At 48.0% G+C, this 71,881-nt stretch overlaps 1 protein-coding gene across 1 annotated transcript; it reads right to left on the reverse strand.

The window, feature by feature from the left end:
- Positions 1–17,958: 17,958 nt before the first annotated feature.
- On the reverse strand, positions 17,959–55,928 carry IGFN1 (immunoglobulin like and fibronectin type III domain containing 1). Its single transcript, XM_024350920.2, is given in 25 exon segments — positions 17,959–18,525; positions 19,701–20,027; positions 20,786–21,085; positions 22,036–22,231; positions 24,066–24,154; positions 25,147–25,449; positions 28,228–28,356; positions 29,400–29,573; positions 30,107–30,406; positions 31,024–31,323; positions 31,708–31,849; positions 32,563–32,687; positions 33,242–37,957; positions 37,960–40,698; positions 41,427–41,699; positions 42,874–43,042; positions 44,909–45,022; positions 46,329–46,503; positions 47,088–47,133; positions 47,363–47,407; positions 49,423–49,522; positions 50,762–50,901; positions 52,469–52,588; positions 53,449–53,502; positions 55,839–55,928. Coding segments are annotated over 24 exon segments (11,043 nt in total). The 5' UTR covers positions 53,456–53,502; positions 55,839–55,928; the 3' UTR covers positions 17,959–18,511.
- Positions 55,929–71,881: the final 15,953 nt, after the last annotated feature.

The following is a 71,881-nucleotide window of genomic DNA, read 5'->3' on the forward strand; positions in this document are numbered from 1 at the left end:
ATCTTTAAACTATTGACCTGTAATAACCACTGTGTCATGGATTAAGTTTCCAAATAGGCGTGGGTCTATTGTTTTCTACTATTCTATGTGTCTATTGATACACCAATATCACACTGCTTTAATTACTATAGAGATAATAAGTCTTCAATTCTAGTAGGGCACATTTTCTCCCTCCTTTTCCTTCTTCAGCAATGTCTTCACTATTTTTGATTCTTGGCTCATTCACATCAATTTTATAATCACTTTGTCAATTTGCATGAAAAACCCCATTGGGATTTTTATTGAAATACATTGAATCTACAGACTCGATTAACATCTTTGAAATATTATCTTCCTATCCTGGAACATAGCATGTTCATTTATTTATGCCATTTAAAATTTGTTTCAATAAAGTTTCATAATTTCTTCGTGTAGTTTTTGCACACTTTTTCTTAGATCTATTTCTGGGTGTTTCATATGTTTGTTGCTATCCAAAATGATATTTGTTGCTATCCAAAACGATATTTGTTTAAAGTAACATTTTCTAATTGACGATAGCTGTTCATGGAAATACAAATAATTTTTAAATGTAGATTATTTTATTCAGAACTTTTGTTAAATTGTTTCATTAATTTTCATAATTTATAGATTATTTGGCAGTTTTACGTTGGCAATTCTATGATCTGCAGTAACGCCAGCTTTGCTTCTCTCTTTCCAATTCTTACATGTTCATTGCACTGACTAGTAGCCCCAGTACAATGATAATTTCTATAAATGATGACAGTAACAATTTGTCTTGCTTCTGATTTTAAAGAGAATGCTTTCAACATTCCAATATTAATTATGATGTTTCCTGCAGGTCTTTCTAGATGCTCTTTCCAGGGTTATGGATATTTTCCTTCTTTTTCTAGTTAACTAACAGTTTTTTAAAATCACAAATATAAGAGCAAACATGTATTACCAGAAAAGATTGCTCTAAATGCTTTACATATGTAAATTATTTTAATCCTCACAACTTCATAGGTAATACCTATGAAGAAGTTATTATTAATTTTATCTGTATAGATAAGAAACAAAACTGAAGCTCAGAGAGATTAAATAGCTTGCTGAAGGTTATAAAGTTTCTTCACAGTATAATCAGCATTCGAAACCAGGCAGTTTGGCTCCAGAGTCCCTCTTATAACACGCTACTACCTCTCACTGAATGCTGAATTTTATTGAGTCCTTTATCTACGTCTACTGAGGTGATTGTATGCTTTTTTTCCTTTATCAATGTGGTGAATTATATTAATCATTTTTCTAATATTAACCCCATTTTGCAACTCTGGTATAAATCTATCTTGGTCATGATGTTAAACATATTTCCTTCTTGCTGAATTCAATTCACTGACATTTGTTAAGAATTTTGTTAAAGATTTTGCATCTATATTACTAAATCAGATTAGCCTGTAAATTTTCTCCTTTGTGCTCTCCTTGTGATTCTAGTGTCAATATTAGGCTAATTTCATTTCATAAATGAAGGAGTATATTAGTCAGCTTAGGCTGCCACAACAAAATATTATAGATTGGGTGGCTTCAACAGCAGAAATTTGTTTATCTTTGTTCTTGGCCAGGAAGTCCAAGATAAAGGTGCCGGCTTATTCCACTCCCGGTGAAGGCTCTCTTCCTGGCTTGCAGATGGCACCCTTCCTGCTGTGCACTCACCTGGCTTTTCCTTGGTGTGTGCACATGGAGAGGGAGAGAAAGCTCTCTAGTGTCTCTTCTTATAAGGACATTCATCCCACCATGAGGGGCCCACCCTCATGACTTCATCTAACCCTAATTACCTTCCAAAGGCCTCATCTCCAAATACCATCACACTGAGGGTTAGGGCTTCAACATGTATATTTTGGGAGGACATAAACTTTCAGTCCATAGCAGGAACTGAATGGACTGGAAAAGTTTGTAAAGATTGTAAATGTTCCTCAAACATTTGGAAGAACTTTCCACCTATCAGATTTTTGGGCTGTGTTTTCTTTGTGGGAAAATGCTTAACTACCAGTGGGATTTATTTGATAATATAGGACTATTCGGGTTTTCTCTCTCTTCTTGAGTCTGTTTTGGTAAATGATTTTTTTTCTAGAAATTTACACATGCCATTGACCTTTTCAATTGCATTAACCTATTGTTTTGAATAGTATTTTTTATCTCTTCTGAATATGTAAGGGGTCCTCTTTTTCATTCTTAATAATATTTCACACCTCTTTTTTCTTTGATTAATCATGTCACATTTGTTAATATTAATAGCCACTTCAAAAAGACAATATTTGAGTTTGATTATCCACTCTATAATGTGTTTTAAAATCATTAATTGCTGCCTTTTATTGTTTTCTTCTAAGTTCTTTTACATTTATTTTGTTTTTTTTTTTCATTTTTAAAAAGTTATTTTCTATGTTAGGATATGCTAATTGCTGTGACAACCTCCAAATCTCAGTAGTCTAATACAGTAAAAGTTTATTTCTCATATCTCAGTCCAATGTAGGTTGCTCTGGAGTATCTTGCTCCACCCAAAGTCACTCAGGAACTGGAGACGCTTTCATCAATTGGTTCCACTATACTCTGGATTGCAGAGTCCTACAAAAGATGCTTTGCATTCAGCTGGTAGCTGAAGGAGGAGAGAAAGAATGGATGCTTGTACAGGAAGTAACGTTATTCACATTGCTTCTGTCCTTATTCCCTTGACCAGAGCTCAGTCACATGATCATAGCAGATTGTGGGAGTCTGGAAAATAGTATCTGACATGGATCCTTATCTTATTAGTATTGAACCTTTCTATTCTTTTTCAGAGTAAGCATATAAGCTACAAATTTTCTTCTACATTTTATTTTCACTGGATTCTACAAGTTTTGATATGTAGTTTTAAAAATTATTATTTAGTTTTATATATTTTCTTTTTTATTATGATTTTTTCTTTGTGTAATTAATTGTTCAATGGTATGCTTTTGAATTTCCAAATGTATGGACTTTTTATATATCTTTTTTATTTTAAAATATCTATACTGATCATTCTTTCTTGCTTCTCAGAACTTATCTCTAGAATCATTTCTCTTCTATCTGAAGTTAATGAGTGAAAATTATTCAGTTTATTGGTTAATTCTCTCAGCTCTTTTTTGCCCTCACAATAATACATTCAGAGAAGTTAAATTATTGTATTACCAAGAGATCTATACATGTTAAGGCTTTTGGTATATATTAACTAATTTTCCTGCAGATATATTCTATTAATTTATATAACAGCAGTATATGAAAGTTTATATTTTTGATACACTGAAAAATTAGTTATTATAATTCTTTAACTCTTGCTAAACTGATGGGTGACAAGTGGCACATAATTGCAATACATTGCTTCATAATTTTTATAAACTCCATGATTCCTTTTCGTACAATTGTCTATTACAATGTTGTCCTTTTCTTATTGACTTATGAGAACTCTATTTATTATCAAAATTTGACTGCCATATACGTTGTAAAAATTTTAAACCAATTTTTCATTTGTCTTTTAACTTTGTTTATGGTCGTTTTAAAATTCAAAAGTTATTTTGTTAAGCAGTCAACTCTATAAAAATTTTTGTCTTTGATGTAAAGGGCTCAGAAAGCCCTTTCCCAGTCCCAAGATGAAATAAATAATAACTTAGATTTTTTTCTTTTACTTTTATATATGCATGTTTTATAACTCTCTTTAATCCATTTGAAATGTATTATGGTGTATGGTATGAGGTAAGCATCCAATTAATTTTTTCCCAACTAGTTGATCAGTTATCCAAGTACTATTTCCGTCCTTACTCAAAAAGCTATCTTTATTTCACCTTTAAACTAAGCATTTTATTTTTTATTTGTTTGAATAAAGTCTTTCTCTCCATCCATATGGCATTTGGTAGATTTCCTCAACCAAATATGACTAAAAATTGCACTTACATCAAACATTTATTTCATTTTCTGTACATTTGCCTCATAGTCTCTCTTTAAACTCTCTCTCCTTTTTATAAATTAGAGCCAAGAGAGAATAAGATATGTGAGTAATGCTGTCTCTGTATGTGGGCCTTTTGAGAGATTGGGAGGGATCACATCTTGACAAGTAATAAAAAATATTTGAGCTCACTATATGCCAGGGACTGAGCAAAAAGTTGTGAAGACAAGAACAAATAAGATCCAGTACCTACTCTCACGGAGCTAATGTTCTAGCTGGAGAGACAGACAAATACGCAGAAAAGACAAATAATGAAACAGTAGATGCATTCCTTTAACATGGTAAACGATACAGGGATGCCTGTTATCCACGCAACACTTCAATACAGTGTTGGAAGCAGTAGTCAATGCAATAGGTGAAGAAAATTAGGGTGTAAAAAACAGGAAGAGAAGAAATAAAACTGTATTTTTGCAGATGATATGATAAAATATTTAGACACTGAAAAGATTTAACAAACTATTATAATGAATAAGTTCAGCAAAATTGCGGAATACAAGATTAACTTTTAAAAAATCAATATCATTGTTTTACACCATCAATAACCAACTAAAAAATAGAGTAGACAATAGAATGTCATTCATAGTAGTTACAAAAGCTACAAAGTAGCTAGGAATTACTCTAACAAAGGATGCACATCACATTCGTAGGGAAAATGTAAAATTTAATAAAGGGCATTTAATAAAAGACATTTAATAAAGTCTTTTAAAAGACTTGAATAAGTGAAGAGGTTAAATCTCACTCATCAGTAGAATAACTGAATATTGTAAATTTGTCCATTATCCCCTTTGATTACATTAAATCAATGTAATCTCAATGAAAATTCCAGCAGTATTTTTTAAAACCCAAACTTATACTAAAGTCCATATTGAAAAAATAAAGTTCTACAAATAGCCATGCTAATTTTGTAAAAGAAAACCCAAAAGAGGGATCTAATCTATCAGACACGAAGTCATACTAAAAATTACACCACTATACTACTGATGTGGAAACAGGAAATGGACCAAATAACAGAATACAGAGACCGGAAACATACAAAATTATATACGAGAACTTTCTCCGGTGTTAACAGAAGAGACAATTGAATAGCATTAGGAAAACTAGATCACTAAATGGAGAGAAATAAAGAGAGCTTCTACTTCAATCCATTTATGAAGGTGAACTACAAACAAATTAAAGACCTAAATGTGAAGGTAAAACAGCTAACTGAAGGAAATGTAGTGGGTTATCTTTGTGACTTTGGGTTGGGAAGAATTTCTTAAACAAAACTCCCTTGCAACACACACATATATATACACACACACGCACAAACTATAAAGAAAAAGAATAATGGATTTTGCTACATCCAAATTAATGATTTTTGTTTACTAAAAAGCACCATAGGTTAAGTTAACAAACATGATAGGTTAGGAGCCTTCTATTTCTAGCAATATAATGGAAAAAAATATCCTGAAAACCCAGTGCTGCAAAACACCTAAAAAATGCTAGATAAAATATTTTAAAATGTAATTTTAAATGCATAGCTGAGATTGCAAGAAAGAAAGGAAAATCCTCAGAGGCCAAAAATTAACTGGTAGCACAAATCCTGAGTGTCAGGTGAGTGTTGTGCCATCATCAACACTTTCGAGTTTATCAATTTTAATGAAAGGGGTAGAGGGACGTGAAGTAGGACCTTTGGTGAAATAAGCCTTAAAGGATCGAACTGATTCCAAGAAGCTTAACTGTGTGCCAGAACAAAGACCAACACTATTTAAAGGAATTCAACAAAATCAAAGATATAACAGTGTAAATGCACAATGCCAGGCATAAAATAAAACATTACCAGGCATGTCAATGATGAATACATGTCCCATTACCAGGAGAAAATCCATCAAAATAAATATATCCAGAAATTACCCAGAGATGGTAGAATCAGCAGACAAGGATATTAAAACCACTGTTAAAAATGTGCTCCATAAACTCAAGAAGGTAGAAACACGTCAATATGGTAAGAGAAACAAAAGATACATACCTTTAAATCTCTATATTTAAAGGATACAGCATCTGAAATGAAAAACATACAAAATGAGATCACCAGTAGTTTGGACACTGCAGAAGAAAAAAATTCAATGAACTTCAATACATAGCTATTGAAGCACAGAGAAAAATGGAATGAAAAACAAACAAACAAAAAGAATAGAGCCCTAATGAGTTGTGTTTAAATGTCAAGCATTCTAACCTAAGTGAAATTGGAGCCACAAAAGTAGAGGTACAGAAAAATATTTGAATAAATAATAGCCAAACATTTCTAAATTTGATGAAAATTACAACCCACGAATCCTTCCCAACAAAGAAAACCCCCCAGGCCCAGGGGTTTTATCAGCAAATTCTACCAAACACTTAAGGAAGATATAACATAACTCTATACAAAGTTTTCCAGAAAATAGAAGAGGAGTAAGTAATAAAGAGTCTAAAAGTAGACCCACACATATGGTCAATTGACTTTCAACAACCCCACAAGGTGAATAATCATAAAGAAAATCCCTCCAAGATATATTGTAATTAAACTGCTGATAAGGAGAAAATATTAAAAAGCAGAGAGAAGTGTTTTTTGCACCTAAGAACAAAGATAAGAATGATAGCTGACATTTCAACAAAAATTGCAAGTCAAAAGATAACTAAGGGGAGGGCAGCCAAGATGGCTGAATAGGAACAGCTCCAGTCTACAGCTCCCAGCATGAGCGACGCAGAAGACGGGTGATTTCTGCATTTCCATCTGAGGTATCGGGTTCATCTCACTAGGGAGTGCCAGACAGTGGGTGCAGGACAGTGGGTGCCGCGCACCATGCACGAGCCAAAGCAGGGCGAGGCATTGCCTTACTCGGGAAGCACAAGGGGTCAGGGAGTTCCCTTTCCTAGTCAAAGAAATGGGTGACAGACAGCACCTGGAAAATCGGGTCACTCCCACCCTAATACTGCACTTTTCCGACGGGCTTAAAAAACGGCGCACCAGGAGATTATATCCCACACCTGGCTCAGAGGGTCCTATGCCCATGGAGTCTCACTGATTGCTAGCACAGCAGTCTGAGATCAAAGTGCAAGGCGGCAGCGAGGCTGGGGGAGCGGTGCCCGCCATTGCCCAGGCTTGCTTAGGTAAACAAAGCAGCCAGGAAGCTCGAACTGGGTGAAGCCCACCATAGCTCAAGGAGGCCTGCCTGCCTCTGTAGGCTCCCCCTCTGGGGGCAGGGCACAGACAAATAAAAAGACAGCAGTAACCTCTGCAGACTTAAATGTCCCTGTCTGACAGCTTTGAAGAGAGCAGTGGTTCTCCCAGCACGCAGCTGGAGATCTGAGAACAGTCAGACTGCCTCCTCAACTGGGTCCCTGACCCCTGAACCCCGAGCAGCCTAACTGGGAGGCACCCCCCAGTAGGGGCAGACTGACACCTCACACGGCCGGGTACTCCTCTGAGACAAAACTTTCAGAGGAACGATCAGCCAGCAGCATTTGTGGTTCACAAAAATCTGCTGTTCTTCAGCCACCACTGCTGATACCCAGGAAAACAGGTTCTGGAGTGGACCTCTAGCAAACTCCAACAGACCTGCAGCTGAGGGTCCTGTCTGTTAGAAGGAAAACTAACAAACAGAAAGGACATCCACACCAAAATCCCATCTGTACATCGCCATCATCAAAGACCAAAAGTAGATAAAACCACAAAGATGGGGAAAAAACAGAGCAGAAAAACTGGAAACTCTAAAAAGCAGAGCGCCTCTCCTCCTCCAAAGGAACGCAGTTCCTCATCAGCAACGGAACAAAGCTGGACAGAGAATGACTTTGACGAGTTGAGAGAAGAAGGCTTCAGATGATCAAACTACTCCGAGCTACAGGAGGAAATTCAAACCAAAGGCAAAGAAGTTAAAAACTTTGAAAAAAATTTAGACAAATATATAACTAGAATAACCAATACAGAGAAGTGCTTAAAGGAGCTGATGGAGCTGAAAGCCAAGGCTCAAGAACTACGTGAAGAATGCAGAAGCCTCAGGAGCCAATGCGATCAACTGGAAGAAAGGGTATCAGTGATGGAAGATGAAATGAATGAAATGAAGCAAGAAGGGAAGTTTAGAGAAAAAAGAATAAAAAGAAACGAACAAAGCCTCCAAGAAATATGGGACTATGTGAAAAGACAAAATCTATGTCTGATTGATGTACCTGAAAGTGACGGGGAGAGTGGAACCAAGTTGGAAAACACTCTGCAGGATATTATCCAGGAGAACTTCCCCAATCTAGCAAGGCAGGCCAACATTCAGATTCAGGAAATACAGAGAATGCCACAAAGATACTCCTCGAGAAGAGCAACTCCAAGACACATAATTGTCAGATTCACCAAAGTTGAAATGAAGGAAAAAATGTTAAGGGCAGCCAGAGAGAAAGGTCAGCTTACCCACAAAGGGAAGCCCATCAGACTAACAGCTGATCTCTCGGCAGAAACGCTACAAGCCAGAAGAGAGTGGGGGCCAATATTCAACATTCTTAAAGAAAAGAATTTTCAACCCAGAATTTCATATCCAGCCAAACTAAGCTTCATAAGTGAAGGAGAAATAAAATACTTTACAGACAAGCAAATGCTGAGAGATTTTGTCACCACCAGGCCTGCCCTAAAAGAGCTCCTGAAGGAAGCACTAAACATGGAAAGGAACAACCGGTACCAGCTGCTGCAAAATCATGCCAAAATGTAAAGACCATCGAGACTAGGAAGAAACTGCATCAACTAACGAGCAAAATAACCAGCTAACATCATAATGGCAGGATCAAATTCACACATAACAATATTAACTTTAAATGTAAATGGACTAAATGCTCCAAATAAAAGACACAGACTGGCAAATTGGATAAAGAGTCAAGACCCATCAGTGTGCTGTATTCAGGAAACCCATCTCACGTGCAGAGACACACATAGGCTCAAAATAAAAGGATGGAGGAAGATCTACCAAGCAAATGGAAAACAAAAAAAGGCAGGGGTTGCAATCTTAGTCTCTGATAAAACAGACTTTAAACCAACAAAGATCAAAAGAGACAAAGAAGGCCATTACATAATGGTAAAGGGATCAATTCAACAAGAAGAGCTAACTATCCTAAATATATATGCACCCAATACAGGAGCACCCAGATTCATAAAGCAAGTCCTGAGTGACCTACAAAGAGACTTAGACTCCCACACAATAATAATGGGAGATTTAACACCCCACTGTCAACATTAGACAGACCAACGAGACAGAAAGTTAACAAGGATACCCAGGAATTGAACTCAGCTCTGCACCAAGCGGACCTAATAGACATCTACAGAACTCTCCACCCCAAATCAACAGAGTAAACATTTTTTTCAGCACCACACCACACGTATTCCAAAATTGACCACATAGTTGGAAGTAAAGCTGTCCTCAGCAAATGTAAAAGAACAGAAATTATGACAAACTGTCTCTCAGACCACAGTGCAATCAAACTAGAACTCAGGATTAAGAAACTCACTCAAAACCACTCAACTACATGGAAACTGAACAACCTGCTCCTGAATGACTACTGGGTACATAACGAAATGAAGGTAGAAATAAAGATGTTCTTTGAAACCAATGAGAACAAAGACACAACATACCAGAATCTCTGGGACACATTCAAAGCAGTGTGTAGAGGGAAATTTATAGCACTAAATGCCCACAAGATAAAGCAGGAAAGATCCAAAATTGACACCCTAACGTCACAATTAAAAGAACTAGAAAAGCAAGAGCAAACACATTCAAAAGCTAGCAGAAGGCAAGAAATAACTAAAATCAGAGCAGAACTGAAGGAAATAGAGACACAAAAAACCCTTCACAAAATTAATGAATCCAGGAGCTGGTTTTTTGAAAGGATCAACAAAATTGATAGACCACTAGCAAGACTAATAAAGAAGAGAGAAGAATCAAAGAGACGCAATAAAAAATGATAAAGGGGATATCACCACCAATCCCACAGAAATACAAACTACCATCAGAGAATACTACAAACACCTCTACGCAAATAAACTAGAAAATCTAGAAGAAATGGATAAATTCCTCGACACATACACCCTCCCAAGACTAAACCACGAAGAAGTTGAATCTCTGAATAGACCAATAACAGGCTCTGAAATTGTGGCAATAATCAATAGCTTACCAACCAAAAAGAGTCCAGGACCAGATGGATTCACAGCCGAATTCTACCAGAGGTACAAGGAGGAACTGGTACCATTCCTTCTGAAACTATCCCAATCAATAGAAAAAGAGGGAATCCTCCCTAACTCATTTTATGAGGCCAGCATCATCCTGATACCAAAGCCGGGCAGAGACACAACCAAAAAAGAGAATTTTAGACCAATATCCTTGATGAACATTGATGCAAAAATCCTCAATAAAATACTGGCAAACTAAATCCAGCAGCACATCAAAAAGCTTATCCACCATGATCAAGTGGGCTTCATCCCTGGGATGCAAGGCTGGTTCAATACACGCAAATCAATAAATGTAATCCAGCATATAAACAGAACCAAAGACAAAAACCACATGATTATCTCAATAGATGCAGAAAAGGCCTTTGACAAAATTCAACAACGCTTCATGCTAAAAACTCTCAATAAATTAGGTATTGATGGGATGTATCTCAAAATAATAAGAGCTGTCTATGACAAACCCACAGCCAATATCATACTGAATGGGCAAAAACTGAAAGCATTCTCTTTGAAAACTGGCAGAAGACAGGGATGCCCTCTCTCACCACTCCTATTCAACATAGTGTTGGAAGTTCTGGCCAGGGCAATTAGGCAGGAGAAGGAAATAAAGTGTATTCAATTAGGAAAAGAGGAAGTCAAATTGTCCCTGTTTGCAGATGACATGATTGTATATCTAGAAAACCCCATTGTCTCAGCCCGAAATCTCCTTAAGCTGATAAGCAACTTCAGCAAAATCTCAGGATACAAAATCAATGTACAAAAATCACAAGCATTCTTATACACCAATAACAGACAAACAGAGAGCCAAATCATCAGTGAACTCCCATTCACAATTGCTTCAAAGAGAATAAAATACCTAGGAATCCAACTTACAAGGGATGTGAAGGACCTCTTCAAGGAGAACTACAAACCACTGCTCAATGAAATAAAAGAGGATACAAAGAAATGGAAGAGCATTCCATGCTCATGGGTAGGAAGAATCAATATCGTGAAAATGGCCATACTGCCCAAGGTAATTTATAGATTCAATGCCATCCTCATCAAGCTACCAATGACTTTCTTCACAGAATTGGAAAAAACTACTTTAAAGTTCATATGGAACCAAAAAAGAGCCCGCATCACCAAGTCAATCCTAAGCCAAAAGAACAAAGCTGGAGGCATCACGCTACCTGACTTCAAACTATACTACAAGGCTACAACAACCAAAACAGCATGGTACTGGTACCAAAACAGAGATATAGATCAATGGAACAGAACAGAGCCCTCAGAAATAACGCCGCATATCTACAACTATCTGATCTTTGACAAACCTGAGAAAAACAAGCAATAGGGAAAGCATTCCCTATTTAATAAATGATGCTGGGAAAACTGGCTAGCCATATGTAGAAAGCTGAAACTGGATCCCTTCCTTACACCTTATACAAAAATTAATTCAAGATGGATTAAAGACTTAAACGTTAGACCTAAAACCATAAAAACTCTAGAAGAAAACCTAGGCATTACCATTCAGGACATAGGCATGGGCAAGGACTTCATGTCTAAAACACCAAAAGCAATGGCAACAAAAGCCAAAATTGACAAATGAGATCTAATTAAACTAAAGAGCTTCTGCACAGCAAAAGAAACTACCATCAGAGTGAACAGGCAACCTATAAAATGGGAGAAAATTTTCGCAACCTACTCATTGACAAAGGGCTAATATCCAGAATCTACAATGAACTCAAACAAATTTACAAGAAAAAAACAAACAACCCCATCAAAAAGTGGGCAAAGGACATGAACAGACACTTATCAAAAGAAGACATTTATGCAGCCAAAAAACACATGAAAAAATGCTCATCATCACTGGCCATCAGAGAAATGCAAATCAAAACCACAATGAGATACCATCTCACACCTGTTAGAAAGGCAATCATTAAAAAGTCAGGAAACAACAGGTGCTGGAGAGGATGTGGAGAAATAGAAACACTTTTACACTGTTGGTGGGACTGTAAACTAGTTCAACCATTGTGGAAGTCAGTGTGGCAATTCCTCAGGAATCTAGAACTAGAAATACCATTTGACCCAGCCATCCCATTACTGGGTATATACCCAAAGGACTATAAATCATGTTGCTATAAAGACACATGCACACGTATGTTTATTGTGGCACTATTCACAATAGCAAAGACTTGGAACCAACCCAAATGTCCAACAATGATAGACTGGATTAAGAAAATGTGGCACAGATACACCATGGAATACTGTGCAGCCATAAAAAATGATGAGTTCATGTCCTTTGTAGGGACATGGATGAAATTGGAAATCATCATTCTCAGTAAACTATCGCAAGAACAAAAAACCAAACACCGCATGTTCTCACTCATAGATGAGAATTGAACAATGAGAACACATGGACACAGGAAGGGGAACATCACACTCTGGGGACTGTTGTGGGGTGGGAGGAGGGGGGAGGGATAGCATTAGGAGATATACGTAATGCTAAATGATGAGTTAATGGGTGCAGCACACCAGCATGGCACAGGTATACATATGTAACTAACCTGCGCATTGTGCACATGTACCCTAAAACTTAAAGTATAATAATAATAAAATAAAAAGAAAAAAAAGAAAATGAAAGGAACTGTGAAATGAAAAAAAAAGATAATTAAGTGAGAAAAGATAATGAGGTAACAGATTAAGAATAAAAAGAAGATACAGGTTTCTACTATGAAGAATGAAAGAGGATATCACTACAGAGCCTACAGATAGTAAAATGATTATAAGGGAATATTATAAACAACTTTGTACCAACAAATTCAACAATGTAGATGAAATTGACAAATTCCTTAAAAGTCACAAGTTATCAAAGTTCATTCAGGAAGTCATTGGTAGCTTGGATAGCCCTATATATTTGTTGAAAAAATTGAGTCTGAGATCAAATCCTTCCCACAAACAAAACTCCAGGTCCAGTGGCTTTATTGGTAAATTCTACCAAACATTTAACGAAGATGTAACATCAACTCTAAACAAACTTTTCCAGAAAATAGAAGAGGAGTAAGTAATAAAGAGTCTAAGACGACCCACACATGTATGGTCAATTGACTTTCAACAAGCATTCCAAGGTAATTCAATGGAGAAAAAGAAACTCTGACAAAAAAAACCCAGCTTGACTTTTAATACCTCACACCACACACAACACATACAAAAATTAACTTAAAATGCATAGAATGAAATGCAAGAAGTAAAACCATAACACTTCTAGAAGAAAACAGGAGAAAAATCTTTGTGACCTTGATTAGGATACTCCTATTCTTAATTTACAAATGAAGAACAAGGCATAGATAGGTTAAAGATCTTGCACAACTAGTTAGTAGTGGAACTAGTCTTTAAACCCTTAAACTTATGCTTAGATTCTTTTTTTTTTTCATTATACTTTAAGTTCTAGGGTACATGTGCACAACATGCAGGTTAGTTACATAGGTATACATGTGCCATGTTGGTTTGCTGCACCCATCAATTCGTCATTTACAGTAGCTATTTCTCCTAATGCTATCCCTCCCCCAGCCCCCCACCCTCCAACAGGCCCTCGTGTGTGATGTTCCCCACCCTGTGTCCAAGTTTTCTCATTGTTCCATTCCCACCTGTGAGTGAGAACACGCAGTGTTTGGTTTTCTGTCCTTGTGGTAGTTTGGTGAGGATGATGGTTTCCAGCTTCACCCATGTCCCTGCAAAGGACATGAACTCATCCTTTTTTATGGCTGCATAGTATTCCATGGTGTATATGTGCCACATTTTCCTAATCCAGTCTATCATTGATGGACATTTGGGTTGGTTCCAAGTCTTTGCTATTGTGAATAGTGTTGCAATAAACATACGTATGCATATGTGTTTATAGTAGCATGATTTATAATCCTTTGGGTATATACCCAGTAATGGGATCGCTGGGTCAAATGGTATTTCTAGTTCTAGATCCTTGAGGAATCACCACACTGTCTTCCACAATGGTTGAACTCCCACCCACCAACCAACAGTTTAATTTACACTCCCACCAACAGTGTAAAAGTGTTCCTATTTCTCCACATCCTCTCCTGCATCTGTTATTTCCTGACTTTTTAAGGATCGCCACTCTAACTGGTGTGAGATGGTATCTCATTGTGGTTTTGATTTGCATTTCTCTGACGACCAGTGATGATGAGCATTTTTCCACGTGTTTGTTGGCTGCCTAAATGTCTTCTTTTGAGAAGTGTCTGTTCACATCCTTTGCCCACTTTTTGATGGGCTTGTTTGTTTTTTTTTTCTTGTAAACTTGTTTAAGTTCCTTTTAGATTCTGGATATTAGCCCTTTGTCAGATGGGTAGATTGCAAACATTTTCTCCCATTATATAGGTTGCCTGTTCACTCTGATGGTAGTTTCTTTTGCTGTGCAGAAGCTCTTTAGTTTAAGTAGATCCCATTTGTCTGTTTTGGCTTTTGTTGCCATTGCTTTTGGTGTTTTAGTCATGAAATCTTTGCCCATGCCTATGTCCTGAATGATATTGCCTAGGTTTTCTTCTAGGGTTTTTATGGTTTTAGGTCTAACATTTAAGTCTTTAATCCATCTTGAATTAATTTTTGTATAAGGTGTAAGGAAGGGATCCAGTTTCAGCTTTCTACATATGGCTAGCCAGTTTTCCCAGCACCATTTATTAAATAGGGAATCTTTTCGCCATTTCTTGTTTTTGTCAGGTTTGTCAAAGATCAGATGGTTTTAGATGTGTGGTGCTATTTCTGAGGCCTCCGTTCTGTTCCATTGGTCTATATATCTGCTTTGGTACCAGTACCATGCTGTTTTGGTTACTGTAGCCTTGTAGTATAGTTTGAAGTCAGGTAGCATGACACTTCCAGCTTTGTTCTTTTTGCTTAGGATTGTGGATATGTGGGCTCTTTTTTGGTTCCATATGAACTTCAAAGTAATTTTTTCCGATTCTGTGAAGAAAGTCATTGGTAGCTTGATGGAGATGGCATTGAATTTATAAATTACTTTGGGCAGTATGGCCATTTTCACAATACTGATTCTTCCTATCCATGAGCATGGAGTGTTTTTCCACTTGTTTGTGTCCACTTTTATTTCATTGAGCAGTGGTTTGTAGTTCTCCTTGAAGAGGTCCTTCACATCCCTTGTAAGTTGGATTCCTAGGTATTTTATTCTCTTTGTAGCAATTGTGAATGGGAGTTCACTCATGATTTGGCTCTCTGTTTTTCTGTTATTGGTGTATAGGAATGCTTGTGATTTTTGTACACTGGTTTTGTATCCTGAGACTTTGCTGAAGTTGCTTATCAGCTTAAGGAGATTTCGGGCTGAACCAATGGGGTTTTCTAGATATACAATCATGTCATCTGCAAACAGGGACAATTTGACTTCCTCTTTTCCTAATTGAATACCCTTTATTTCTTTCTCTTGCCTGATTGCCCTGGCCAGAACTTCCAACACTATGTTGAATAGGAGTGGTGAGAGAGGGCATCCTTGTCTTGTGCCGGTTTACAAAGGGAATGCTTCCAGTTTTTGCCCATTCAGTATGATATTGGCTGTGGGTTTGTCACAAATAGCTCTTATTATTTTGAGATACGCTCAGATTCTGTACTTGACTGGCAGGGACTTTTTTTGGCTTTGTGTGGAAATGAATGAAAATGCCATGGCCATTCCTTTTGTCTTCATATCCCACCCCAGTTACAGAAGTATGCTAGCCCCTCCCAGGGACACCTAACCTGGCCTGCCCCAGGATATTGGCACTCTGCTGTCCACTGCCAAAAGAGACAACTGCTTTCCACTGTCCCAGGCCTCCGAGGGCAGGAACTCTGCCTCCATCGTGGTTGGTGCCCAGAGCACACATGCACCTGTAAATTTGTAGAATGTTTCCCTTTGGCATTAGACCAAAGGGCTGTGATAGCTACATAGGTCACCCTGAATTGTCTAATCTGAACCATTTTCCAGCCCTGGAACCCAATTTGTGCTTCCCTACCTCCTTGCCTTTGCTCATGGTGTTCTCCATCGTGATACACCCTTGCCCATTCCTGCCTGTCCAGTTGCTACTTTTCCCTCAAGCATGTTACCACTTTACGAAGCCCTCCTTGAGGTTCTCAGTCTGCAGCATCTCTCCTCCTCTGAACTCCTCTGGACTTTATTGGTGCCTTTCTTAGAATATGCATTACAGGCTACCTTGGATTATGGCTCTTGGTATTCAAGTCTTGCGTCCCTGCCATGGGTCCCTTGGCTATAGGACTCATATCTGAGTCATCTTCATCTCCACCTCCACAGTGCCTGATCCAGGCTCATAAAAAAAAAAATGAAGGTGTCTTACGAAGCCATCATGAGTTATAGTCTTTTGTCCTTATATTGCCTCAATAGGTCAGTCCCCTGTAGCCCACCCTTAGAGGTACAGAAAGGTCTCTCTTCTCATCCTCAATATGAGTGTCTGCTCAGAGCTAGGCATGCCACAGGCACTGGGTCACCCCCTCTGTGCAAACGACCTCTTCTCTGCATTTCTGAAACCACAGACTATTGGCCTGAGGCCCTGCCTTCCTTCAACTCCAGGACCGTGCAGCATGGAAAGAACTCATGAGAACTGCCCCACACAGGCTGAGGTGTCCAACCACTGCCTCTCAGTTTCTAAGAACTTCCTTCTTTTCCTATGGCCATGGTGTTGGCCTGCTGTGTTAGCAAGGTAGAGATAACAAGAGAAATTCCAAGGAAAACAGCTCATGCAGGTTTCTTTGGTGGGGGAAGGAATGAGCTATAAAAGGTTGTCTGGTCTGTGTCCCTGCCTCTGGGGGACACTCTTGGTCTATTTTAGGTGAACAGTTCTCTCTCCGGATGAGAGAACCTTCCCTTGGTCACATATTCTCACTCTTCAGAAACAGATTTTTGGCATTAACCCCTCCTCCTGTGATTCACCCTCCTTCCTTCATGCATCTGACCTGCAATTAGTGGCAAAGGGAGGCTGAGGGAAGCAGAAGCCAGGATCTGAGCAGAGGGAGTGAAGGGCAGACAGTGTTCTAGCTCATCGGGTCACCTGCTTGGCCTCAGAGCTGATGCCCTGGGAGAGAGTGGGGTTCAGCCTTCCCCGGGGCTCCTTCCTTTCTTTTGGCTCCTGGAAACTCTGGAATATTTCCTGGGAGCCTGAGAGTTTGGGGGCCATGCCTTGAGGATAATGGAGTGCAAGAGTTCTGGGGACAGTGGTGGGGTGACCCACCTGGGAAAGGGAGGCATCCCATCCCTCCTGTGACATGGGGCAGTGGGGACTGTGAAGAAGGTGAGGAGGCCTCATGCAGCCTTGAGTGAGAGTCACACCCTCATGCACTTGAGAGCCTCTTTCTTCTCCTTCTGACAGGGGCTCAGATCCTGGAGTAGGATTCTCCCCAACTCAGACTCTTTCTGGTCCCGGGGAGTGACAGACATAGGCCAACCCTAGGCAACCACAGCCCTGTGGTCCCCACACACGTAACACCTGGGGAGGCCTCCAGCCCTGCTGCTCACAGGATTTCTGCCAGTCAGAAGAGTGCAGGAAACACAGGCCAGGAGGAAGAGAAGCCTCTCCATTACCCTCTAACCCTTCTTGGCTTTCTCACCCTTGCAATCAACTATGCAGGCCTGGGCTGCAGGAGAAGAGTCCAGTTCTGAGCCCGTTCTTCCTCCATCCAGAACCCACCCATCCTCCCAACTGAAGCCTGGAATAAAGGCTCCGCTTTGGAAATCTTTCCTCCAACACACCCATCCCAAGTAAATTTGCCAATGATCTGCCTGTATTAGCCTAATGTTTTAATGAAGAAACATAGAGAAAGCACATGCTGCAACCCTGGAATCTCTTGAATCCAGGAGGTGGAGGCTGCCCCCACCCACACACACGCCCTTGATGCCCTAGTCCTCACCCATGTCCTCTGACCTCCTCTCCTCTTCCCTCCCAGTGGTCACAGCAGGCCCAGCTGTGCCCACCCTCCCTCCAAAGGGCTCAGCCCAGGAAAATAAGGAGCCGGCCCATCCTGCAGGCAGGTGCCCTCTGGATCTCCTGAAGCGAAGAAGAAAGAAACCCATATGGTGAGGGTCCAGGAGGTTTGCTGTCATTCTGTTGAGTGACTTAGCTTGGAGCCAGGAGGTGGAATGCCCTCCTCCCTTGTTTTTCTTCCCCAAGGACTTCACGTCCTCCTGGCCAAAACCTCGCCAGGCATCTTCTCACTCCCATTTTCCTGGGGCTCTGGGCACAGCCTCCATCCTTGGGATTGGCTTCCCGGGCCAGTGCAGGTGTCGGAAGTGAAGCTTCAAGGGTCCAGGACCATCCCAGGGTGAGGTGAGGCTAGGTGCTGGGTTCTGCAAGACACAGGATATTCCAGTTGGTCCAGAGGGGCAGCCACCCCACCCTGCATCTGTTCAGTGGTGAAGAAAACTCAGAATGGGGCTTAGACTACAGGCTCTGCCATCAGGGGGTGTGGGTTCAAATCCGGAGCCACCACGTGCTCTCTAAGCTTGGGCAAAGCCCTTTGCTGGCCCCTCGGGGAACCATAATCACCCCCAATGCCATCTTCATTCCGGGACTACACGTGTACACAAGCTGGGGTGCTTTGAGAGTGGCTTCCTAAATGCCTAAGCACAGGTCCTACAGAGAGAAGAGATGCTCTGCTCCAGTGCAAAGGGGCCGTTTTTCCACAAAGGTCAATTGAGGCTTGCCTTTTATTGCTATTCAAAATATAAGGTGTTTTAAGTACTATCGAAGGAAAAACCTTTATTAACATATATATCTGTGCTACTGAAAAGGAGACTACCAATGAGAGAATCAGCATGGCTTTCTAGGCACTAAGTGTTCATATCTTGACATACTTAAGAAAGAGCAATACGGATGCCTGTTCATCTCTCAGCCTGCAATGTGTCGCGTGGCCCCACTGGGAAGCTTAGGTGAGCAGTACACAGCCCTTCAATCAAGAGTTACTCACCAAGTTCAAATACCTCATTTTAAAAGTGGGTAAATCTGCTGGGCACAGTGGCTCACATCTGTAATCCTAGCTCTTTGGGAGGCCGAGGCGGGTGGATCACCTGAGGTCAGGAGTTTGAGACCAGTCTGGCCAATATGGTGAAACTCCGCTTCTACTAAAAACACAAAAAAATCCGCCAGGTGTGGTGGCGGATGCCTGTAATCCCAGCTACTCGGGAGGCTGAGGCAGGAGAATCTCTTGAATCCAGGAGGTGGAGGCTGCAGTGAGCCGAGATCATGCCATTGCACTCCAACCTGGGCAACAAGAGCGAAACTCCGTCTCAAAAAAAAAAAAACTAAAAATAAAAATAAAATTTTTAAAAAGTGGGCAAATAAAGACCACATGTGGGCCGGTGTTGGTAGGTTAAATAGCTGAAAGTTCATAGAGTCAGGCAGAGAGTCCTGGTCTCCTGACTCCCCTGAATCCCTCTAGGCACCCCCCGGAGCCTCCCTGACAGGCAGGTGGTTGCTCTCCTGGCTCTCCTTCCTGCCCCACTGCCAGGGCAGCCACCATTACCTATGACAATGAGGGTGGCAGTGCTGACTGCCTGGCCCAGCGTGTTCTCAGCCACAGCCTTGTACTCCCCGCTGTCCTTCGGGGATACGCTGGGGATGGTGAGGGAGCACACGCCCAGCAGGTCGGTGCTGTACACCGCGGGGTTTCCTTCCAGGCTGCGGTCGTTCTTGAACCAGGTGACGTGGGGCCGGGGTGAGCCCTGCACGGCACAGCTCATGCAGCACTCACAGCCCTGGGGCAGCAGGTGGGACCGCAGGCCCACCAGGAACCGGGGCTTCTGGCTCAGGTCGGGCTCCCGGTAGCTCGGAGCCTTCACTGTGAACCTGTCTGTGGTGAAAGCCAGGGTGAGAGAAGAGGGTGAGAAAGCGAGGAAGGCCTGGCTGAGACCCGGGTCTGGGTAAAGAGTTCATGAAGCTACCATGTAGGCCTTATCTGGGATTTCCTGCCACATCTTGCCTGCAAATTTGGACCCCAAGGCTTGCCTCATTCTATCCTTTTCCTAAAATTCTTTATGGATTTTTTTTGTAGCTAATACACATTCACTGTGGACAATTAGAATACACAGAGAATCAAAGGAGAAAGAATAAAAACCAAATCATAATCTCACTACCTATAGATGACTATAGCTGACATTCTGGTGTAGAGCTTTCCTGAAATTTTTGTATTTTATGAAAATGAAACCTTGATTTGATTTTATAGCCTGCTTTTCTGTGACTGATCTTAAGGTCCACATCTACTTTGCTGTAAAATATACACTTTGTTTTCAGAGAAACATTAACCTCTATTTGCCTTATTGTCTGTGGCTGCTTTTGAAAATCCTCCCAAAGGCACCTCAGACACCAAAACACCCACACCAATCTCATTCTTCCCACGGAGGTCAGGGGTGCAGAGGATGCCAGTACAGGTGGGTGTGAGGCAGGAGCAGGAGGAGCAGCAGCTCGGGGCTGCTGGCTGTTATTTGGCATGCTCCAGGCCATCCCTGCCACAGTCCCTATCCTGCGCGCTTGCCATGCTTGGGTGCATCCCACTGCATTGCAGAGCGCAACCCCCACCCTGCCTGCTCCTCCCTCTCAGGGGCTGCTTACCGCGCTGCCGGGGGATGCACCAGGGCTGGCTGGTGTCCGAGGGTTTGCTGGCCCCCAGCTCATTCTTGGCCACCACCCTGAAGTGGTATTCGTGGCCGGGGAGGATGCCCAGGAGGGTGAAGTGGTTGGTGTGGATGCGGTCGGCTGCCTCGCGCCAGGGACCGTGCGCTGAGGAGCGTGTGAACACCGCGTAGTGCAGCGGGACATCCTGGGCCTCGTCAGGAGAGGGTTCCCACTCAGCCGTCACCGTCCCAGGCACGTTCTCCTGCAGGTGGATGGGCCCAGGCGCCTGCGGGCATGCTTCAGGAGAGACGGCAGAGGGAGGTCACGTGGAGGGGACCCAGCAGGGCTGCTACCAGCTCCCCTCCAGGTCCCAGGACTTCTGAGGGTCCTGGGGAACGCAGTCTTGCCACACAAGTAGCTGGACCCAGAGTAAGCTTGGCCAGCGGTCCACAGTTATCTCTAGAGGGTAGAAAATCTCCCCAAAAGAGTAATTTTAATTCACTTCAGTGTGTTTGTTTGTTTGTTTTTTGAGACGGAGTCTGGCTCTGTCACCCAGGCTGGAGTGCAGTGGCACGATCTCGGCTCACTGCAAGCTCCAACTCCCAGGTTCACGCCATTCTCCTGCCTCAGCCTCCCAAGTAGCTGGGACTACAGGCGGCCACCACCACGCACGGCTAATTTTTTGTATTTTTCGCAGAGATGGGGTTTCACTGAATTCACTTCAGTTTTTAAGTAAAATGACACAGGACAAGGCATGCATTTTTGGACAGAGGCAGGGCTCTCATGAGGCTGCATTACAGAGCCCCCACTGTTAGTCTATTTGATCATTTCTGGATATCCAGAAGCTCCTCCAGGGCAAGGGCTGTGTGGAGCCACAGCTGGGGAGGAAAGCCTTTATCCTGTGCAACGGCTGCAGACAATTTTGTCCCCTGGGTCTTTGGAGTGATGTAACAGTGGTAACTGCCTCTGCTCACTGACTCAACGGGAAGGATAACTGAGGTTGGAGAGGAGACATGACATGACTGTCTCTAGGCTCCTGAGGCAGAATGACAATGGAAGTCCCCAGGGGATCTTCCGGGGTCCTTTCTACTTTCTATCATCAAGCATGGAGGAAAGGTGGAGAATGGTCACTTTGCATACCCAGCCCTGGTAGAGTGGCTGAGACCTATGATCAGACCAGTGGACACCTCTTTGCCTTGGTGAGTGGCCGAGCCAGCGTCCAGAGCCCAGAGCAAGGCCTGCCTCACCTGCCACCCTGATACGGAAGCTGTGGGCAACCTCCTTCCCCTGCAGGGTCCTCAGCACCACAGTGTAGAGACCACTGTCCAAGAGTCCAGCCACAGGGATCAGAAGCTGGGTGAGGCCATCCTTAGTGACAGTCACACTTCTTTTGGGCAAGGGCAAGCCATCCTTCAGCCAGGTCACTTCAGGCATGGGCATGGCCTGAGAAAGGAGAGGAAAGAAAAGTTGAGAAGGGGAAGCTGGCAGTTTCATGGAGGTGATGGCATTTAAGCTAGGCCAAAGGTAGAAGCGGTGAGAAGAGTCTTCTACAAGGAGAAAGTCGACCAGAAAACACAGAACATCAACAAGAAAACACAAGTGGGAAAAAGGGGTGGTGATAAAGTGTGAGGTTGGCAGGTGGGTATGGTAGGGGGGCGGTAGAACAAGGAAGTTGGACGAAGAGGTTCGGCAAAAATGCAAAGTGCCCTCCACGTCACACCTCTACAGACATCTGGACATTATCCTGTAAGCCAGGAGCCGCTGTTGTCAGATTCTGAGCAGGAAAGCATAATGAGTTCTGGATTCACATGGCAGGGGGTGGGATGGGAATGAGAAGGGATGTGTGGGGAGGGGAGTGTTAACCACCCTGGCAGCCAAGACCATGTAGGAGATAATTTGGCAATAGGCTAGGAGGAAGATTGCGGTGTCCTGGCCTTGAACTGTGGTGACCCTGAGCAGGGTGGGAAGGCCAGCCCAGCTGCTTGGTGACCATGCCGTCAACTCCCTACGGGGCCCTCAGTACAGGGCACAGTGGGCACCAGAGTCAAACGAAGATGCTGATAGTCACTAACTGACCTCACAGGATTGTTCTGAGAATTTAAGGCGTTAATAATAAATACACGGAAAGCAGAGAGAAGGCCTAGGACATGGTAACTACTCAATGTGCATTAAATATTTTTGTCATCATTATCATTGTCATTATTGTGGTTAAGAACAAGTCATTTAGAGTAAGATAGACTGGTTTGAATTCCTACACAGATGATGATGATTTTAAACAATAATAATATTAAAACATATTGGGTGGTGTCATATGCCAGGCCCTACATATACACTTTCAATATATTAATTCCTTGAACCCTCAGACCTTTGAGGTAGGTTACTATTATTATCCCCTTTTGACAGATGAGGAAGGTGAAACACAGAGATGTTAAGATATTTGTCCTGGCTGGGCACAGTGGCTCCCACTTGTAATCCCAGCACTTTGGGAGGCCGAGGTGGGCAGACTACGTGAGGTCAGGAGTTTGAGAGGTCAGCCTGGCCAACACGGCGAAACCGCATCTCTACTAAAAATACAAAAATTAGCCGGGCGTGATGGCGGGCGCCTGTAATCCCAGCTACTTGGGAGGCTAAACAGGAGAATCGCTAGAACCCGGGAGGTGGAGGTTGCAGTAAGCCAAGATCGTGCCACTGCACTCCAGCCTGGGCAACAGAGTGAGACTCCGTCTCAAAATAAATAAATAAATAAATAAATAAATAAATAAATAAATAATATTTGTCCAAAGTCAAACGGCTGTGAGTGATGACAGGAAAATTTGAACCCAGGCAGTTTGTACTTTTAGCCACCACCCTACTGTTGTAAAGTCAGGTGGTGTTGGTGTTGGTTAAGGATCACCCTGAGTCAAATATAGGTCATGTGCTTGCACAAAAATACATTGTGAAGTCAAAGGGGATCATCTGCACGACCGGCTCCCTGAATTCCCAGACTAGGAGAGGTGGAGAACGGAAGAGCCTTAGTTTGGAGGTGCAGTAGCTGAAGCTACCACTGGAGGGATTTGCAGGCCTGGAGCAGAATGGCCACCCAGCGGCCAAGTGAGGGCGGTACCTTCAAGGAGGACCTGAATCCTTCCTGCCTCATGTCTCTCGCCTGATTTCCACAAGCCCAGGGCACTGACTAGGGGCCAAAAAGGAACAGGGAAGAAAAGAGAGCCACAGGGCTGAGTCTGGCCCCCTTGGCCTCTCTGGGCTTCCCTCCCCACACCCCTGTAGGTACACTCACTTCAAAGGAGGCGGGCACACGAACCGTGTCCCCGACCTTGACTGTCAGCAAGTCCTTGGTGCTGGAGTCCACGAGGAACTTGGGACAGACTGAAACGCACAAGAGGACTGGTTACCTCCCTCCTCCCTCACAGTTGGACCCCAGCCCCAGGTCCCCAGCAAGGTAGGGCTGGAGGGGAAGACTGGGCCAGTCGGATTGATGCTGAGATCCCAACACACTGGGGCCTCTAAAGGACTGGAGGGCAGCTGGGAGCAGAATCTTCAGGGGAGACCCCAGGGGCTGGTGGGGAGATGCTAGCAGGGGAGGAACAGGAGCTGCGAAAGGAACCCCGCAGGGAGAGGGGTGGACTAGGCTGGAACAGAGGAAGATGCTGATATGTGGCAGAGCGCTTATGTTTTGCAGATGAGATAAACACCAATCTAAGACAGGAAATGACTTGCCTGAGGTCACACCTTGTTCGGGAGAGAGCCAGGACAAGATTCTGGGACTTTGGACTCCGTGTGCTGTGTTTGTGACTCCCTACTGCCATAGTGATGACTAGGGTCAGCTGGGGTGGCCCAGTGTCAGCTTGGGTCAAAGGCAGATCAGGTGCTTGTGGTGGTTAAAGCCCAAAGGGAAAGACAATCCTCTTTTCAGTAATAACGGGGAGCTGGGCATGTCCCATTCTGAACGTGAACCATGGGAGCTGAGCTGCACTTAGGCCTTCGAAGGCCATGCCCGGAAAGCAGCCACTCTCTCTCCTACAGAACATCAACTTTGGAGTCTCCAGGTTTAAATCCTGGCTGTACCACATACCATTAGTGACAACTAGGGCAAAGTACCTTGAAACTCAGTTTCCTTCTCTGTAACTTCGGAATAAAAACATTAATATTGTAGTATAGTTATGAGTCGTAATGAGAAAACATTTCTAAGAAGGGACTGCCCAGCCCAGTACCTAGCACCTAGTAGGTGCTCAATAAATGTTACTTCCTGAAACTGAGGGTGGGGATCCTGGCTTAGCAAGTGCATTGTGGCTACTCAGGGGCCCCCTCTTAGGAGGGGCCTGCAGGGCTCAGGGGTCAGGGAAGGAGGCAGCACTCACCAGTAACAGGCATGGCTTGCACTAATGTGTCCAGGGCAATGGGCTGGCTCTGGCCTCCTTCATTAACTGCTGTCACCCGCACGAAGTAGCCCTCTCCAGGCCGAAGCCCCTTGGCCGTGTAGGTGGTGACTGGCACGGTGCCCGCATGGCACGGGAGCCACTGGAGACTGTCTGAGCTGCACAGCTCCACCACATACCCCTGGGCTTCATCCCCGTCCTGGGTGTCTGGCCCAGCCCAGCTCAGAGTGATGCTGGTGTTCGATCTGTCTGTGACTTGGAGATTCCTCACCGGCCCAGGGGGTCCTGCCAGGCACCATGGGGGAGTCAGGAATGGCATCTCCTGAGGGAGGCCACTCAGTGTGGATATTGATTAGCCTTCCTTGTGGGAGACTGGGAATTGTTTTCACTTAGCAATTCTGCCTTTAGATTCTTCCTGAAGCACCTACCTTGTTCCAAATTCTTACTGTAACCAGCACTTTGTCTCCGTTATGCACACAGATCCCAGGCCACCTCCACCAGGAAGCCTCCCTCAACTCATTCCCCTCATTCATTCACCAACCTGCCAAACGCCTTCTCCTAATTATCCTTCTGTAATTCCTGAAAACTGATATTTTGGTTGATGACCTCTTGGGTTCCATTATCCCGTATGACTAGACTTCTATGTGTTTTTATTCTGGACTCTAAGCTCTTAGAGTCACGACTCTGCCTTTTGGGTACTCAGTGCAGGCTTCTTGTTCTCCACTTATTACATGAGAACAATAATAATAGCCCCACCTACCCACAGAGGTTTTAGAACAAGCAAAAAGCACAATGAGTATGAAAGGGCTCTGGCCCTCAAGCCTGGCTGCACGTTGGAATCACCTGGTGAGCTTAAAAATACTGGCACCTAGATGCCACCCCAGAGATTCTGATTTAATTAGTCTGGGGTGCAGTCTAGGCATCAACATTTTTAAGAGTTTTCCAGGTGTTTCTACATATGCAATGAAGTTTGAAAACCACTGGGCTAGGGCAGTACTTCTCAAACTTTAATTAGTATAGAAGTTACCTGGGGATTTTGGTAAAAAATATAGACCCTGATTCAGTAGGTCTGGGGTGAGGCCTGAGATTCAGCATTTCTCATAAGTTCTAATAAGATGATGTTGCTGGGCCATGGGCCTTGCTTAGCAGCAAGAATCCAGAAAATGTAGTGATTGCTGTGGCTACTGTTAGACACTGCTTATCCTATCTATTGTCTCTACTTCCCACCACTGATAAAAGAGATTAACAGGCTGTGGTCCCATGGCTCATGCCTGTAATCCCAGCACTTTAGGAGGCCGAGGCAGGAGGATAGCTTGAAAGCAGGAGTTCAAGACCAGCCTGGGCAATATAGTGAGACCCTGTCTCTACAAAAAGATAAATTAGCAGGGTGTGGTGGCACATGCTCATAGTTCCAGCTGCTTAAGAGGCTGAGGCAGGAGGATTGCTTGAGGCCAGGAGTTCAAGGCTGCAGTGAGCCGAGATTGCATCACTGCATTCCAGCCTGGGTAAAAGAGTGGACCCTGTTAGAGAGAGAGAGAGAGAGAAAGAAAGGGAAAGAAAGAAGAGAGGGAGGGAGGAAGGGGGAGAGAGAGAAAGAAGAGAGGGAGGGAGGAAGGGGGAGAGAGAAAGAAAGAAAGAAAAAGAGAGAAAGAAAGGAAAAAAAGAAAGAACAGAAAGAGAAAGAAGACAGGGAGGGAGGAAGGGGGAGAGAGAGAGAAAGAAAGAATGACAGACAGACAGAAAAAAAGAAAGAAAGAGAGAGAGAAATAGAGAAGGAAAGAGAGAGAGAAAGAAAAGAAAAGAACAGAGAAGAAAAGAAAAGATAGGACAGGCTTGGTCCATTTGCAAGGAGTAAGTTGCATGGGCCGGCTTTCCTCCCCCATCCCTCCATTCCACGTCCTGCCCTTCCTAGGACTAAAACTCAGATACCACTTGAACAATGAAATGTACAGAATGTTCCGGTCTTGTTGGGTTCATTCAAACAGCCTGAACACCTGCAGTGGGCTGGGCCCTGTGGGGCACAGAGATGCTCTCCAGGTGTTGACCACCTGGCCCATCCGTCAAGTGCCAGAAATGTGTTGCTCCCTAGAGGACTTGGTGTAGGCAAACTGATTAGGGGATGAGAAATACAGAGCAGCATTTTCTAAGCTGTACGCCTTGGAGTGACGCTTTTAATAGGTATTTTGTGAAAAAGCTAGATTTGGATCAAGGTTAGACAGGTTTTTTTCCCCTGCAGGACTTGGAAACATCAAAAGCTCACATCATACACATCTTTAATCACAGACATTTTTTGCTGTTCCTGTTGTTCTCAGAATGTCTGTTGGCATCTCTCAATACACTCCATGTTCCCAAGACCACAGGTCTCAGATAGAAAATGCTATCTCAGACTATAAGTTTCTCAAGGGCAGAGACCAGGATTGATTTACCTACTTCCTGGCACAATGCCGGCCATTTAGTAGGTGATGGGCAAATATTCATTGGATAGAGAATTGATGCTGAGCTTCCCCTGTTACCTGCCCTCCACCCTGCCTGATGGGCACACTAGGGTGAGTGGATGCTTATGAGACTGGGGCAGGTGGGCCAGCTTGGGGGCTGGCCTGCCTAGAGGCCAAAGAGTGAGTGAAGTGATCTTGAAAAGGACTCTGCTTTTTTTTTTCTTCTTTCTTTTCTTTTCTTTTTTTTTTGTAACAGGGTCTCCCTCTGTCATGCAGGCTGGAGTGCAGTGGTGCAATCATAGTTCACTGCAGCCTCAAACTCCCGGGCTCAAGCAATCCTCCTGCCTCTGCCTCCCAAAGTGCTAGGATTACAAGTATGAACCATTACTTGGCAGGGAAGGAATCTTCTAATCCCACTGCCTGGCTTCTGGGCCTGTTTGAGCTCATGTAGGGCCCCTAAGATGTGGCTCACCCGAGAGGGCTTTTGATTTTTATATCCCAGCCCTCCTGACCATCTCCTTCAGAACTGCCCCGACCTGTGACCTTTGACCTCCCATCAAGTCCTGCCCAGCTTCAGGGCTATCCCGTGCTCACCTCCACCCCCATCCTGGGTTGGTGCCCTACTTACTCATGGGGTCCCGAGCAAAGACGGCATCCGATGGAGGTCCAGGCTCTCCGGGACCTGAGGGAGCCACAGCTGTGACCCGGAACTCATACTGACAGCCCTGCCGCACGTCCGCCACCGTCCATCTCCTCTCTGTGAACAGCCCGCCCATGTGAGTCCCACCCTGATGAGGCTGGACATGGGGAGATAGCTTGGGTGCCTCCAAGTTCTGAAGGAGACCAAGCCTGGGGTCCTAACACATCCCTCCCTACATCCCTCCACCCACTGTGACTCAGTTCCCTCCAAGGTGGAAAGAGCACTGCTCAGGGCGTCAGGAGCCTCTGATCCCTGTCTGGTTCCACCACTAACTTGCTGGATATTCTTGGGCAAGTACCTTAATCTCCCTGGTTGTCTCTGCCTTACAGAGTTGCTGTCATATTTAAATAAAGCAGAATCACTAAACAGTGAAATTGGGAGAATGTTCATCTCTCTCTTTCTAGAGATAAGGAAACTGAAGCCCTGACAGGCCTCAGCTTCTAAGTAGCAGAACCATGACCTGAATCCAGGTCTCCTGGCAAGCTGTTCTGAGCCCGTTCTTTCCTCCTCAAACCTGGACTTCCGCAGCACGCATGCAGAGCAAGGAAATGCTAAGGGTTATCACAAGACCCTTCAGCATCTGCCCAGCCCTTTGGCTTTTCCAAGTTCTTTCTGAACTCAGAATGCAGTTTGTTTCTTTGGAAACTACTTAGTGGGGCAGGGGATCCTTCTCTCCACTTTATGGATGTGGAAATTCAGATCTAGAGAGGAAGTGAACTGTCCAAGGTCAAGGCCAGAAGTAGAGGGGCCAGGGCTAACAGCGTCATCTCTGGCTCTCAGCTGGGATTTCTGAATCAGGGCTTCTTCACCTCAGCACAGTTGAAATTTTTTTGCCAGATTCTTCTTCGGGGTTTTTGAGAGGAGGAGGTGGGCTCTGTCCTGTATACTGCAGGATGTTTAGCAGCGTCCCTGACCTCTTTGCACTAGATGCCAGTAACATTTACCCTCCACCCCATTGTGACCATGAAAAATATCTCCAGACGTTGCCAAACCACCCTAGACGAGAAGGACTGTATTAAACCAATCTGAACTGAAAAGTCCCTGGGATCCTGGAGCCAGGAGGGGTCTAAGGAAGCTCTGGAAGCCAGGACAATGCTCACCAGGCACTGGCTGGTCGTTCACTGCTGTCCAGGTGTTGCTCCCCTTCTTACGCCTCTCGATCAGGTAGCCCAGGATGTGGGCGCTGCCAGGGCCCCGAGGTGCTGTCCATGTCAGTGTGATGCCCTGGCTGGAGGCCGACAGGATGGCTGGCGCAGAAGGGGCCTTGGGGAGAGCTGGGGGTAAGAAAGATTCCAGTCGGCCAGAGGCCTGGGAAAGGTGCCGGCTCATGGGGAGCCCCTGGGGGTAGGGGGCACAGGCATCTGGGACAGGCCACACTCCGCCCTGTCCTGGTGAGTGTTGGGGCTGAGCCAGCCCGCCCTAGGTCAGTGTTCTGGCTATTCAAGGGAAGGAACGAAAGGACAGAGAAGGCACTGCAGCCTCGGAGCCTAGAACCAGCCCTGAGACCCCTCAGCCTCCAGTCCTCTGATAGGATATTGGAGGCGCATGCTCCTCTCTCCCTGGGACCCGCGACAGTGGGCTTTGCTGGCCCATACCCTCACTCCCGGAGACTCTGTAAAACACTTCCTGATCTGGGTGCCAGATCCCAAATGCAGCTGAGGGAAGGAGTCTCCAGAGTGCTACAGAAGGGCCTCCGAAGCCCCGAGCACAGGCTGGTGTCACTCAGCCTCTGGGACAGCCTGCCCTCCTCGGCACAGTGGGGAGCCCAGGAGTGTCCCCCACCCCCAGCCCCAGCCTTTTCTCTCACCCTCAGGAGCCACCAATATCTCCTCGGACTCCAGGGCCTCGCCAGCCCCCTCTGAGGTCACAGCCCGCACTCGGAAGGTATACTTCCTGCCTGGCTCCACATGGGCATCCGTGAAGGTGGTGCTGTCAGCGGGGGCCTCGCCCACCTTCAGCCAAGTGCTCCTGCCAGCCTGCCGTCTCTCCACCACGTAGCACTCTACAGTCCGGCCCCCATTGTCCCTTGGGGGCCGCCAGCGGAGGCAGACGCCAGCCCTATGGCAATCCTGAACCTCCATGGGGCCTTGTGGGGGATCAGGCTTGTCTGGAGACCCACAGAGAGGAGCGGGAAGAGGAGGGGTCAGAGGAGCTGGAGGGGAGCAGCGCCAACCCCCCCCCAACTCCCCCCCACCCCGACTCCCCCCCACCCCCATCCACTCATCAGCAGATAAGCCTGCAATGGGGCAGACTGTCCAGAGAGCCTTGGGCATTACCCAGAGGGCCACACATTCTTGAGATGTCTCCACCCCCAACACACACATGCACCCAGGGATGTGCCATGGAATGCATCAGCCCCTCCCGGCCCCACCGTCTGGTGGCTGGTATGGGCACCTGCTCGGCCCAGAGCAGTCCTACCTTGCGGGCACCACTCAGGGCTGGGGACCACCATCCTACCCAGCAACTTCCTGAGGGCCCAGTGTATTGGGGTCAGAGAAGCATAACTGGCTCCTCCCCCCGAGCAGGAGCCCAGCACTGTGTTCATCTCAACTGCTTCTTCCTAAGCAGTCTGAGCAGAGTTAGGGGTAGGTCTGGATCTTAAACAGCATGCAAATGAGGATCAGAGCCAGCAGAGATCATACCCCAGGCCTGCCCTTGATGGCAGGGAGGGCCCAGAACCCCAGGGACTCTCAGGCCTTAGGTGGGGGAAGACAGGGCTGGTACCTATGACTTGCAGAGTGAGCTCGGCCTGCACAGAGCCTCCCTCGCTCCTCAGCGTCACGCTGTACTGGCCACAGTCCTTCCTGCTTGCGCTGGGGAGGCACAGCCGCGTGTAGCCATCCCCCAGGTCCACCTGGGCCTCCCTGTCACTGCTGCCCACCACCTCAGCCCCGTCCTTCCTCCAGGCAGCCTGAATGGGGAGGTGGCTCTGGAAGGGGATCTTCACTATCACCGGCTTCCCAGCCTTGACCACCAGTGGCTCTCTCAGTTTCTCTGTCACATCTGGAGCAATGGTAGGGGAATCTAGAAATAAAACAAGAGAGTCAAGGAAGACCAGGGCACTGGGCACCTGGGGAATATAGAAAGGAGGACCCAGAGAAGGAAGTTTGGGGGAAGAGTAAGGAATCCCCTGCCCCACCACATGAGGACAAACAAGGGGAAGGGGCTTCATCTGCAGCAGGAGAGACCAGGCTTAGACCTCACCAAGGACTTCCCGGCAGGGAAAGAGCTAAGACGCTGGAATAGGCAGGGTATGAGTCGGCTTTTTAAATCATCTTCTCTGGGGATGAGATTAGATACTGGCTGCAGACTAGCCACAAATTCAGGTGTTTTAAAGCAAGGCATATCACCTGGTACAAAGAGACTGTGGGACAGGACAGGGCAGGGCAGGGCAGGGCTGGGCCTTACCCTGGACAGTCAGGGTGGCCTCGCTCTGCTGGTCACCAGCTACAAAGGTGTACCTCCCAGCTTGGGTCCCCTGCACATGCGTGATGAAGAGGCTGTGCACGAGACCATCTTGCTTAAAGATGACTCCATCCTGGGCGGTGAGCTGGAGACAGGGCCACAGCAGGAGAAGGTCACCCCACTCCCATCCCAGTTCCTTCAGGCCAGCTAACCAGAGCCCTTTACTGATGCTGGGATCCTGATAACAGCTGTGTGAATGGAATGCTTATTGTGTGCCAATGCTCTCTGCGCTTAGCACCTTATTTAATTGTCGTAACAGCCTTATGAAGTAAGTACTATTATTTGTCCCACTTTATAGATGAGGAAGCCAGACTGTTTGGCAGCTTGCTTGAAGTCTTATAACTGGTAGTGGCAGAGCTGGGATCTGAAGCCAGACTTAGCTGATACTGAGCCCCATGCCCTGAGTCACTGTGATGTCTCTCTTGGGGTGACAACTTTAATGGAGGACAGGGGATTGTGCAGGGAGACGAGGGCCCCCTTCTGGTTGGGATGAGAAGATGGCATTTGTACGAGGCCTTGAAGGATGGGTAGGATTCAGCAGGTATGGGTATAGAAGAGGCGTTTTGGATGGTGGAAGAACAAGGGGTATGCTGAGGGGTGTAGGATACACATCATTTAAAAATCCAATTTTATTTTAAACACACCAAGTTATTGGCTATTTAAACTTCTCCTGAGGTGGATACATTAGCAAAATGAAGAATGAAAAATCTTTCTTTCAAAGCCTCTATGCTCTTGCCCCTCTCTGCTTTACCTCTGTCCCTCCCACTGGTAAAGAGAAGGTGTGAGGGGAGGCAGTACCTTGACGCCATCCTTAAACCAGGTGCCGGGTCCCAGGTCACTGGTGAGGGTACAGGAGAGTGTGGCAGCCTCCCCCGGCTGCACTTCCATGTCAGCCAGGCCCTGGGAGAAGTGGCCCATGGGGCCTGAAGAGACACAGAGGGAATCCCCAGGGCCGAGCCCCCCAGGCCATGGCCTGCGCTGTGCCCCGCAAGGCCACCATGGTCCTGCCAACTGGGCTTGGCTGGTGTCAGCAGGGCTGGTTCCCAGCACCTATGCTATCTTGGCTCCAATGCCCTGGTCTTCCCAGACAGGAGCCCAAGCATTGCTGCTTTTCTCAGCAGGACCTAGGCTGGTCCAGGAGACCTGGGGTGTAAGGTATATGAAGGGACCCCCGCCACAGGTGAGAAGTCTGGTAACCCACAGAGAGTTGGGTCAACAACTCTGGTGCTGTGGACATAAGGTTTCAAGAGCAGATACCTAGGAGACCTCTGAGCCTCTCACAGGCTGGACCCCATCTGCGTAAAGAGGAAGAGGTTGCTTCCTAAATTTGCAAAAGATTCCTGAGAATGGGGAGCACTGGCAGGGACAAACTCCTGGGGCTGGAGGCAGAACTGGGACAGACCCAAGCATCCCAGTGGCCAGGGAGCTCCCCACTGTCTCTAGCCCATGGGAACCAGCTCAGCAGAGAAGCACCTACCTCGGGCATCCTTGGAGAAACTGCCAGTGCCAGGCTTGTATCTGGATGTGGAACTCCGGGTAGCATCTCTCCTCTCTCCACAGATGTCCAACCTGCCGTCTTTGCCACTTCTCCTGCTACCAAGGTGACCAGGCGGCTCCCGGCTCTGATCTTCATTCAGCATCTCCTCCAGGCACCCCCAGTTCTCTCCCATAGGCTGCCACCCCATGCTTCCAGCCTCGTCTGCTCCCCTTCTCTTTCCTCCTCCAACCTCAGCCCCTGACTGTGCCTGAGACCTACTCCTGAGTGAGCCAGGCCTCCTGCCTGACCTCCCAGCCTCTTCCACTCCCTGCCCTTCATCCTCCTTTAGGGCCCCAGGACCCTGGACCTCACCATTCTCAGCCCCCAGGGACCCCTGCTCCCCGAGGGACCTCTTTCCTCCTCTCTGTCCCTTGCCTCGCTGAGAGCTTAGGTCCTGGGTCCCTCCTGACCTATCTCTAGAGGCTTTTCTGCCAAAGGGACCATCTAAGCCATTCCAGGCTCCCTGAGGTCCGGACGCCCCAGGTTTTGGGGTGAGGGCATTCCCCCACTCAGTAGAATTCCCCTTGCCCAGGATACCTGAGTCCTCTGCATCAACAGAACTGCCCCTTCCAGGACTTGAACCTTTGCTATCCAGGGACCATGGGCTTCGGCATCCACCAGCCGCCTCTTGGCCTGGTGCACCCTCCCCACCCTTAAAGCCCCCTGGCCCTTCATGGGTCCCACCAAAAGCGGCATCTTTCTCCTGCAGAGAACTGGAAGCTCTGGAGCCTGCGGGCTGCTTCCCAGCATCTATGCTGCCTTGGCTAAACCCCTGGTTTTCCCAATCAGGAGCCCAAGCATTGCTCGTCCCTTGTCTATCAGCAGGCCCTGATGTTGACTTGCCCCTTCCCCCAGGCATAGAGCCGCTGTCCAGATCCTGACCTGTCCCCACTGAACTCCCTGAGCCTACCCTTCTGCCTCCCAAAAGTGAGTCCCCACCTCCCTGAGATGCCAACCCCCCCTGGCCAGCAACTCTACCCCTGTCTGTCATTCCTGGGCCTGCTTTCCAGATGTCCCGTTCATATCCAGACCCTAGAGCAGCCATTCCTGCCCAGGTCTCACCTTCCACTGCCCCCTTGCCATCAAGAAACCCAGAAGCCCCCATTATCCCTGCTTGGTCTGGAGACCTATCCTTCGCCCTGGGAGCCCCTCTGTCTCTAGAAGACCCTGGAGTCCCAGAACTGTCTTGCCATTCTTTGACATCTGGTTTTCCCTTGGCACCAGCAGCCTCCGAGGCCTCAGGGATCCCTGAAGTTCCATAGCCCCCAAGATCTTTGGTGGAGCCTCGCTCATCTGAAAGAGTCTGTCGCCCTCCCTGAGACCCCAGCACCCCTGTGCCCCTGGGGCTGTCTCTGTGTGCCATGCCACCTGCAGTGCCTGGCATTCCAGCCATCCCAGGTTCCACCCCAGGTCCTGCCCCATCCAAAAGCCCGGTTTCCCTGGCTCGCTCTGGACCATGCTTGGAGCTCATGCCACCCTCTGATGCTACCCAATATCCTGACCTGTGACCCATGGCTTTATGGCCTCTGGGCCCAGCCTCATGTCCTATTCCAGCCAGTGAGCCTGGTACTCCAAGCCTCCCTGAACCATCTCCATAACCCATCTCACCCTCTGGTCCTGTTTCCCCAGATCCTCCTGAGCCTCCTCTATAACTGACCTCACTCCCTGACCCCATGCCACTAGCTCCCCCAAAGCCTTGCCTAGAACCTGCCTCATTCCATGACAAAATGTACCCAGAATCCTCCAAACTACCCCTAGAACCTGCCTCGCTCCCTAGTGGATTCCTCCCAGAACCCCTTAAAACATTCTTATAACCTGCCTCATCCCCTGAACTGATTTTTCCAGAAGTGCCTAAACCATTCCTGTAATCTGTGTAACTGCCTGAACCCATTCCCTTAGGAGCTCCCAAATCCTTCCTATAACCTGCCTCATCCATTGACCCCATTTCCCCAGAACTCCCTAAACCATCCCTAAAACCTGCCTTACTCCCTGAACCCATTCCCCCAGAACTCCCTAAACCATCCCTAAAACCTGCCTTACTCCCTGAACCCATTCCCTCAGGAGCCCCCAAATCCTTCCTATAACCTGCCTCATTCACTGACCCCATTTCTACAGAAATCCCTAAACCATCCCTAAAACCTGCCTTACTTCCTGAACATATTCCCTCAAGAGCCCCCAAATCCTTCCTATAACCTGCCTCATCCATTGACCCCATTTCCCCAGAACTCCCTAAAGCATCCCTGAAACCTGCCTTACTTCCTGAACCTATTCCCTCAGGAGCCCCCAAATCCTTCCTATAACCTGCCTCATCCATTGACCCCATTTCCCCAGAACTCCCTAAACCATCCCTAAAACCTGCCTTGCTCCCTGAACCCATTCCCTTAGGAGCCCCCAAATCCTTCCTATAACCTGCTTCATTCACTGACCCCATTTCTCCAGAACCCCCTAAACCATCCCTAAAACTTGCCTTACTGCCTGAACCCATTCCCTTAGGAGCCCCCAAATCCTTCCTATAACCTGCCTCATCCATTGACCCCATTTCTTCAGAACTCCCTAAACCATCCCTAAAACCTGCCTTGCTCCCTGAACCCATTCCCTCAGGAGCCCCCAAATCCTTCCTATAACCTGCCTCATTCACTGACCCCATTTCTACAGAACTCCCTAAACCATCCCTAAAACCTGCCTTACTCCCTGAACCTATTCCCTCAGGAGCCCCCAAATCCTTCCTATAACCTGCCTCATCCATTGACCCCATTTCTTCAGAACCCCCTAAACCATCCCTGAAACCTGCTTTACTCCCTGAACCCATTCCCTTAGTAGCCCCCAAATCCTTCCTATAACCTGCCTTATTCACTGACCCCATTTCTTCAGAACCCCCTAAACCATCCCTGAAACCGGCCTTACTCCCTGAACCCATTCCCTCAGGAGCTCCCACATCCTTCCTGTAACCTGCCTCATTCATTGACCCCATTTCCCCAGAACTCCCTAAACCATCCCTAAAACCTGCCTTACTCCCTGAACCCATTCCCTCAGAAGCCCCCAAATCCTTCCTATAACCTGCCTCATTCACTGACCCCATTTCTGTAGAACTCCCTAAACCATCCCTAAAACCTGCCTTATTCCCTGAACCCATTCCCTCAGGAGCCCCCAAATCCTTCCTATAACCTGCCTCATTCACTGACCCCATTTCTACAGAAATCCCTAAACCATCCCTAAAACCTGCCTTACTTCCTGAACCTATTCCCTCAGGAGCCCCCAAATCCTTCCTATAACCTGCCTCATCCATTGACCCCATTTCCCCAGAACTCCCTAAACCATCCCTAAAACCTGCCTTGCTCCCTGAACCTGTTCCCTCAGGAGCCCCCAAATCCTTCCTATAACCTGCCTCATCCATTGACCCCATTTCTTCAGAACCCCCTAAACCATCCCTGAAACCTGCCTTACTCCCTGAACCCATTCCCTCAGGAGCCCCCAAATCCTTCCTATAACCTGCCTCATTCACTGACCCCATTTCCCCAGAACTCCCTAAACCATCCCTAAAACCTGCCTTGCTCCCTGAACCCATTCCCTTAGGAGCCCCCAAATCCTTCCTATAACCTGCCTCATCCATTGACCCCATTTCTTCAGAACCCCCTAAACCATCCCTGAAACCTGCCTTACTCCCTGAACCCATTACCTCAGGAGCCCCCAAATCCTTCCTATAACCTCCTAAACCATCCCTAAAACTTGCCTTACTCCCTGAACCCATTCCCTTAGGAGCCCCCAAATCCTTCCTATAACCTGCCTTATTCACTGACCCCATTTCTTCAGAACCCCCTAAACCATCCCTGAAACCTGCCTTACTCCCTGAACCCATTCCCTCAGGAGCCCCCAAATCCTTCTTATAACCTACCTCATTCACTGACCCCATTTCTTCAGAACCTCCTAAACCATCCCTAAAACCTGCCTTGTTCCCTGAACCTATTGCCTCAGAAGCCCCCAAATCCTTCCTATAGCCTGCCTTATCCACAGATCCCATTTCCCCAGAACCCCTTAAGCCACCCGTATAACCTGCTTTGCTCCCTGAACCCCCTCCCTCAGAAACCCCCAAATCTTTCCTATAGCCTGCCTCATCAATTAACCCCATTTCCCCAGAACCCCTTAAACCACCCCTGTAACCTGCCTTGCTCCCTGAATCCATTCTCTCAGGAGCTCCCAAATTTTTCCTATAACCTGCCTCATCCATTGACCTCATTTCTCCAGAACCCCTTAAGCCATCCCTATAACCTGCCTTGCTGCCTGTGCCCATTCCCTCAGGAGCCCCCAAATCCTCCCTATAACCTGACCCCATTTCCCCATAACCTCCAATCCCATTCCTATGACCTGACTCATCCAGTGACCCCATCTCCCCAGGACCCCTTAAACCAACCCTGTAACCTGCACCCATTCCCTCAGGAACCCCCAAATCTTTCCTATTATCTGCTTCATCCATTGACCCCATTTCCCTGGAACCCTTTAAACCACTGCTATAATCTGCCTTGCTCCCTGAACCCACTTCCCTGGAATCCTGTAAACCACCCCTATAATCTGCCTTGCTCCCTGAACTTATTCCCTCAGGAGCCCCTAAATCTTTCCTATAACCTGCTTCATCCATTGACCCCATTGCCCCAGAACCCCTACACCATCCCTATAATCTGCCTTGCTCCCCGAACCCGTATTCTCAGGAGCCCCCAAATCTTTCTTATAACCTTCCTTATCCACTGACCCCATTTCCCCAGAACTCCCAATACCCTTCCTACAACCTGGCCCATCTGCTGATCCCATTCCTTGGAGGCCTCCTGAACCATCTCTAAAGCCTGCCTCACCCCCTGGCCCTGTACTCCTAGGCCCAAGGCCCCTTGACCTTCCTCCATAGGCTGTTCTGACCCCAGTTCCCTGAGGCCCTGGAAGTTCTGATCCATCCTCATAACCCAGCACATTGCCAGCCCCATAAGCCCACTGGCTCTCAGAAGCGGCCCCAGTGTGAGGTGCGAGTGACTCAGGGTGCCTGGTATCATCCCTATAACCAGCTCCAGCTCCAGAGGCCTTAGCACCAGGGCATCTTGTCCCATCCCCCTCACCCACTTTGCTTCCTGCCCTCAGAGACCCTGGTCCCATGGCTCCTGGACCCCCAGAGCCATCTTCATAGCCTCCTTCTCCAAAGGCCCCCAGGGCCTCTGAGGCTCTGAAGCCCCCATAATTTCCAGTCTGACCCCAAGGCCTTATTCTTCCAGAGCTCTCTGGTTCTGCTTCCACACATCCCATCCCAACAGTCTCCACTACTCCAGGGGCCTTGAGACCACCTCTACCCAGAGACCCTGTCACCCCAGGACTCCCTAGGCCACCATCTGAATGGTGCCCTCCCCTAGGGTCCATGCCTGCCTGGCATGCAGAGGCCCAATTCCTGGTGTCATTCATGGGTGCTCCATCAGGACCACCTGAGCCATTCTTAAGACTGGCAACTCTCCCAGACCCTCCTCCTGCAGGGCCAGAATCTTCATTTCCAGACCACACTCCCCCAGGCGCTCCGGAGCCATGCCTGTACCCACCCCCTTCCTCAGACTCCACTCCGGCAGGTGCCCTAGGGGAAACTCTACAACCAGCACCATGGCCGGACCCCATTTCTCCTGGAACCCCTGAGCCATAGCTATAACCAGCCCTGCTTTTGGGGCCTATTTCCCTAGAATATCCTAAGCCACCCTCGTACCTAGATTCCATTCTCCCGGGACCTTCCAAGCCATCCTTATAGCCTGTCTCACCTCTGGGTCCTTTTACTCTGGAGCTCCCTGACCCATTCCAGAAATCTGGTTCAGACCCTATTGACCCAGGACCTCTTAATCCTTCCTTATCTCCTAGTGTCCCCCCAGATCCCTGAGCACCCAGGCCTGGAGCCCTACTTAGCCAGTGGCTTCTGGCATCCACCCCCTGACCAGACTCCGTCAGTCCAGCCACCTGGATACCACCCATATCCTCTTGCCCTCCACTGGGCCCCAGCACTCCAGGCCCATGGTGGGCCCCAGTTTTTCTGAGGCTAGATGGTGTGTCATCCCAAGGACTTGTGCCCTTAGATTCTATTCTGCCAATACCCCCTGCTGCTCTGTGACCTGCTATCCAGCCCTGGGAAGACTGGAAGCTTCTGGGGTCATCCCCTACCTCACCCGAGGCCCAAGCTGTTTCCTGGCCATCCCTTCCCCTGAGCTCCTGTAGGCCACCTTTGCAGCCTCTGGGGTCTCCTGGGCCTCCAGGGCCAGTTTTGTAGGCACTTCCTCTAACTACAGACTCCCCCCGGCATAGACCATCTGCCTCCTGCAGTGAGTCTTCAGCTTTGATCTCAGGACTCACATCTCCCAGAAGGAATTTTCTACCATCTGATATTGATGGTTCCTGGAAGTCCTTGCCTCCAGGTATCTGTTCTAGCAACTCTGCTGACCCCCAGTAGCCCCTGGCTTCCCCATAGTCAGCATCTCTACCTCCCTGAGAACCCCAGGATTCAGGGCCCATGCCTACCTTGGAGCCAGAACCTCTTCCTCCAGTAAACTCCAGGGTGCCAGGACCTCCTGCCCCATTGCTGTCTCCAGCTTCTCCCAGGCCAGTCCCACCACCCCACACTACTATTCCTCTCCCCCTTTCCCTACTTGGAGCATCCCCTCTGTCCATCTCAGCCAGGCTGTCATCCTGTGAAATCTCTATCTGCTTTCCTCTTGGCCAGGACCCTACAGGATCAGACTGGCATCCCTGCAGGTCACTCTTTCCTCTCCCAGGTTCCAGCCGAGCATCCCACAGTTGCTCTGGGGTGTGCCTGTCCAGTTGTCTTCCACTGTCGCCTCTGTGCTCCTTTCCTTCCCTTCTGATCCCCAGTCCTCCAGCCTGAAGCAGACTGGACCCAGCCTCCCAGCCTCCTGCTGTCCTCCAGCATTCATCACCGTTGCTGTCTCTGCCACGATCTTGCTGTCGTTTTTCTGGGAGGCCCAGCCCTGATTCTGAGCTCTCTCCCTGTAGATGGGGCCTCTCTGCAAGGCTTCTGGCCCAGCCTCCCTCTCTGTGGGATTGATTTTCCCTGGGAAGAGTGGCTCTGCTTCCCTCTGCTACTGGAAAGTCCTCGCCCTCCTGTCCAGGGCCCCAGGCTGAGTCAGCTGTCCCTTTGTCCCCCATCAAGGAGTAGCCATGTCTGCCAAGGCCATCCCTGTCTGGGCTGGCTATGTGCTGGAGCCCAGAAGCCGGCCCAGCCCCTTCAAGGGAGCCCTCCCTGGGGCCCTGCTCTCTGGATTTCTCTCCCTGGCTCTCGATGCTCCCAGACTCTTCTGCTCCTGAGGCCTGGGCTCCTTGCCTCTGCAGTTGGTGGTCAGCACTTGTGGACTGAAGGTCTTTATCCTTCCCAGCTTCGGTGAGGGGTTATTCATTTGGAAGGTCAGTGCCCACATGGAGAGACAAGAGAAAATACCAAAACTCCTGTTAAATCCGGCCAAAGCACCTGCCTGAGCCCAACTGCTTGCCTGACCTGGACTTCCCCAGGAGAGAAGCAAGGTGACCACCTGGGAAGGAAGCCAGGGTGTTCCAGGGATGGATGGGTGAATCCCATCACCACCTCCCTAGTCCTATACCTGCAAGCCACCCTGCTACAGGCTTCATGAGGGTTTTGGAGAAAACGCATAAGCCAAAAGTCATTTGTTTATCAAACTGCTGCAGCAGGTGCATGGTTTTTAAAATATCGACTTGCTCTACCACCTGCCTTACTTATGTCCAATTTACACTTTCCTGGGAACATCTTGAACCCAAATTTCAATCCCCAGGGAAGTTTGAGAGTGCTCTCTGGTCTGGTGCAGGGGCTTCTCATCCAGACTGAACCTGGGCCACTGTCCCAAGGCTGCCTAGGACCCTAGAGCCATCTGTGCCCCAAAGTAATTCCAGGAGACCCAGTGGAGCAGGCACAGCTGAGAAGGGTTGGGTTGGCCATGAAGGTCTGCACTGCAGTGGGTGGAGAATAATCTAAGGAGCTTTCCTTATTCTCTCTGACCAAAAGAATTCCCACTGCCTCGCCTTCCTCATGCCTCCGCAGCCCCAAGGTCTTCCCTGGAGGCAGAGAAAGACAGAGTTTTGAAGCACTCACCTTCAACCACCAGCCAGGCACTGGAAGTGTAGAGCCCAGTGCCCAGCAAATAGGGGCCCATGTCTGAGAAACGTGCCCCCCTCACCACCAGCCGGTGGGTCAGCCCGTCGGGGGAGACAAACACTTCATATTTGTCACTGGGGTGGAGTAGCCGGTGCCGGAAATGCCAGGCTGCACTAGGCCAGGGGCTGGAGAGGGTACATTCGAAGACTGCGTCACCCTGCTCCTCACAGTGGGTCTCCGCCAGTGGGACCACCACTCTTGGGGGGATGGCTGCCAGGGAAACAGGAATGGGGTTATCAGCTTGATGGTATGACACAGTGTGACCTGAGGCAGCAAGGCTGGCCGTTCAGAAATCCTGGCTTAGACCAGCTCAGCCACAAACTCCCCATGTTACCTTGGACAGGTCACCTCTGGACCTCAGGTGTCAATTCCCCCCAAGTAAAATGAGGGGTTACAATTATGAGCAATGAGGCTTATTTTCAGCTCTGGGATTCTATACTTCCAAACCCAAAAGTTATATTTGGGGACCAGGTGGATGCATGAAGGAAACCACTATGCTAAGAGCCAGTAGTTTATCTTATTCATCCTTGTGACCATCTCCAAGATAAGTATTATTAATTTCTTTTTACAGGTGAGAAAACTAAGGCTTAAAAAGTTAAATAACTTGCCCCAGTCTTACGCAGTTAAGAGAAACCAAGATTCACACCCAGGTCTGGCTGAATCCCAAACCCATACTCCTTTTCCCAAACTGCACTGTTTTCAGGCTTTCCAAAGCCCCATCTGGGCACCTCCCCCATGCTGGGGCACATAACCCCCTTTTTTCTCCCCCAACTTTGATTCAGCCATGTTCTTATGACATGTCTGTCCAAAGCTCCCTTCCCCAGGCCTCTCCTTGTCCTTTCAAGAACGCCCTTGAGCTGGCAGGTGCTCTGAGAGTGATGTGGACACAGGTACTCATGGGGATGGGACAGAGTTTGATGAAGGAGGAGTGTCAGTTCCTAGATGGGGAAGGAATACAGGAAGCAGAAAAGGAAAGGTCTGTATGGAGCGTGAGGATGCCTAACCCAGAGATCCTTGCTAGGGCATTGTGGGAGATGAGGACATGCAACAGAAAGGAGTTCTAGAGGCTGTGCAATTAGTCTGGATCTGATCTGAAAATAATTGGTGGCTACAGAAGGTCTAAGCAGAGGCATGACACATATGTTCTATGTCTGTGACAGTAATTCAGTAGAACCCAGCTCAGCACCAGGAGAGACAACTCGCACCAAGGCTTTGGAAAACAGAAAGCATCAAAATTTGGCCATCTAGGTATGTGTCCCTCTCCCAATTGTCTTTGCAGCTGGGGCCACATCACATTTACCCCGCAACACACACATTGCACCAACATGGACTCCATTTCTAACATATCTCCCCAACTCCAACTTCGGCAGTGTAGACCACTCACCACTGGCCTCCAGTTCTGTGGAGAAGACCACAGCATCCTCCACCTTGACCTGGTAAATGCCAGAGTCCTCAGGCCTCAGGTCTTGAATCTGGAACTCATAGCGCTTCCCCAGCCGGCGCAGACAGTGCTTGGTCTGGTTGTTGAAGCCATAGGGGATCATCTCACCATCCTAAGGCCAGAAAAGGAAGAGGAGGTGGGCCTCAGTGGGTCCTCAGTGGTTCCTGTCCCAGTCCCATTCTGGCTATAACCAGCAGTTTTCTCCCACTGGCCCAGTCACCAGAAAACAGATTCCTGGAACCATAGAGGAGCTGGGATGGGGTGGACAGCAGGGCCTGGAGAACATAGGAACAGGGATTGTGAACTGGATGGGAATCCATGCTCTAGGAATGTCCATGCAGTGAAAAGTCTGCAAGCGTTATACAAAGGGGCACCTGAAGTTGCTGACATTCCAGCTCAGGCTGTGAGTAGAGTTACTCTCCAGCAGCCCTGTGAGGATAGCAGGGGAGGCCGGACACAACACCCATGGCCCAGAGGCCCCAGCTCAACTTATTCACCAACAGGAACTTGCAGAGAATAACATCAGATATCCATAAGGCTCTACAAAACCCAGTAATCTATATGCATACCTGCTTTAACTAAGCCCTAGATAGGTTTGCTACTTGCTGAATATTAACAATAGCTAATACTTATTAGGGGCCCACTGTGTGCCAGGCACTGTTTCAGGTACTTAGGACACATCAATGCATAAAACAAAGATTCCTGCTCTCACTAGCTAAAATCCTATGGGGGAAAAATATAAATAATAAATGTCATAAATAAGTAAATAATTTATGTTAGAAAAAAATAGAACTGGCCGGGTGTGATGGCTCATGCATGTAATCCCAGCACTTTGGGAGCCTGAGGCGGGTGAATCACTTGAGGCCAAGAGTTCAAGACCACCTGGCCAACATGGTGAAACCCTGTCTGTACTGAAAATACAAAAAATTAGCTGGGTGTGCTGGCAAACACCTGTAATCCCAGCTACTCGGGAGGCTGAGGCAGGAGAATCACTTGAACCTGGGAGGGAGAGGTTGCAGTGAGCTGAGATTGCACCACTGCACTCCAGGCTGGGCAACAGAATGAGATGAAAGGAAGGAAGGAAGGAAGGAAGGAAGAAAGAAAGAAAGAGAAAGAAAGAAAGGGAAAGAAAGAGAGAAAACTAGGGAACAAAAAGGTAGATATGGGTCCAGGGCTCCTGAGTGCCAGGATAGGGCTGGAGGGACATAGTGGAATCACACGGAGTGGCCAAGGGAAGTCTCTCTGCCATGAAGGAATTAGCCCTGTCGATATCGGGGATGAGCATGCCAAGCAGAGGGAACACCTGGGCAAAGGAACAGGGACAAGGCCCATGGGGCAGGAACTGAGGGACAAGGGGAAGAGAAGCAGGAATAAGCAGAGAGGTGAGAGGAGGGGCAAGTCACACATAATGTCATTTAGCGCTGCAGTACACCATGAGGCAGGTCCTATATTATCCGCAGTTCACAAGTGAGGAAGCCGAGGCATGGGGAAGATAAATATCTTGTCTGAGGTCATACAGCTTATAAGTGATGAAGCTGGATGAGTTTGGCTACAGAACTAGCCAGATTTTACCAACTGCTCCCCACCTGCCTCTGCCCCCATCTGGTTGGCAGATAATTACTCCTAGAGCCCAGGTAGGGATGTATGAAGTCTCTGGAAAGAAAGCTCAGATGGAAAGGGGTGCACTTTCTCAGAACCCTCTTTTCACCCCCGTGCTCTGGTGTTAGACACAATTTACAGAGAATCACAGGCCCAGCTGGAGAGCCTAGTTGCTCAGTGTGAGATAAGAAGTCCCTGTGGATGGATAGTCTACACCAGGGTTTGGTCCAAGTCCAGCCAGGAACTCCATGGGATGACGGGCTCACCACTTGTGTGCTCTGGTTGTTCCCTTGGAGGAATGCAGGTACCCATAGTTCCCCCCCACAAGACCTGCAGCATCCCTGCCAGATCCCCCCACCCATAGCCCCTCCAGCCTCACCTTATACAGGTAAATCTTGCTCTGAGAATCCTTGAGATCCAGCTCCAAGTCAAACTTTGCAATCCCATCCTTGGTGACCCTGATGTGTCTTAAGCTGGAGAGGGCGTTGATGTACTACAAAGCAGACAAACCCACCAGGAGAGCTCATGAAGCTCTCTCTTCAGGGTACTCTGAACCCTCATAGGCCCTGGTACCATCCCAGGCCCACAGCGTTCCAGATGAGCATGCATTGGCCCCTTTTACAAGTGGGGGAAAGTAAGCCCCTCAAGGAAGGAAATTCTCCAAGATGAGAGATCAGATCAGGAAGACAACCAAGAAAAGACCCCAGGTGTTCAGTTGCTAGAACACAGTGGGGCTTTTCCATTTATCTGTACTTCTAACGAACACTAGTTGAACACCTACTGTGTGCAAAGCTCTGTGCTGGGTCCTGTGTTAAAGCCAATGAGAAAGCTTGGAGGAGAGAAGGCTGAGACCCTAGGTGTTAGGTTTAAGGAAACTTATCTTTCAAGGGGATAAGATACTATTTTCAGGATAATGAAAACTAGTTGTTTTCCATTTTCAGAAGAAAAATTAGACTTATGCTATAGTTAAGTTAGACACAGGGAAGAAATTCCTGTACAGCTGATAAGATTCTGGGATCAGAATGCTAATGGGAACTGTGAAATTCCCTTCCATGAAAGCCTTTAGAGGTAAACCAGGTAGCCAGGCACGGTGGCTCATGCCTGTAATCCCAGCACTTTGGGAGGCCGAGGCGGGCGGATCACGAGGTCAGGAGATCGAGACCATCCTGGCTAACACGGTGAAACCCCGTCTCTACTAAAAATACAAAAAGTTAGCTGGGTGTGGTGGCAGGCGCCTGTAGTCCCAGCTACTCAGGAGGCTGAGGCAGGAGAATGGCGCGAACCTGGGAGGCGGAGCTTGCAGTGAGCCAAGATCCGGCCACAGCACTCCAGCCTGGGCGAAAGAGCAAGACTCCATCTTAAAAAAAAAAAAAAAAAGAAAAGAAATAAACCAGGTACCTCCCCCCCGCAATCTGGTGTCAATGATAATGATAGCAAAAATCAAGGCACTAAGCTAAGTACTTTAATTACATTCTCTCATTTATCCTCCCAATAACCCTACAAGGTAGGCATGACTATAATTCCCATTTTACAGATGAAGACACCAAGATACAGAGGCCCTAACTCTTCCAAAGCTCCAGAGTTTAGTAAGTATCAGAACCAGGTTGCAAAGGCAGGACACCAACCTGGGATCCCAGGGCCTTAGCCAGATACCCCACTGGGGACTAGATGGAGACAGGCCCCTTGATCATACTTGGTTTCCTAAGTTCTGCCTCCAAGCCCACCTCCAGGTGTGAGGCACCTATGGTCCAGGTGTGTGGGGTGGGCATGGAGTGAGGGGTGGCCATGGGGTGAGGCACCTGTGCCATCTTGTCCTCCTGTTCCTTCTTCATCTCCTGCAGCCTACGCAACATGCCACGGTAGTCGACGATGCCATACTTCAAGCAGATCTTCTCGTAGTCCTTCCTGTCTGCTGTCATCAGCAGCTGCCATATCTGCTCAAGGTCCATCTTTTTCTTGGGGGCTGGTGGGGCCCTGGGGAGCAAGGCTGGCAGGTCAGAGGCCAGAGGAATCCCTGCTCCTCTGTTGGCCACCTGGCTCTGGTGCCCCAAGTAGTTCTGGGAAGCTGCTCTATCTGCACTCGAGGAAACGCAGAGCCTGGAATCTCTGGGACTGACCACTGTTGAGGCCAGAAGGATTCAGAGATGGGTGGGGCGAGCCTCAGCCTCACCCCACAACTTTCAGGAGAAATGCTCCTGACAACTTGTATTGTAGATTTCTGAGTAGGATGTCTGGGGAAAGTGGGTGTTGCACTGTTCTGTTGCTTAAAAAAAAAAAAGTTACATCATTGTTCTGGTGGACCACCACATTTTGCAAATGAGGAAATCAGAGGAGAGATGATTAACTCAAGGATATAGAGCTTTGAAATGGCAGAGCTGGAGCTCTGTCCCATTCCCATCCAGTTCAGTCCCCTTCCCATCCTCCCATCTGCTACTGGCAGTCTAGCTCCCTGCTGTGTCGGGTAGAGGTGGGGCCCAAGCCCAGCTTACTTATGGAAATAGCAGGGGATGAATACTATGGGAGCCTCCAAAATCCCTCATGGACAGGCCCAAACCCACCTCTTTTTCAGCAACTTCCGGAAGTCCATCAGCTCCTTCCTGAGGTCTGAAAAAGGAGCAGGAATGAGGCCTCAGTCCCAGGTGGGATGACTGAGGGTTGATGCAGAGCTTTTCTGTGTTGTCCATGCTGACAACTGAGCCTTTGGAAGGGGCTCTCTTGAAGACTGGTGGTGATCCACAAGGTGTTCATGGTGGCTCAACCAGGCAGGGAACACCAGGAAAGGAGTAGCCTATCCCCCACAGGCCCCAAGGAGGTTTCTGACAAATCTGCCTACCTTCCTGCGGTTCCCTGTGCCTCTTCCGATTCTTCCGAAAGCCAACTGCAACATCCAGGGAGGAGAGGAAGGAGTCGATGTGGACAAGCAGGCAGAGAAGCAAGACATGTTGATGGTCTTCCTGAGAAACTGATGGAGTCCAGAGCCCTGCTCTCCCCACTGTCCTCTAAGGCGTGGACGATCCCAGCAAGAGGGATGGAGCAGGGTGGAGGGTCTGTCCATCATAAGCCTTTTTACCCCAGAGCCTTACCATGACCAAGGGGACCAACCTAAGCATCATCTCATGCAGGGGAGGCCCAGTCATGTGTCCGCAGGGGCCAGGGAGGTGGCATAAATGCGTGAAGCAGACACTGGCAACCACAACAAACTCAAGAGTATCTAAAGGGGCAGCTGCTCTTTCACTCCACCTGGGAGCTGCCATTTCAGGGTATAGGCCCAATATTGCCAAATAGGTCAGACATTGCTGTTTGGCTAATCCTGCAGTCATTTGTAATCTTCATCATCTGCTTCCACTAGAGAGGCTGAAAAAGCTAAACACTCACCTTCCCCAGCTTCCCTTGCAACTAGCAGTGCTCATGTGACACTGTCCTGACCAATGAGCTCCAGGAATTTCTGAGAAAGCCTTTGCTTCCTCTATAAAAAGGGTGGATGGACTGGTCATGATGGTTCATGCCTGTAATCCCAGCACTTTGGGAGGCCGAGGGGGGAGGATAGTTTGAGCCCAGGAGTTCCAGACCAGCCTGGGCAACACAGGGAGACCCCGCCTCTACAAAAAAAATAAAAAAATTAGCTGGGTGTGATGACACATGCATGTAGTCCCAGCTACTTGGGAGGCTGAGGTGGGAGGATCACTTGGGCCTGGGAGGTCAAGGCTGCAGTGAGCCATAATCACACCACTGCACTCCAGCCTGGGCAACAGGTCTCAAAAAATAAAAAATAAAAGGCCAAGCACAGTGGCTCATGCCTGTAATCCCAGCACTTTGGGAGGCCGAGGCAGGTGGATCACCGGAGGTCAGGAGTTCAAGACCAGCCTGGCCAACGTGGTGAAACCCTGTCTCAACTAAAAGTACAAAAATTAGCCAGGCATGGTGGTAAACGCGTGTAATCCCAGCTACTCAGGAGGCTGAGGCAGGAGAATTGCTTGAACCCGGGAGGCAGATGTTGCAGTGAGGTGAGATTGTGCCACTGTACTCCAGCCTACACGATGGAGCAAGACTCCAGTCCATCTCAAAAATATAAAAATAAAAATAAGAGAGGCAGATGGACCTGGGCCACCTCTTCCACCTTCCTACCTTGAACATGGATTATGTTTGAATCTGCCACAGCCCTCTTATGGCCATGAGGTGATAAGCCAATCTGCTAAGGATGGCAGAGCAGTGGGAACGAAGGAATCAGCTCTCCGATGGCAGCCCTGAGCTGTGGTATGAGCCCTGGATGCCACTCGCAAAACTTCTTATGTGAAGGAATGAAATATCGTTATTTCTTAGGCTACTCTTAGTAGGATTTTCTGTTACTTGCAGGCAGATCAATTGTAAGCATAACCAATGGCGAGACTAGACCTGCTTCCTCAAGAGATATCTACCTTTTAATTACTACAGGTTGACAATTTTTAAAATTTCAAACACCACGCACACCAAAAAAAACATGTCTGAGAGAGAATTTGGCCTTTGTGTGACCTGTTTGTCACCTCTGGCATAGGCCTGTCCAAAATATCCTTTGCACGGTGGAGAAACTGAGACCCAGAGAGGAAAACGAAGCCCATTGAATGAGTTAGCAGAAGCTCTAGGACTAGAAGCCAGCTTTCAGGTCCTGCTCATTTACTGGGCCAAGAGAATATCCTTCAGAGTATCTGCCAAGGTGTGCCTTTTTAAACACATGCAGACTCAGTGTGCATGTGGATGAAGCCCGGGGCCCAGCACAAGGTGGGGCTGCAGCAGCGGCAGCAGCCTGGATGGGCCTCCCTTCCCTCCCCTCCCCTCCCTCACTAGCCACGGGGCCTCTGATTCCTCTGTGGGTCTCTGCCCTGTGCGCTGATGAGACAAACTCAGGGAAAAGCCCACCTTCGATGACGGTGAGTCTCGCTGAGCAAGCGGCCTCTCCGTACGCATTTACTGCTGTGCAGTGGTACAGATCCGTGTCCTCGCCTGTCAGCTTGTTGATCTGCAGAGAGGCCAAGGGCAGAGGAACAGGGCTACCACATCCCCTTCCTCCATTTACTAGACACGGCTATGTGTTGGGGGTATAAAGTGAGTAAGACATGGTCCTTGTCCTCCTGGAGCTCACAGTCTTTATCAGGAAAGACAGACCCCAAAACAGAAACCTGGTTTGGGACAGAGGGTGGATGTATCAATTCTTTGCCATCAGAGGCAATGTAGCAAAGTAGAAAGAGTGTGCTTTTTGGTGTCAGATGGATCTGGGCCTGAAAACAGTCTCTGTCCTGTATTACTAGCTGTGGGACCTTGGGCAAGTTACCTAACTTCTCTCAACTTCAGTTTCTTCATTTGTAAGATGGGAATATAATACCTCAAAAAAGTGGTGAATAATTAGAATTAAATATATAATCTATGTCAAATATTTAGCCCCTGGGACATAGTAGGGCCTGGCACATAGTAGGGATCCCATGGTTAGTATTTATAATATTGCTCAGATTAGCCAAGATTGATTGAGTACTCACTATAGGCCAGGCACTAGCTAGACACTTTACATAAAACTTTCATCCTCATAACAACTCCTGGCCAGGCGCAGTGGCTCATGTCTGTAATCCCAGCACTTTGGGATGCCGAGGCGGATGGATCATTGTTGGTCAGGAGTTCAAGACTAGCCTGGCCAACATGGTGAAACCCCATCTCTACTAAAAATACAAAAATTAGCCGGGCGTGATGGCGCATGCCTATAATCTCAGCTACTTGGGAGGCTGAAGCAGGAGAATCGCTTGAACCTGGGAGGTGGAGGTTGCAGAGAGCCAAGATCATGCCATTGCACTCCAGCCTGGGCGACAGAGCGAGATCCATCTCAACAACAACTCATAACAACTCCTTAAAGTAGGTACTATTATTACCCCATTTTTACAAATGAGGAGACAGAGGTAAAAAGAGTTAAATGACTTTCTAAAGCCAAGGTGGTGGGCCTGGGATTGTAAGTCCAGCAGTCTGACTTCAGAGCTTGAGCTCTTAAGCTCCAGTCTACACCACCTCCCAGTTTATCAGCAGAGGTATCTGCAAGCCTGCCAGATCCATTCTTGGCTCAGGCAACTTTGAGTCACAAGATGGAGTTGAATGGATTCAACCTCAACAAGGAGTATGTCTTACTCCTCTAGGGATTGGAGGCTGCCAAAGAGACCTTCAAGGGGATGGGAAAAGATGAGTAGACCCTGGTCGGGGGAAGAGCTATGGTTCTTACCTGCAGCACATGCTCCTTGCTGCCAGGGCGGGAGGAGATCTTGTACTTGCTGGAATCACTGAGGTCACCTTTGGAGTTCTGCCAACGCACCTCGGGCCTGGGCTCCCCACAGACCACAGCCCGAAAGACAGCATTTTTCCCTGCAGCAGGAAGAGACGAGTAGGGAGACTGACAAGTTGGGAGAGGGTGACTGTATACTTGATTTAAATTTTAATTTATATCGTCTTCCTCATCTAGGTATTTCAACTGCCCCTTCCAAAAAGGATGCCAGGCCTTGGTCCCCTTGACTCAGGACTCAGAATACGCAGGTGGAAAGCAGCAGATTCCAGGCACCCAGAAGGCAGTGCTTCCTCTTTCTATATTGCAGAAGCTTGGGCTGCTTGAGGGAAAGAGACAGGTGGACTGGCCCTGGTGAAAGGGGAGGCCAGCAGGGCTTTAGGGGACAGGGGCTTTTCTTTGAGAGTGGGTGAGCAAGGAGTCTGAAGGCTCTGCCAAGACTAGGAAAGGAATGAGATTTTGTGAGTTCCGGCCAGGCGCAGGGGCTCACGCATGTAATCCCAGCACTTTGGGAGGCCAAGGCAGTTGGATCACCTGAGATCAGTAGTTCGAGACCAGCCTGGCCAACATGGTGAAACCCCATCTCTATTAAAAATACAAAAATTAGCCAGGCGCGGTGGCACGTGCCTGTAATCCCAGCTACTTGGGAGGCTGAGGCAGGAGAATCACTTGAACCCCAGAGGCAGATGTTGCAGTGATCAGAGATTGCGCCACTGCACTCCAGCCTGGGCAACAGAGTGAGACTCCATCTCAAAAAAAGAAAAAAAAAAGGAAGAGATTTTGTGGCTTCCCTTCCTACTCTCTAGGGGGAGGAGGAATCACAACTAGGAGGAGGAGGAGTGGCTATTTGGTGCCTGAAGGATCTGGTCCTGAGACACAGGCTTCAGCCTCAGAAAAGACCCCATGCTCCATGCCTGTCATGGAGGCCTGGGAACTGCCCGCCCTCAAGGAATCCCTCAGCCTCCCACCAGGAACATCTCAGTAGACAGCAATATAGACCAAAGGCCCAAGGGCCCTTCCCAATTTCTCATTACCTTGTTCCAGATTTAGAAAAATAAAATACCATTCTTTTTCTTATTACCAGGACGCTATGAACTAAAATTTATTGCAGGGTGTGTGTTGGGGAAAGAACACCAATTCCCACTTTTTCCCCAATAAGCCTTTGTTCCCACCACTTTCTTGGACACCTTCTTATGTGGCCTTCTAGAAGGGCCTTCCTGAGCCCAGCCTGTGAGCCACAGCAGGTGCTGTTGCCTGGAGGCGAGGATTGGGAGGAGTCAAATTAACTGTTTTAACAGTGCCTCTCTGCAGCAGTGGCTTTGAAGCGAGGAGACAGGGACCAGGAAACATCACAACATCTCCCTGCTCCCCAGTTTAGCATTTTTCCATCCCTGCCCCCCAGATATTTCTCACACCAGAATAGCATGGTGTCTCTTCACTCTCTTTATCCACTCTTTTCCCCAGGCCCCTTGTCACTTCTAGGGTTCCAGGTAAGCACATACCCCCTCAAGGATAGGAGGGAGATGGGCTATGGCCTAGTGATGGATATAGGGCCTGGGTCCCCAGGAAGGTGGGTGCCCCAGCCCTCTCCCCTTGGAGGTAGGAGAGCAGGAATCTTGCCTCCCCTCCGCAGCTCCCCTCTGGGCTCACCCTCTGGCAGAGCCGAGGTGACGGGCTTCTGCTCAAAGTCCGGCGTGCTGCAGCCTTCGGGGATCTCCTCCACCAGCTGCCAGATGCTCACTCCAGGGATGTGGGACTTCCGGAGCTTTCCTGGAGAACGCAGGAGGGAAGGAGATGGGCCTTCCACTTTCTCCCTCTTGGGTGGCCCTTCAACAGAATGGGCATCCACCCACTCACCCAAGGAGCAAGAAGCCCCTTCTCACTCCTACTTTTGGGTCAGGATTATTTGTACTACCTCCTGCCTGTGCACAGTGCTTTCGAATTCTCTAGTGGGAATCTGGTGGCACACACTCTGGCAGTGTGAATGGAGCCTCTAGGAAGTGGGTGGGGCACCCTAGGAAGACTCTGAGTGTGTCACTGGGGAAAAGCTGGGAAGAAAGAGTGAGAAAGGGCTCCTTCTCAGGAAGCCAAGAAGCAGGAGCTCCTGTGGGGGCTTTGCACTCCTTACTCAGGAAAACAAATCAAAACCCAAAGCCAAGACTCAAAAAAAAAAAAGCCAAGCACGGTGGCTTACTCCTGTAATCCCAGCACTTTCGGAGGCCGAGGTGGGCAGATCACCTGAGGTCAGGCATTCGAGACCAGCCTGACCAACATGGTGAAACCCCATCTTTACTAAAAATACAAAAATTAGCCAGGCATGGTGGCAGGCACCTGTAATCCTAGCTACTCGGGAGGCTGAGGTGGAAGAATCACTTGAACCTGGGAGGCGGAGGTTGCAGTGAGCTGAGATCGCGTCACTGTACTCCAGCCTGGGCAACAGAGTGAGATTCTGTCTCAAAAAAAGCCAACAACAATAAAAAATAAAATAAAATAAAATAAGGAGAAAAAACAACAACAACAACAAGATGGGCAAGTTCCCAGAAATCTCTGATCCCTACCACCTCTCTCCTCTCTGTCCCGGTAAGGATCGCCAGGGAGGGCTGGGGAGGGGAGATTAGTTCTTCTCTCACCTGCCATAGTTCTGCCTCCTCTTGGACTCCTCTGAGGGTAGAAGTTCTATTTCCCTGAGAACAGAAATGGAATTGCTTTTGAGAAATCCAGGCTGGTCTCACCCCACCCCTCCCACACCATCAGTGCATCAGCCAATGTCTGGGGTGGGAGCTGGAAAAAGCTGCTGCCCCCAAGAGCTTTTCTAACCCACTAATGGAACTGATTAGTTTCCTGCAATTCCCTGTCCCCAGCAAAACCAATTTCCCAGAGACCAGGGAGTAGGTAGCATGCTACCCAGTTGGTAACATTCCCAGGTAAAGGGAACCATAAGCTGAGCCTGCACACCGTGCTGGTGGCCTGGCCTCCTGGTGGGACCCCAGACCTGATTACCCTGCCCAGAGGGTGAGACACAACCCTCCCAAACCTGAGGAAATCAGACCCATTCAGGATCCTTTCAGCTATGTAAGGATTCAGCTGTGAAAGGATTTCAGCTGTGAAAGGATTCAGGATCCTTTCAGCTTGCCCCATGGACTTTGGAATGGGAATTCTCCAAGGACATTCTTTGGGCTTCCTGGCTCTTTCCCCAACTCTGAGATTTTCTGGCAGGACACTGAAGCCCTCTACTTCCCACGCTCCACCAATCTGGAATCCTTCCAGTCACAAAGTCTGCAGGGGAGAGGCCTCAAATTTGCTGCTCTTAAGCTCTTCTTGGCCCAGGCCTGTAGGATCCCCATAAATCCATCTGCTCCCCTCAGAAGCCAGTGAATTATAGTGTCAGGTGAATAGGAGTATTTTCCATTCTCTCACAACCATCTCTCCTGATTTCCTCTTAATTGCATCCATCTGTTATGGCCAATGGGGAGTCCCACACAGGAGAGGAAGGGGGTTGGGTCTGGGGTGGGATGAGATCCATAAATCAGGGAGGAGGGATGTCTTGAAAGAATCTTCCAGCAGTCCCACCCTCTGTGCGATTGGCCCACGGCCACGCGGTTCCATTTTGGGGATTCCATTTTCTGCCCAAAGAGCCTTATCATTAATATAGAATCACACATGACAGAGCAAATTCCTCTCTCCCATGGAGATCGTTCCATTTTGCAACGGCCACCCACTGGCACTTCTGACCCCTGGCGGCCCCTCACCAGCCCAGCCGCTGCACCCTAGCGTGCTGGAATGCCATGGTACACCAACTGCGTTCTGGAGCGGTCACGGGTGCCACAGGCACTACGCTGAAGGGAGTCACGAGGAAGGGTGGGAGGGAAGGCAGCCACCAACGGATGAGGACCCAGCTGGACACAGCCAGGGGGAGGGCTGCAGGGGCCCCCATCCCACCCACCCCTCAGTGCAGCCTCCTGGTAGATGCAAATGCACTGGTGCCAGTCGGTGACCCCCACACTGGAGTAGTTTGAGTTCAACACAGCTATCTGAGTCATCATCCCCATCGTCACCCACATCATCACCACGAGCAGCTATCATCCTGTTACTCAGCTATTGGTCACACATGAAGAAGGATGACGCTGATACCACTCTTCTCCCTCCAGCCTCCTGCCTACAGCTCCCAGCTGAGGAGGGCAAAAGAAGCAAAGCTCTTGGGGGAACTTAGGGATGTGACGTTAAGCATCCACTTCTGGAGCTCCACTCTCTTTTAGAATAAGCCAGATTTGGTACAAAGTCAATGACACAGGGGAAGAGATCTGTTGGATTGGAGACTAGAGGGATGTAGTCTCAGTTGGAAAGGATGAGAAAGGAAATGAATTCTCTCCTCCATAATTCATTCCCACATTTAAGAAGAACTCCAATTCTTCCCAGAAGGAAACAGCAGTTTGTGTCCTCACTTCAGCTGTCCCAACAACACTCTCAGCACTGGATCCTGGGAGAGTCCCTCCCTGGCCCCTCTCCAGGACCTATGGCTCCCCATCCTTTTTCCCTACCCTCCCCGGATCCATCCTGCAGATCCAGGTCCCTGCTACCTCCAGTTGGTCCCTGCTACCTCTCAACTGGTAGAAATTGAGGCAGGAAGAGCCAAATGGGGTTCTCTCAACTGCTTTGACCATGATACTAACCAAAATATAACAAGTCCCAGCCCAGGGTCCTTATTCTGGACTACTAGTGATATTTTTAATCTGGTCATCGTATCACACCCAAAGTCAAGCCGTGTCCAGAAAATTAGAGCCAGGACAGAAATGCCCAGACAGGACACACTGAAATTCTCTCCTCCAGATATCCTGGAGTAACCTAGAGGGGATACAGGTGCACCCCAGCGTGTGATCCGCCAGCCAGGGAATGTTCCCCAGGCAGACGTCCTGCCCACTGCCTGCCCCTTCCTGCATAGAAAATCTGGACAGCAGGCTAGTGTCTCCATCCTGGCCCTACCCTGGCCCGGGTGGGCAGCCAGGTGTGAGCACCCACTTACCTGGGTGTACAGCTGACCTCCCGCTTCCTGTCTGCTCCCTCTTCCCCGTTTCCAGCTGCTGCTTGCTGAGGCTCTGGATCGACTGGTAGTGGACAGGCCGGGCTGGAGCAGGTGTTGGTTGCCGCAGGCGCCTCTGCTCCCTCTGCCCCTCCCACTCACCCCACCTCCTCCTCCTCCTCCAGTCCAGGCTTGGCAGGGCAAGGCCCCCCAGGGCTAACATTCTAGCTCAGAGGAGGTCAGAGATGGAAGGGTCCTGTGACATCAGTCCATCCAACTCCTCGCTTTGCAGAGCTTTAAGCTCTTAACCATACTGGCTTAGTGTAAATTTGCCCCATGAAGCCTCATTTATACGACCCTTTTTAGCAAGGACATTTTCATCATCCAAACCCTTAACTTTTCAGCTAAGCTGGTCCCTTGGGACCTTTGACACCATAAGTCACACAGATACATAAAGCCACTGCCCTCTTGGGAATCACACCTCCAAGTGGTATCAAACAGGCAGCAAACTTTGGGAGTGGGAGGGAAGGCAGCCACTAACGGAGTCACAGACACAGAGTCCACCGAGAGTGACCAGGAAGGAGGAGACCCTGGGAACTGTGTAGTCAGCAGGCCTGCTGGAGAAGGTGAGCTTGCTCAGGAGCTTTTCAAGGAACAGAAGGGGTGACCTGACCAGCAGGGTTGGGGGTGAAGTCGGCAGGGCAGATGGTTGGGTTTTTGGTTGGACAGATGGATGGTAAGTGGAAATTGGAAATACAATGGCTGGTAACAGATTTTCTTAAGGAGAGTGGAGGGCAGGTGAGGCCCAGGAGATAAGGCCACCTGGTGTGCTTTGAAAGAGCCACCTTCTCTCTCCTTAAGGACAGAGAACTGCTTTGTTGCCACCCATAAGCGAGGCTTGATTGAGGATTCAGGTGAAGTAGAAGGGAAATGGGGTGAATGTTTGCATCCAGGGGAGGACACTGAATATTTACATGTGTTGATTAGCATCTTGCCAATTTCTACAGGCGCTACCTCTGGATGTGCTCCGAGAGGGGAGGTATTTGACCTCTTCTGCACAAGTATGTGTATGTGTGTGCATGCATGCACACACACATATATTTGTGTGTCCTCCCTGTGTGTTTCTGAGTGTCAGGGCTGGTCTTTCATTTGTTCAACAAACATGTGTTGAACACCTACCGTGGGTTGAGCCCTGGCTCTGGCACTGTGTTAAGCTCTAGGAATACAAAGGTAAGCAAATGACAGGGCCCTCCCATCATGAAGTTCGCAGTCTAATGGGGCAGGTAGATGTAGGGGCTCCAAAGGAGACAATGGAGAGTGTGAGGGGAGGGCTGGACCTTGGAGAGCAAGGGAAAGAGTGGCAGTGAGAGTTGAGTTTGGACAGGTAGGCTTTGGGGGCCACTGATGAGTTTTGATCTCTATTGTAAAGGTTACTGAGGTTTGTTTAAGCTGGAGGGGTGACAGGATCCAATCTGCATTTTAGAAGAACTCATTCTGGCTGCAGAAATGGAAGGGATTGGAGGAAGGAGAAAGTGAGAGGCAGGAGTCTACCTCCCAGGAGTGCAGTCCCAGGAGAACACCCTAGGGTGTTCTTTCTCATGGTGGGGCCCTGAGCTCCAGGGTCCTCCTGAGCCACAATGCTGCATCATTCCAGGAGGGGGAAGGAGGAGGCTGCATCATTCCAGGAGGGGGAAGGAGGAGGCTGTGAACATGGCCCAATGCAGAGCCTTTAGCATTTCACGTGCCTCTGTTGCCCCCCTAGATAGCCTATGTGCTCTTCCCTGGGGCCTGGGGACGGCCTGCAGATCCATGAGTCAAGGTGTGCCCTGCTAACTGGCCTCCATTTTCCATGATGTTCTTGTTGTTTTCTAAACAGAGATGAGATCTTGCCATGTTGCCCAGGCTGGTCTCAAACTCCTGGGCTCAAGTGATCCTCCCACGTCGGCCTCCCAAAGTGCTGGAATGGCAATCATGAGCCACTACACTCACCCCATTTTCCATGTTTTAACAGCAGCCCACATTAGGGGACCTACTCCTCTCTGCGCTGTGTCATACATGGATCCCTATCGTTGCAATAAAATGGAAATTTCGGGACTCCAAGGAACTGAGAATGAGTTACACAGTTTTTACCACTCTCCCCACTTTATCCTCTATCAAATGTAATGTCCAGTAATATTTAGCTATGTCTGGATCGCCAGCCATCCACCACCACTTCCCAGGGTATAATCTTATTACACCTCCTGATAGACTTTTCCTTTGGGAGATAAAGAGACAAGTCCTGGCCGGGCACAGTGGCTCATGCCTGTAATCCCACCACTTTGGGAGGCTGAGGCGGGCAGATCACAAGGTCAGGAGATTGAGGCCATCCTGGCCAACATGGTGAAACCCCGTCTCTACTAAAGATACAAAAATTAGCTGGCTGTGGTGGCATATGCCTGTAGTCCCAGCTACTTGGGAGGTGAGGCAGGAGAATCGCTTGAACCCGGGAGGCGGAGGTTGCAGTGAGCCGAGATCGCGTCACTGCACTCCAGCCTGGTGACAGAGTGGGACTCCGTCTCAAAAAAAAAAAAAAAAAAAAAGACACAAGACCTTACCTTCATCAATTAGGGGAATATCCATGTCAAAAGAACTCTGGGCAGTGAATTTGTGTGCATTATTCATTGTTCCTCAGTGCCTTATGGAAAGGGCTCAGGGACTTTGGGTAGGGATAGGTTCACAATTCATTAATGCTCTCCTGTCCCCACAAGAACGAAATGCATTATATGGCAGGTACCAAGAGGCTCAGGCCCCATAAAGGCCTCTCTTGGGACCCTTTTACTCCTGATGGCATGGGTCAGATGAGATGATCTCTGAGATCCTGGCCAACTTGAACCTTCCACAGTCCTGTGACTGAATGGGGAAGGCCGTGTGGACTTGAAAAGCAGTCCATGTGACTCAGGAGAGAGTTTAAATTCATTCACAGGCGTTCATTGCCTCTATGCTTGGTGTAAAACTGGTTCTGTCCCAGCTGGGTGAGTCACTGAGGGTGCTGTCCAGGGGAGGGTGTCCTCTCTTGCACCCAATGGGGTCCATGTAGATGGGTTAGCAGAGGAAGGTTCTAATCAAAGACATGCAAACATGCTCACACACAAACATACACATACACCACACAACACCAACAGAGCAGGTCTTTGTGAAAGGTAGAAGACTATGAGCTGCCCTGTGGAGATGTCTTCAGAGACTAGGGGCCTTCTCTAAGCCTGGAGCTAGGGCATAAGATTCTATTTCAACCACAGTTCCTACCCAGGAAGATGGAGCTGGGAGGACCAGTGGACAAACAACACCCCTCCTGTGCTTCCTTCCATCCTCCTTGGCCACGGTCAAGGATGCCCTCCAGTCCACCTGCTCCCTTGAACCATCCACTCTGCCCCCCAGCTGCCTGCCTGGCCGGTATTCCTCCCTATCTCCAGTCCAGCCCATGTGTCAGCCTTAGTTCATGTCTTTCTCACCCCACCTGCAGTGTAATGAATCCCATGTAGCCTCATGGCAAAGAAGACCTTGGAGACCCCAAGGGTAATTTCATGTTTGCAAAGTTGGCTTTCAGTGACAGAGAAACTTGAGTCAGGAGTCAATCCCTAATCTGGAAGGGCCTAGTCCAGCAGGCTCAGCTGGCGCAAGGGCTACAGGAGGGGGTCCTTTGGACCCTCAATGAGGAGAAGCTGGGGAGGAAATCCCACTCCACTTTCCAGGAATTGTTGAGCCACAACAGGCTTCAGTCTATTGAGGCAGTGTAGACTCTCACAGAATGTCAGAGCCAGACAGGACCATTGAGGGCATCTAACAACAGCAATAACATTATAGCAGTAACAACAGTATTTAACCCTGATAGAGTTCTTGCTACATGCCAGATATTCTTTTGAATCTTTAGTTATGTTAACTCATTTAATCCCTCACAACAAATCCAAAAGGCAGAATTGATCACTAACCCCATTTTACAGAAGGGGAAACTGAGATACAGAGACATTATGTAACTTGCCCAAGGTCACACAGCTAATGAGTGGCAGAGCCAGGATGTGGACCAAGGCCATCCAGTGCCAAGTCTACACTCTTAACGACCAATGTCCTGTGGATCCAATCCAACTCCCTTCTTTTCAGATATGGACACTGGGGCTTGGAGAGAAGTGGTTTCCTCCTGGAAGGCACACAGTGAAGTGTTTTGCAGCCAGATTCGCCTCCTCGTGGGAATGAAGCACCAAACCCTAAGTCATTCCAGAAAGCTGCTCCCTTCAAATCTCCATCAGGTGGTGAGGAGGTAAATAAACCACTCCAGCTAAACAGATGCAAACCCACTCAGGTTTCTAACGTTGCATTGTCGTTTTGCAGGGACACTTGCCTATTTTCATATAATCAAGCAAATCACAGTACTCACAGGCCCCCAACCTACTGTGTGATGTTTTCTACATGGGTTATTTCATTTAGCCCACATAACACCCTATGACGTAGAAACATATCTCCATTTTACAGAGAAGGAAGTTGAAGCTAAGAGCAACTATAATGTTTCCACTGTTACACAACTAGTAAGTGATTGAGAAAATATGTAAACCAGGCCATCTGATTCTACTACACTTCTACCTCCTGCCCTAGATATTGGATTCTTTAAAAATAGACATAGTCTCACATTTTGCAGGCTTCATGGCTATATTCTTTTAATCATCAATGTTAGCCTCAAAAGATCTAACAGGGCCTATCAGAAGTTGAGAAGAACCTGGCCACTTGCAATTTTTGAGTCTTCTGGTATTTTTTTAAAAGAAGAAAATAGGACTAGAAATAATGGGTAGTACATTTAAAATATTTACATCAAACCACTTAAAACTTTTATAAATCCTGTAATAGTCTATGAAAGGCATGATTACATTGCAAGGCATTTTGTGTCTGTGAGTTAAAATGGTTCATTCCTGATGCCCTACCAGTAGGGTAATAGTGTTTACCAGGAATAAACACTATTTGTGGTTAAAGGTATAAAATGAGTATTCTCTTCTTTCATTTCCATCAGTGGTTTTTCTATGACTGTGTGGATAACTCATTTGTATATAGTGTTGGGCTCTTCAAGAAGCACCCCATCCCCATTGCCATGACAGGCTCTGTCTATGGCAGGAGCCCAGCAGGGAGGCAGGTCTGCAGGAGGTTAGAGGAGGCTCTGCCTCACCCCTTCCAGGCCCTGGCTCTCTCCGCACAGTGGCTCCAGCTCACAATGGCCTTGGAAGACTGGCCTAGAGACTGGCAGAGAGGAAGGAGGTAGCAAGTCGCTGGGAAAAAGGTGCCCTTCTATCCATCTCTCCCAAGAGCGGTGAGGAGGCTGGGGCTGTTGCCCCCACAGCTCAGAGCAGCCGTGCCACGTGCCTCTGACAACCACCACTGCTACTTCTTCTAGTGGCCCTGGGCCTCGCAGCAAGAGGCTTTATGCTGGCAGGAGATGGGGAGGGGTGGGACTGCAGAACCCACCTTGCGGTCCCCTGGAATCCTCACCCAGCTCTCAGCTAAGTCACTGCCCTGAGCAACTCTTAGAACCCAAGGCTGAAAGCCATTTTCTCAGGTGCAGAAACAAAGTCCAAAAGGAGCTAGAATGCTGGGTAAGTAGCAGTGAGGCAATTTGGAGGAGCCAGCCACCTTGAGTTGGGAGACCCTGAGGCAGACTGGGGCGGGGGAGCCAGGAGACCCGAGTCCTGGAACTGTCTCCTGGAAGCCCCAAGCCAGACAACCTGACTCAGACTCTTCTATTAGAAACAGACTCTGTCAGGCTGGATTTGGAGTGGAGTTGCTCTTCCATGCTGAAGAGGGCACTCTCCTGCCCATGCATAGAGCCTGGCTTATGACAAATCTGAACTCTTCCCGGCATCCAGAGCATTACACCAACCAACACTCTCACCACTGACCTCCCAGCGTGTTCCCTCCAACTCAGGCAGGCTGGCCTCTCGTCCCCACTGCGTTCTCCCTCCTGCCTGGAATGCTGACCTCCCTGCCCTCCTGTGGTCACCATATTAAGTGGCATTTCCATGTGACTGCATTAATTCACCTCAGTTTTTAGGTCTCAGTCTGTCTTGCAGACACTCTGTCTCCTTCTAAGTCCTGGGAATTTCCCAAGAGCCAGAATTGCCTCTCCTTCTATTTCACCTTTCCACAGCCCACCACACCCCAGGACACGGCTCTGATCACAGAAGCTTTATGACAAGGCAGTTTCTTCTGAGCCCGGAGTCGGGAGATGCTCAGAAGCTATATCGGCCCTTTCCCATCCCCACCCTGCAAGGAAGAGTTCCCTTTAAGTAAAAGAGAGTCCTGGCTAAACATGTGTTTAGCAGATTCCCAAAAACAAGCTTCAAGCAGGTCATATTTCTTGACATGACAGGAAAGAGCCCATTACCAACAGGACCACCCACATCCAGGCAAGCTGTAAAGTGTCATTTGTACTTTGCTATGGAGTTTGGCACTTATTTTGGAGTGGATGAGGAGTCATGGAAGGCTCTCAGGCAGAGAGATAACATATTTATATGCTAGAAAGAGCCCGTGGGTGGTGTGCATTGGTTAGATTGGAGTAGAAAAAATTCTGAAACCAGGACTTGACTCTCAAGTGTAGGGGCCATGTCTCCTACATCAGACTGGGAGCTCCCAGGGGCAGGGACAGGGACTCCCAACCCCTGTGCTCAAGCCTGGGCACACGCTCAGGGAAAGCTTAATGCCTGTGGACTGATTTACCTGAGGTGGAAATTGAGGCTGATGGGGACATAACTTATTTCCAGGAACCCTCACTCCCCCTGGCCAGCCCAGAAATGGACCCTGGGGATGCAACCATGTGATACAATCCCCCTGCCTCCAGCGTGGCTCCTTCCCTGGATCATCTGTCCTCTTTCTGGCACCAATTTCCTAAATTCCCAGCAGCCCAGCCACACACAGCTGGTGGTAAAGATCAGGCTGAAACCCCATCCCTGCCCAGTGGCTTGGCCCTGGGATACTGAGCCAAAGCAGAACACCGCGGGCAGGACAGGCTGAGGGCTGGGCAGGCAGCGGCTGGGGCCTGCTGGGCACCTCAAGTCCTTGGGAAGCCCAGCCATGGGGAGAAAAGGTGGCTGACACTCCCCTGCCTAAGAAACATGGGGATAGGACCCTCCCATAAGGGCTAGTGAGGAGACAGTTCCTGCCCACAAGAGGCTTAGCCTCAGGCTTCCACCTAGGATGGCAGAGGAAAAACTCAGTCTTCTGATTGAAGAGACACGATCTTCACTATCAGGTCACCATTAAGTGGTATCTGTCATTGCTATGGTCGGCTCCGACAGCCAGTCCTGTCCATGACAAGTAGAAATGGAAGCTCACAGGTATTAAGGATCTACAGTGGGCGACTGTGCAAGGCACTTGGCACTGTGCAATTCTCTCTTTAATTATCTCGTTTCATTTTACTGTTTCCGCTGTGGATTGTAGACAGGTGTTTGTACACGCTGTAGCCTCTGCCTAGCTGACTTATTTTCAGATTGGTTTAATGTGACCTCTGATTGTCCAATGCAAGGTAACAAGCACTTATTGTCATTGCAATTATCTCATCCATCTTTAGGGCATGTATTGGTTTATGGGCTCTCTCCCCACATAAAATGCAACTTAGATTGCAAGCCCCATGAGAGGGATTCTGTCTTGTTCACTGACTTTGAGAATAGGGCTTGGCATTCGTTTATTAAATGAACAGGGCCTGAGAGAATCTGCAAATAGTTTACCTGACTTTAATTTTAAGAGGGAGTAGGCGAGGGCGAGGAAGAATAGATTATTTACCACCGTGACTTGATTTTAAGTCTGGAGATATTTGGAGACTCTTCCGTAACTGTAACTATGAGAGAGGAGAAGATGTCTATTAAGGCTTTGTATAATAAAACTGGAAGACAGGGAAGGGAGAGGTTCCATGTCAAAGAGAACAATGAGATTCTGAGTTAGAATGGAATTACACACTTTAGGAGCCAAATTAGAAATGTGGCTGAGCTGGGCGCAGAGGCTCACGCCTGTAATCCCAGCACTTTGGGAGGCCGAGGCGGGTGGATCACCTGAGGCCAGAAGTTCGAGACCAGCTAGCCAACATGGGGAAACCCCGTCTCTACTAAAAATACAAAATGAGCCACTCATGGTGGTGGGTGCCTGTAATCCCAGCTACTTGGGAGGCTGAGGCAGAAGAATCACTTGAACCCAGGAGGTGGAGGTTGCAGTGAGCTGAGATTGCACCACTGCATGACAGAGCAAGACTCCATCTAAAAAAAAAAAAAAACTATGGCTGGTCCTTAAAGCTAGGGGCTGAGAGTAGGGTCTTGATGTAGGATTAATAAAGAAACCCTCTCTTTCCTCAGCCCTGACTTTTGCATTGCTACAGTGTTTTACAGTCACTAAATGGCTTACCAAAGTTGTCCACCCTCCCAATTTCTGAACAGCGATGGAGAATTGGTTAACAACTGAAGACTCAAAGGGCTCCATGGTAGAAAGCCAAACTCACTTCTCTATTGATTTTGGTTTGAAACGAGCAACTGATGCTTTAAGGATTCAATCAGAATTTGTGATGCAAACTGTTAAAACTTCCTCAAATATTTAAGTATTCCCAAACACAAGTACAAAAGAGCAGCAAAAGGAAATAACCATTGAGTGCTGGAGTAACATCAGTCACTCTAAAGTTAGAACCAGGATTTGGGGTGATATGCAAGGCATTTGCCTCTATGCAGTGTGGAAAACCTTGCCCCATGAGGTCTTTCTGTTTTAAATTTGCATCTTTTTTTGACTTCCCAAATGTTTTTACCACAATTAATCCCTACTCATTTAATTTCTCAAACATAGCCCCAAATAAATTTGGGGTTTCTTTTCTAAAAATTAAATCCCATGTTCTGGGAGGTTTGTGCCACTGTCAGAGTCCAGTGAATGAGAGGTCGGGTGAACATGAAGCCCTTTACCAGGACAGTAACTTTATGTCCTGGCTTAGTGCCAGGTGCCACGCTGGGCTCTTACATGTATGGAGATCTTCAATCCCACAATCCCCCTGTAAGGTGGGATTCTTATCCCTGCTTTACACATAGGAAACCTGGGACATGAGAGGTAAAGTCAGTTTAGGTGACAGAGTGAGCCCTGATGAATGCAGTGGTGGAGCTGGAAATGGAACTGGCACACAAGTCTCCTGGCCTCTCAAAATTTGGGCTCCTCCGTTTATAAAACAAGAAACCAAGATGTGCATGACAGCAACGCTGTTCTGTTCCCCCTACAGAAGTCCTCCTAGAGAACCAGAAAAGACAGAAGAAAAAGAAAGGAAGAGAGTAAGGGATGGATGGAAGGAAGGAAAGACAGCATGTGGAAGAAAGAGAGAGAAAGACAAACCTAAAAAAAGAAGAAGAAGAAGAAGAAGAAGAGGAAGAAGAGGAAGAAGAAGAAGAGGAAGAGGAAGAAGAGGAAGAGGAAGAAGAGGAAGAGGAAGAAGAGGAAGAGGAAGAAGAGGAAGAGGAAGAAGAAGAAGAAGAGAATTTCACCAGAGGAATACCATTAGTACCAGTCATGAGAAAAGGTGACAAACCCTTTGGTTTGTTTAGCTCAGTGACATCCTTTGGTGCTGTTCTGTCCAAATGCCCAGACAGCACCAACCAGTGATTTCAGGCAGCCAGAGCGTGCTTCTCCCTCTTATGCCCCAGCTTCCCTTTTCCTAAAACTCCCATTCCTCCCACTCTCCCTGCAGTTAATTCTGGAAAGTTCCCCAGGCAGTCCCTGGGCTAACTTAGACAATATCCCAGGAGGCCACCTGTCAGCCTAGGTTGTTAGATGCTTGCTCCTGGGAGATTGACGGAGCCGGCTGGATCTCACTAATGCCCAGGGTGGAAAAGGGCTTTGCTGCCTGGTGACTGATTTGTGTTCCTGGAGGAACTCGATCAGGAACCGCTTGACAGCGCACCAGTACAGTGGCTTCACAGAACTGAGAACCTGAAGACTGGAGATCCATTCTTGGTTCAGTCTTGTGTCCATCCTGAAGATAGTAACACAGGTGTTCATCTCCATGCTGAAGAAAATTGTCTGAGACTCTCTTCCCCATTTCTTCTCATTGCATGGGCATGATCTGACCCACATAAATCAAAAATGGTGTCTTGAGCCTGCTGGTTCTCTCCTGGGGCTTTCTTGTCTAAAGGGATTTTCACTGTCCCCCCATGATGGCTCCAAGGTGATACAATGAAAGCTCTCATTGGCATCTCCTGAATCTCCTAGAGTGCCCTCAGTGCCCTCTCTACAAGAGGCTGGGAGCAGACTTCCCATGTGCTACCCTCTACTTTATTTTAAAAACTCGTGGGGATGAAAAAAAACTGCCTTACATTCTGGTAGCATGAGAATTTAAAGGAAGAGAGATTTTCATTTCCTGGTTGACTTTCTGAGATCACTTTAAACTGACCATAAGCTAAAAGGACCAAGACCACAAGCTATGGTAGAAATGAGAATTGTGAGGAATTTGGTACAGTGGGAGGGACCTGAACTGTCAAGAATATCATATCCTGGTCCATATTGGAGGACATTTATGATCCTCTAGAAGAATTGTCGTGGAGACTATCTCAGGATTTACAAGTATGCTGACATTTCCTAGTCATGTGACTATAGCCTAGTCTTAAACTCACTGAATGTCTGTTTCCTCATTTGTAAGAAGGGATGACAATATTATTAGTGGAAGGAGCATGGACTTTTGAACCCATGCTTAAATTGGGTTTTTAATTTAAGCATGACCCAGGTTTAATTTAAGAGGGACCCAGGTTTAAATCTCACTTTTACTACCTGGAGGCCATGAGCCTGGAGTGGATGGAGCAGAGGGGAAGTGGGAGGAGAATTATCAGAGAGTGAAGGGGCCAGTGATCACATTGGGCTATAAGGCCATAGTAATGACCTTGGCTTTTACTCTGAATAAGATGGGAATCTGTTGCAATGTTTTGAGCAGAGGGATCACAAGATGTAATTCATGTTTTTAAGAGATTGGCCTGGCTGCTGGGTTGAAAATAGACTGAAGGGAAAAAAGGGTGGAAAGTCAGAGACCCAGATACACAGCCCCTGCAATAATCTAAGTGAGAGAGGATGACACTTTGGACAATGTGTCCACCACAGTGGAGATGGTGAGCAGGTCAGATTCTAGATGTACTTGCAGGTGGATTCTAAGGATTTACTGACTTGTCAAAGTTTATCATTATATAACTGAGTAGGTTTTTTTTAAGAATTTGTCTAATCTACTAAGCTGAATATTCTATGGGGCAAGAATCATGTGTATTTTATGCACTGATGAGTTTCCCATGTTGAGCTCAGTTCAGCAATATTTGATGAAGGAATGAAACCTGAACATCTTGACAAGCCGTGTCTGCTGTGCCCCCTAAGCCAACTCTCTCTTGCCCACCCTCTCCACTTCTCTCCAGCAATTCTCTGACTCCACAGCAAAGTGACAGGTTGGTTGGAGCTGAGGCCAGAGAGGAATTGCAGCCACGGACAAAGGGGGAGAGTGGTGGAAAAGTGGTGTTGGAGGTGGAGGGGAAGGAAATGTGGAGATGAGAAGGACATACTCAGGCAGCAGCCTGAATAATCACAGGGCCAAAGAGAGGGAGGAGATGGGAGAGTCACATGGAGGAGATGGGAAAGTCACATGGAGGATGGAGGCTGGGGCCAAAAGAAGACAAATGGAACCTGGGCTTTTCTGTGGCTAATGTTAGTGTAGGTGCTCCTCTGAGATCAGTCCACCAGTGACATTGATTCACTGGCATGGTAGGGATGGACTTTACATCAGAAATACTGGGAGGCATGGAGTTGTTAGCTTGTGCTCTTCCCTGGGCACCAATAGTGGAAGGTCTATATCTGACTTCCTCCTCTTTTGTAGCCTGGTGGTTCTGGGACAGGGTAGAAATGGATGTGGGTGGGTGGAGATATTGGGGTTGAAGAGGTGTCTAAGTCTGTTTTATGCTGCTGTAACAGAACACCACAGGCTGTGTAATTTATGAATGATAAAAGTTTATTTGGCTTGTCGTTCTGGAGGCTGGGAAGTCCAACAGCATGGCGCCAACATCTGGTGAATGTCATCTCATGATGGAAGGCAGAAAGCAGAAGAGTGCATGAGACAGAAAGAGAAAGGGGAATAAACTTATCCTTTCTATCAGGACCCCACTACCACGATAACTAACCCATTCCCAAGATAATGGCATTAATTCTCCCATGACGGCAGAGTCCTCATGACTTGATCCCCTCTTAAAGGCCCCACCTCCTAATACCACCACAATGGCAATTACATTTCAACATGAGTTTTGGAGGGGGCATTCAAACCATACCAAGGGGGCATGTGTATGTGAGAGCAAACTGAAGGAGGAGAATAGTGCATGTGGAGGTGCATGGCAGGGCATGAATGCACCTCAGGGACAACAAGAAAGCAGACCATGGCTGGGGTCTGAAGGAGAAAAAGAGAAGGGATCACAAGAAAGGGGGGCACAGAGATACAGGGATGCCCCTCTTCTGACCCATGTCATCTTCTTTTTTTTTTTGAGAAAGAGTCTCACTCTGTCACCCAGGCTGGAAAGTGCAATGGCGCAATCTCAGCTCACGGCAACCTCTGCCTTCAGGGTTCAAGCAATTCTCCTGCCTCAGCCTCCTGAGTAGCTGGGATTATAGACACGTGCCACCACGACCGGCTAATTTTTGTATTGTTAGTAGAGACGGGTTTCACCATGTTGGTCAAGCTGGTCTTGAACTCCTGATGTGATCCACCTGCCTCAGCCTCCCAAAGTGCTGGGATTACAGGTGTGAGCCACTGCGCCCGGCCTTGTCATCTTCTTTTTAAATTAGTGATCCTCCCTCACCAGGCCATCACGCACCATCCCTGTCTTCAGCAGGGATTCACACATGTTCACAGGCTGTCTCATAGCTGTGGCCGCAGCCCACGCTCACCCCTATACACAGCTCACCTTGCTACCTGTGACATGTAAGTGCACACACTCCTTGCTTTCTCCACTGCCTCACCCATAGAAGAACCTCACACATTTTGTTGTCTAACGTGTGTGTAAACACATGCATACATACGACACACACACACACACACACACATACACACACACACACCCCTCTAGGCACCAGGCAATTTAGTCTTAAGATCGCAAGTCCTGCCCTGAAATGTGACGCCTTTCTTGCCTCATCATTCTTCTCCTAGGTCTAATCTGGAGAGAGAAAATTCTGGTGATACTGGAATTTTATTCTAGCCCAACATACCTACAAGAGCCTTATTGTAGTCCTTCCAATCAAAGGCCCCCTTTGCTGCCTCTGAGCCTATTTTAAAGTCACTTAATCTGCTCTGAATCTGGATCTCTTTCTTTTTGTCATGCGCCATTCTTCAAAGCTTGTTGAAGCACTGTCTCTGCCAGAAACCTTCCCTGGTTAACTCTTCTTGACTCAGTTTCCTCCTGCCCTCTCCTCCCTATCTCCCCCTCCATCTGCTGCCATTCCAGCATCACACGAATGCCTGCCAGAGACAAGGCCTGCATGTCTTATCCATTCCCCTCCCCCTCACATACACACTCAATACACAATCCCTGTGAGCTCCCTAAGGAGAGGACAGTGTCTCATTCTCCCTCTGGTTATCCCCACAGCACCTCAGCCTGGGTTCTGCCCAGGAATTACTCAGCCCTGGGTGTTTTGCCAGGAGATGGGATCTTTAAGGGCAGAGACCTGAGCAGACTAAGCATATCACATGTTTACCAAATGACTGCCTGAGGAATGGAGAGGGGTGTGGACGGGACAGTCAGAGAGTGGCCAGCTCAGGACTACAGGTGCTAGGGTGAGGCTTCTCATCCAGCAAGGCCAGTCTCAGAACTTGACACGGACCTCCCCTACTAAATGACCTGCAGGAGGTTGCCCTTGACTGGCTGGAGAAGATTTAGCACCTCTCCAGCTCTAGCAATGAATGAACTTCCCAGGCTGTTAATTGCCTTCAGTTCATTGTTAGCTTTTCTGCCAGCGACACTCTGGTGAGGAGAGGAGGTGAGAAGAACCTGGAACTATGGGGAAGGAGGGCAAGTCTTACAGGGCAGGGGGTTGCAGAGGCTGTATTGTCTAAAGGGGACCTGGGCAAATCAAGCCTCCGTACTGAGGGCCACCCCAGGAGGTGAGAGGCCAGAGGCCAGAGACAAAGGGTCAGGATAGAAAGAGATTTATATATTTGCTTGAAATCTATTTTTAATATCCCATAAACATGCTTTGCTCGTAACCAAGGCCTAACTGAGCTTCCAAGCAGGCTCATTCCAGCTGCCCCCCAAGAATTCCTCAAAGGTTATCCCATCAAAGTCACAAAATCCTGCAATCAAGAGAGTCAGCAACTCCTGAGTCACAGGTCTGGCACTACCCAAGAGCTGTGATTGGGGCCATTTATGGCTGGCCCCCCAAAAAAAGGGTGAAAATAGGTCAAGACAGGTTTTCCGAAGAGATAAGGAGAGATGGGCATGGAGGATGCCTGAACAGGCTGGAAACGCATCTCTCCTTCCTCCTCTCCCCAACTCCTTTCCACCCACAAGTTAGTCACTGACCAGCCTGGGGCGGCAGAGCTACCACCTCCAATGGCCCCAGTGAGGGCACTGAGGAACACAGCGGTGTGGCTAGAGCAAGGCAGTGTGCAGAAGGGAGGGTGGGCTGCTATTTGAATTCAAATTCTCACTGACTCCTTTCACCTGATTTTCTTCAACTTGTGTTTCAGTTTCCCTGACTCTGCAACATACATCTGGGTGCCTCTCCTCCTTTCTGGGGAAATTAGGAAGGTTGGTATGATGACATCTGGAAGGTTCTTGCTGCTCCTTGGGAGACGGTTGCTGAGTCCAAGGGGTATTATCAGAACCCTTAGGCTGCAAGCCTGGCCCTTGTTCCCTAGCTGGGGGACCGTGTCAACCCCCAAGAGAGGACGGTTGGGGGTGGTCTGCAATTAATCTGTGGTGATGTAAAAATCCTAATCCCAGCTACAGTTGGAATTTTCTGAAGAACACAATGAGCTCAGGAACACCCCTTTCAAAAGAAAACCCCTCAAACTACTCCCAATGTAAACATTCACTCTACCAAGGGTCCCTTCACACACACACACACACACACACACACACACACACACACACACACAGTACCTTTGCACTTATTTTGTATGTATGTATGTATTTTTAGAGACAAGGTCTCACTTTGTCACCCAGTCTGTAGTGCTGTGGCACAGTCATCATCGCTCACTGCAACCTTGCACTCCTGGGCTCAAGCGATCCTCCTCCCTTGGCCTCCCAGAGCTCTGGGTATACCTTCATACTTATGAAGGGGAGCTAAGTCACGGAGAAATAATATGGTGCTTAAGAATAAAGGGAGACACGAAGTTCCCCTTCCAGGAGGAGTCCAGGAAAATATTCCTTCCATCACTTTCCTCTCCAAATGAAGTTCCACTGAAACAAGATGCCTGCCTCTGTTCAAAAAATTATTGCAACATGTGGCACACATACTAATAGGAACAGAAGCTGAAAGGGAAACGTTGGTTCTATAACTACAGGAAAGGACCTTTGCTCTCTCAAACTTCTTGGGAAGTTTACAGAGAATGTGATGGACACATTCATTTTCACAATAGTTAAAGGAAAGTTCTGCCCACTGATGTGAGTGAAATTCATTAATTCGTTTAATAAATATTTATTGAGCTACTTCTGCAGATCAGATATTGTGCAAGGTGCTGGGGTCCTTGTCCTCACAGAGTTTTCAGTCTAACTTACATTCTAGTGGAAGATACAGGTGAAACAAGTGATCACAGAGAAGCATAACAAAGGCTTTAGTGGGGGACTATCAATCAGAGCTCAGTGGGAGCACATACAGGAACACCAGCCAAAAACTGGGGGAGGAGAGCAATCTGAGGAGGCTTCCTGGAGGAGCTGACAGGATGAGAAGGACTTAGCTATGTGGAGAAGATGGAAGAAACAGCAGAGAATGCAGCATATGCAGAGGCTTAGAGGTGGAAGAAAGAGGGGGTGCCCCAGAGGAAATGAAATAAGTCCATCACATCT

This window comes from Pan troglodytes, chromosome 1 (genome assembly GCF_028858775.2).
Source record: "Pan troglodytes isolate AG18354 chromosome 1, NHGRI_mPanTro3-v2.0_pri, whole genome shotgun sequence".
In the NCBI taxonomy this organism is placed as follows: domain Eukaryota; kingdom Metazoa; phylum Chordata; class Mammalia; order Primates; family Hominidae; genus Pan; species Pan troglodytes.